At 52.0% G+C, this 68875-nt stretch overlaps 2 protein-coding genes across 2 annotated transcripts; one reads left to right on the top strand and one right to left on the bottom strand.

Moving 5' to 3' along the window:
* Positions 1 to 17640: 17640 nt before the first annotated feature.
* On the top strand, positions 17641 to 29247 carry IGFBP4 (insulin like growth factor binding protein 4). Its single transcript, XM_086357769.1, has 4 exons — positions 17641 to 18232; positions 25052 to 25209; positions 25979 to 26113; positions 28046 to 29247. Exons 1-4 carry the CDS (start codon positions 17884 to 17886, stop codon positions 28178 to 28180), a joined length of 777 nt encoding a protein of 258 aa, XP_086213895.1. The 5' UTR covers positions 17641 to 17883; the 3' UTR covers positions 28181 to 29247.
* Positions 29248 to 41950: 12703 nt separating this feature from the next.
* On the bottom strand, positions 41951 to 65411 carry TNS4 (tensin 4). The gene is made up of 13 exons (XM_086357768.1): positions 65355 to 65411; positions 61017 to 61545; positions 54370 to 54793; positions 52862 to 53286; positions 50296 to 50382; positions 49840 to 49965; positions 48323 to 48415; positions 48153 to 48230; positions 46829 to 46900; positions 45791 to 45959; positions 44940 to 45008; positions 44657 to 44683; positions 41951 to 44158 (listed from the first exon to the last, which is right to left on the bottom strand). Exons 2-13 carry the CDS (start codon positions 61453 to 61455, stop codon positions 44017 to 44019), a joined length of 2151 nt encoding a protein of 716 aa, XP_086213894.1. The 5' UTR covers positions 61456 to 61545; positions 65355 to 65411; the 3' UTR covers positions 41951 to 44016.
* Between the last annotated feature and the right edge of the window lie 3464 nt (positions 65412 to 68875).

The following is a 68875-nucleotide window of genomic DNA, read 5'->3' as shown; positions in this document are numbered from 1 at the left end:
TTAAATCCCCCTTGCATTTTAGCCTGATCCTGACTGTGTGGGTCTTTGTTCCAATGGCCCTGAAGCAGAGCTGGGGAGTCAAAAGGACTGTGGAGTCACACATGCCTGAATCAGATATCTCCCTGAGCCTCAGTTTCCCATGCCATTATCTTTTATCAAAGGTGCGTGCATGTGTGCTAAGTTGCTTCAGTTGCGTCCAACTCTTTGTGACTGTATGGACTGTGGCCCACCAGCCTCCTCTGTCCATGGGATTCTCCAGGCAAGAATATTGGAGTAGGTTGCCATGCCTTCCTCCAGGGGATCTTTCTGACCCAGGGATCAAACCCACATCTCTTATGTCTCCTGCATTGGCGGGAGGGTTCTTTACCATTAGTGTCACCTGGAAAGCCCTTTATCTAAGGTGAAGTGAAGTGAAGTTGCTCAGTCATGTCCGACTCTTTGAGACCCCATGGACAGTAGCCGACGAGGCTCCGCCATCCATGGGATTTTCCAGGCAAGAATGCTGGAGTGGGCTGCCATTTCCTTCTCCAGGGGATCTTCCCTACCCAGGGATCGAACCCGGGTCTTCTGCGTTGCAGACAGACGCTTTTACCATCTGAGCCACCAGAGAAGCCCACTATCTAAGGTACACAGGGCTAAATGAGATATGGAAGCACCTAAGACAGCCTTCCAGTCCTCTAATACAGGGTGATCTTGGGGTGGGGTGGGGTGGTAGGGGGTGGGTTTCTCTTCTGGACAAAAACTGTTTCTCTTTTAGCCCCTTCTCCTTTCCAGAGACTATCACAGAGGATCCTGCAGGACTTGAGTGGGGAGAAGGGGAGGAAGGAAGTCTAGATGAGTGTCCTGGCAGGCATTGTCCACAAACAGGGAGTTCTGGGGGCCCGACAGCCTCTAGTCCTGGGAGGCAGGAAGGGATTGGGAGTCAGTTCCAAGGAGAGAGGGGGCTGCTATCATTCTCACGGTCCTCCCCAACTCCCACCTTCCCCCAACTCTGCAGGGGCCCAAACTACATACTCTGACCTTGTTCCCATCTCTACCCCGACCTATAGGGATGAAGTTGAGTACCTGAGTCAGACTGCTGATTTGTTGGGTGTATGACCTTGGGTGAGTCACTCAGGCTCACTGTACTTCCTTTTCTTCATCTAAAATGGAGATGATGTGGGATGTCCCTGGTGGTCCAGTGGTTAAGACTTTGCCTTCCAATGCAGGGGTTGTGGGTTTGATCCCTGTTTGGGAAGATAAGACCTCACATGCCTTGCAGCCAAAAAAACCAAAACATAAAACAGAAGCAGTATTGTAACAAATTTTTATGTGGATTTTAAAAGAATGGTCCACACACAAAAAAAGGATAATGAGAGTACCTTCACAGAGGGTGAGACAATACATGCAAAGCACTTAGTGCTGCTGCTGCTGCTGCTAAGTCGCTTCAGTCGTGCCTGACTCTGCGACCCCGTGGACTGCAGCCCACCAGGCTCCTCTGTCCACAATCCTTGGCAAATAGTAAGTGCTCAAAACACATTAGCAGATATTACCTCTACTCCTTGTGAAGATCCTCCTCCCTTGTCCCGGCCAGTTTTCCCAAGTCCGCTCTTCTGTTAACTTAAAAAAAAACGCACAACATGAGAATTGCGAGTTAAGTTTTATTTGGGGCAAAATAAGGACTGGAGCCTGGGAGACAACACCTCAGATAGCTCTGAGAAACTGTTCCAAAGAAGCGGAGGGGGAGGGATAGTTAAATATGTGATTTTGGTGAAGGGGAAATAAATGCATTCAACCACATATTTTACCAACAGTTTTCTGCTAGTCTCATGAAGCTTTCTGCTAGTCACGAGGAATAGACATCACCATGAAGGATTTTAGTGCTTTTCTAAATATGAAACTTTTTCATATGCTTTTCACTCCTGAAACTGTCTGAAGACCTGTTCTGCAAGCTTCCCCCCAACTCCCCACCCCCCAGTACAGAGTGCCTCATTTCTGCTGTCCGCCCTGGATTCCTTTCAGGGAGTGCCGAAGGTCAGCAGTTGCAGCAGCACTTGATTTAATCCTGTAGACGTAGATGGCAAGCACCCATGGCAAGTGCCAATTTGTAGTTAATGCTTGCAAAACCAATTCAAAATTTCCTTTTCCAAGGAGTCTCCAGGGACTCTTCTCAGGCCAGCTTATAAAACTGAGGCTCTTTCAAGACCTTTGGAGTATATTTTCATATATGGATGAGATCCTTTCATAAGCATTTCTGCTAGATGTGCATTTCCTGTCTCTCTGCTCAGAAGCAGGAGGAGGGGCTCCACCCTCCAGCTGGACACCCCCCTTGAAAGGGCAGTATTTCTTTTATATAGAATGAAGTTGATGTAGGTGTACTGACATAGAAATATCATGAAGATATAGTGTTAAGTTTAAAAAAGTGAGGTAAAGAATAGTATGTAGGGCATAATCCCATTTGGGTAAATGTTCATGCTTTGAAAACATCTAAAGGAATTGTAAATACATGGAGATAAAGAAAACTTTTCATATTTTCCCTTCTATCCTATTTGAAAAATTTTAAGTTACGAACCTATTATTTTTTAATGTGGAAAGTTAGCTTAAATTAGGAGAATTTAAAAGATTTCCCTCAATAATTGTAGGTCTGGGCAATTCTCTGTTTCATTGCTTTTTGCCATGTGATTTTCCAAATGTTTTCATCCATGTTCTATACCCTTCTTACTCTCATCCCTTTTCTCCACTTCACTGAAGGTGAGGCATACCTGACTCTGCATGTTTGTGTGAGAATGTAAGTCCCACTAGGGAAGTCCCTCTGAGGTGTCTTCTGACATTAATCTGTCTGACTTTAACCTGACAGCTATCCCTCCTGAGTCCTCCACAGGGTTAGGTCTTCAGGGCCCAATTCACAGATGATCTGAGAGACCAGGCAAGTTTGAAAGGGATGGAGTGGAATTAGGAGCAAGTTATTCACCTGAAGAGAACAGAAAACTATACCCTTTTGTTAGGGGAATTGAAGAAAATCATGGTCTTTTCCAAAGAGCTAAATACTGCTTCCTTGTTTCTCTCTCTTCCCTCTTGATCATGAAAGGAAAGAAGTGACACAGGCAGGAGGCAGGCATTTTACAAAGTACAGAGAAGGCTCTCAGTTGGAGCTGGATATTAGTCTTTAAAAAAAAAAAAAAAACAAAAAGAAAAAACAAAACTAGAGGAACCAGAGGTTCCAACAGGAGAAAACCTCCATGGGCTTTTGGAATCAAGGTGTTTGGAGCCCTCTGAATGTATAAGAAGTTTTGACCTGATAGATAAATATTTAGGGCAAGTGTAAGGAAGTATTCTATTTGAGGTTGGGAAAAATCCAGGATATGATTAGCTTTGATAGGTTGTTCTAAGTCGCTTCAGTCGTGTCCAACTCTGCGACTCTATGGACTGTAGCCAGCCAGGCTCCTCTGTCCATGGGATTCTCCAGGCAAGAATACTGGAGTGGGTTGCCTTGCCCTTCTCCAGGGGATCTTCCCGACCCGGGGATAGAACCCACATTTCTTATTTCTCCTGCATTGGCAGGTGGGTTCTTAACCACTAGCACCACCTGGGAAGCCCTTGGATGGGTTAAAAGGAACAATTAATAAGACAGATACTGATATAAGAAAGTACCATGTAAAGAAAAAGTTTCCAATTAGAGCTGTCCAAGAATGGACAGTCTTAGGAGAGAGGGACTTCTCCCACCACTGGAATGTTTAATAAGAGTCTAGATGACCATTTCCCAGGTATTATTGCAGGAGGGATCTCTCCAGGGTGAGAGTTAGACTCAAAGGGCTACGAGATCACTTCTAACTTTAAGGTGTTATGATGATTTTACCTAGAAGTTTACATTTCTATAAATCATGCTATAAATTATTTATCAGGTCTAAACCTAGTCCCATGTAACACTGACATTTTACTAGTTTAACAGAGTGATTTTTCAAAAAGCCTAATCAAGTGGAGAAAGGTAATATAGCTCCTGTCTGGAGTAGCTTCTGCTTGGAATGTCTGTAGCAGTTAATTTTCTTTGTCAGCTTGGTGAGGCTCTGGTGTCTGGTTGTTTGGTTGAACTCTAGTCTAGTTATTGCTGTGAAGGTATTTTGTAGATGTTGTTCAGTCGCTAAGTTGTGTCTGACTCTTTGCAACCCTAGGGATTGCAGCATGCCAGACTTCTCTGTTCTTCACTATCTCCCTGAGCTTGCCCAAACTCATGTCCATTGAGTTGGTGATGCCATTCAACCAACTCATCCTCTGTCATCCTCTTCTCCTCCTGCCCTCAATCTTTCCCAGCATCAGGGCCTTTTCTAGTGAGTTGGCTCTTCGCATCAGATGGCCAAATTATTGGAGTTTCAGCTTCAGCATCAGCCCTTCCAATGAATATTCAGGGTTGATTTCCTGTAGGATTGACTGATTTGATCTCCTTGCTGTAGATGTAATTAGCATAATCTACAATCAGTCTATTTTAAGTAGAAAGATTACCCTCTCTAATGTCAGTGGGCCTCATCTGATTGGTTGAAGGCCTGCAAAGCAGAAAACTGAGATTTCCCAGAAAGAATTCTGTCTCAGGACTGTACCATAGAAATCCTGCCACAGTCTCCAGCCTGCTGCAGATTGCAGACTAGTCAGCCCCCATAATCGGAGCCTGTTCCTCAAAATAAATCATATATATATGTAAATTTCTGAGTGCCCGTTATGTACCAGACACCATAATAAGCACTTTACATAATTTTCCCCCGATCTTTACAACAACCCTTTAAACTGAGAAAACTGAGGCTTGGAGGGGTTAGGTGATTTCTCAAGATTGTGAATTTCTACATATCTTTCAAGACTCAGATCCAGCGTCTCCTCCCTTGAAGTTCTTCCTAACCACTCTGGGTCCTCTCTGTTTTCTTGGCATCTGACTGCATTTCTCTCTCTTACACAGCAGTGACTGTGGGGTGTTTGCCTGCAGGTCTCCCTCTTCAGGGATTTCCCAGGTGGCGCTAGTGGTAAAGAACCTGCCAATGCAAGAGATGTAGGAGACTTGGGTTCAATCCCTGGGTCGGGAAGATCCTCCACCACAAGCCCTTCTGCAGTCAGGGGTTGCCTGTGCCTTGGAACCCTCAGAACCTTGTCTGGGCCCAAGATTCCCAAGGAGGCTCTCTGTAAATGGTACTGACAGTACTATCATTGTCCACTTGGGGGCAACATACTCAGCGGTAAAACCCCTGGTGCAGGAGGGCAGGACTCTGCAGGAAGGATGGCTGGGCAAAATCAAACACTAACATGCAGGGAAATGCCTCTGCTTGCACCCTCCACTGGAAGCTCAGTTCAGTTCAGTTCAAGTCGCTCAGTTGTATCTGACTCTGCAACCCCACGGCAGGCCTCCCTGTCCATCACCAACTCCCGGAGTTTGCTCAGACTCATATCCATCGAGTTGGTGATGCCATCCAACCATCTCATCCTCTGTCGTCCGTTTCTCCTCCTGCCTTCAGTCTTTCCCAGCACTGGAAGCTACGGCCTACTGTTCCAACAGTTGGCCCCATCCTCTGGGAATTCAGTGGAAAGCTCAGCACCCATTGCTGATTCTAGCTGAGGAGGCCTTGAGGACACTGGGGCTGTCCTGGAGCATCCGTGCTTTGGACTCAAGGATCCAGTGAGGGAGCTGCAGGAAAGAAAACCCAGAGGAACAGAAGGGATCAGCTGCAAGAGCCTCAGGAGAGAATTTCCTGAGTAAGGCTGCACCGTCATGAGGTAAAAAGGAGGAGGAGAAGGAATTCTCCACCAAGGCAGATGAATCCTGCTCCTAACTGGAAAATGGATAAAGAGTCAGCAGCCCCAGCAACGGCATGCACAAACTCCCCTCCTCCACCTCTCCTGCTCTTAGATATTCTGTTCCTTCCAGACCACTTCTAGGGATGGGGTGAGGTGGGGTTGCAGATAAGTGTGGTGCCTCACATGTGCTCAGCAGAGAAGTGGGAATCAGGTTCAGTCTATCCTCTGGAAGCAGAGATAGGGCAGTCCCAGGGTGTCTCTGTGGGCACCCTGCTACTTCTTTTCCAGGGCTACCTGGATGCAGAAAGGTGTGTGCTGGGGGATGGTGGTGGGGGTACTGGAGGCAATGGGGAGGAGAGACGACAAGTCCAGCCACTAACGCCAGAGCACACAGAGGCGGAACTGGTGAAAGAATGAGGGGTGGCAGGGCACTGCAAATAACTTAAATTTGGGGCAAACAAATGCGAGAAGACAGATGGAAGGAAGCATCTGGAATCATTTATTTAGAGAAAAGAAAGATACTCACACAGACTTCACTGATAGATACAAAGTGACATGTCCAAGGTCACACAATTCCCAGACTATTGATGTTCTGCTACACACACTGCTTCCTCAAAACCCATTAGTCTTTAACAGTGGATGGTGAGATCTGAGAGGCCGAACTGAGAACGTTGCTTCAGGGAGGAAAAAGAGGAAGAAGAGAAAGAGGAGACAGTAGCTGTGAAGGAGGGGTTCTCTGTCCTGTCCTCTCAGGAAGATCCATGGATGACATTTCCAGATGGGCCCCGGGACTCCAGGAGGCCCCTCTAAGCCTAGGGGACAAACCAAGGACATCCATGGAACTTTCCTTTCCTTTCTGGCCCTGTACTTAAAAGAGGCTGCTTCATGGATCACAGTCTTGTCATGGCAAAGGGGCTTGAGTAACTCAATGAAACTATGAGCCGTGCTGTGCAGGGCCACCCATAGTGGAAAGTCCTGATAAAATGTGCTCCATTGGAGGAGGTAATGGCAAACCACTCCAGTCTTCTTGCCTTGGGCTTCCCTGGTAGCTCAGTTAATAAACTGCCTGCAGTGCAGAAGACCCGGGTTCAATCACTGGGTCAGGAAGATCTCCTGGAGAAGGAAATGGCAACCCACTCCAATATTCTTGCCTGGAAAATCCTGTGGACAGAGCTTGATGGGCTACAGTCCATGGGGTTGCAAGAGTTGGACACAACTTAGCGACTAAACCACCATTCTTTGTTCTCAAGAACAAAGTTTGTATAGTCAAAACTATGGTTTTTCCAGTAGTCATGTGTGGATGTGAGAGTTGGGCTGTAAAGAAGGTTGAGCACTGAAGAACTGATGCCTTCAAATGGTGGTGCTGGAGAAGACTCCTGAGAGTCCCTTGGACAGCAAGGATATCAAACCAGTCAATTCTAAAGGAAATCAATCCTGAATATTCATTGGAAGGACTGATGCTGAAGTTCCAATCCTTTGGCCATCTGATGTGAAGAGCCAACTCACTGGAAAAGCCCCTGATGCTACGAAAGATTGAAGGCAAAAGGAGAAGAGGGTGACAGAGGATGAGATGGTTAGATAGCATCATTGACTCAGTGGGCATGACTGAGCAAACTGGGAGATAGGAAGGACAGGGGAGTCTGGCGTGCTGCAGCCCGTGGGGTCGCAAAGAGCTAGATACAATTTAGCGACTGAAGAACGACAACAACTGGGAAGTAGGGTAGGACACTGGATGTGATGAGCTCCCCAGTCCTGGGGAAGACCCCCAAGGGGAGAGCGACATCAGCAGAGGTGGGACAAAGGATCAGTGAACCAACAGTAAATATTCCTGAGCATCTATTATGTGCTGGTCTAAGACCACGGAGGGGGTGCGTGGGACACAGTGTCTTACACGTGAATAGCATTTGTTGTGGGAAAGAGTGTAAGGAAAGGATGGATATGGGTTGCTAAAGAGGAGGGTGGAAGAGAGAGGAAAAAACAGAGGGAAGAGCGGCGGAGAAAGGCCTAGTTGTTGATGTCCAGTAACTCACATTCTAGTTGTGGCAATGGGACAACTAGAAAAAGGATGGCTAAAAAGCTCAGTGATAAGTGAGCAGGCCCCAGAGGAAGTTTAAAAGGGTGCTGAGGGAGGTTGCAGGAGGGCATGGGATAGAGGAGACTGAGGACTTGGCTGGCGTGTCTGGCCTGGAGGGAACTCTTGCCCAGAGGGCCCTTACTGGTTCCTGAACTCCACACAAGCCCGTATGGGCCTGGCAAACTTGGACAGCCATGAAGGCCCAGTGTCCCCAGGGTTCCTGGGAACCCAGAAGTCCCAGTTCCTAGATATCCAGGTGGTCTTGGAAGCCTTCATGGCCAACGTATCCCTGAGGTTCTGGAAACCACTGGCAGCCAGGGGACCAGGAGGTCTAATTCTATCCTATATATGGAAGGAGAGGCAGGAGGGGCAAAGGCGAACCCCTGAAGGGAAGTGTGTGTATTTGGAGTAAGGGACTTTTGTAGGGAACAGCAGCAGGGCGCAGTCAGGAGCCCTGATAGGAGTAGAAAGTTATGAGAGGGTTAGAACCTCTGGCTGACTTCCAGGGAGGAGAGAATGGCCAGAGATTGAGTTCAATCACCAATGGCCAATGATTTAATCAACCATGTCCATGTAATGAAGCCTCCATAAAAACCCAAAGAGATTGGGTTCGGTGAGCTCGTGTATCAGTGAACACGTGGAGCTGCTGGAAGAGGTAGTGGAAGCTCCATTACCTTTCCCCAAATCTTGCCCTATGTCTCTCTTCCATCTGGCTGTTCCTGAGTTACATCCTTTTATAATAAACGGGTAATCTAGTAGGTAAGGAACTTCCCTGGTGGCTCAGGTGGTAAAGAATCTGCCTGCAATGCAGAGATCTGGGTTGGATCCTTGGGTTGGGAAGATCCCCTGGAGAAAGGAATGGCAAGCCACTCCAGTATCCTTGCCTGGAGAATCCCATGGACAGAGGAACCTGGCGGGCTACACTGCATGGAGTGGCAGAGTCAGACATGACTGAACGACTAATAATTTCACTTTCTTTTTTTCTAATACGGAAAATGTTTGAGTTCTGTGAGCTGTCCTAGCAAACCAATTAAACCTAAGGAAGTGGGCATTGGAATCTCTTATGTACAGCTGGAGCTGATCAGTCAGAAGTTCAGGCAACAACCTGAATTTGCAATTGGCATCTGAAGGTGAGGGGCGGCAGTCTTGTAGGACTGAGTCTTTTACCTGGGGCTCTGATATGTCTCCAGGTAGACAGTCAGAATTGGGTTAAATTGTAGGGCATCCAGCTAGTACTGGAGAATTGCTTGATGGTGTTGGAAAACCCACACATCAGAATAGGTGTCAGAATTGCAAGAGGCATTGAGGTGGAAGCATGAAAGGAAGGAGCAGGCTGGGGTGTGGGCCTGTGCATTTCTACCCCATCCATCTGTTTCCCTGGTCATCTCATCTCTTTGGGCTCCAAGTTCTCCCCTCCCTCCCCCATCCATTCATGTTTTCCTGGTTGGTGCTGAGGGGAGCCTGAGTAGAGGAGGAGTGTTGATGTGATTTGACAGAGCACGAAGTCACTAGTTGTAGCCTGTTCTCTGGGAAATATGTCCTTTCACTTACACAGATAGCCTTGTTTGAGCCTCTGGTTAGTCCTACAGAGTGAAGTAGGGACTGGTGTACCCAATTTACAGATGCGGAAACTGGGGATGGCCATGGTGAAGAGACAAACCCACAATGCAGGGTTAATCAGGGCACAGCTGGGATTTGAATCTTTAGTTTTAACTATAGGAGCTCTCTGCTTTACAGCCTGTGCACCCCAACCTGAGGGCAAAGCTCTTCTCCATTATGGGCTGCCTGGTTTTCCCCTGGTTTCGGGCCCAGCTTCTGCTGTGCTTTAGATCATCATGACTGGGTGGGGGTGAGGAACAGACTGCACAGATCTTGAGGATTCCTGGCTCCAAATATCGAGCCTCTGGGAATGGGGAGGGCCGAGAGTGGGAGGAATACAGGCTCAGGAGAGAAGAGGATGGTGGTTATGTGGATGGGAAATGTGGTGGGGGTGCCAGTTGGAACTCTGTCATCCCCCAAATGGGTTTAAATCACATTTAATTGCATGTGACCTTAAGCCAACCTTTTGACTACCTGGGCCCCCATCTATAAAATGGGTTTATAGGATTACCATGGTGCCCAATAATCATCACGGCTAATGTTAATCTGCGGGGCACTGTGCTGAGCGCTTTACACGGATAGTTTCTGTAGGTTCTCGCACAGCTCTGTCAATCTGGGCTGGCACTATTCCTCTTTTACAACAGAGGGCATTTAAGGATAAGAGGGAGGATGTCATTTGGCTAAAGTCACAGGGCTAGTAAATGGCAAATCCAGAATTCAGTGTAGGCATTTTTGGCTTCAGGCTCTTCATCTCACGCACTGGGCTGATTATGGCTAATAATACTCAAGGGGTGCGTAACAAGGAGCAGACATCACTGTGAGCATGTTACACAGATTTATTCGTTTAATCACTATAGCCACCCTCTCTAATAGTCACTCACGATGAAAGACGAGGACACTTAGGCACAGAGGTGAGCTAACTTATCCTAAATCTACTGCCAGGAATTGAGTTCAGGCAGGCCAACTTGAAAGCCTGTTGCTCTTTTAAAAAATAAAAGTGTTTTTTCTTAAAATTAAAGCGTAACATATATACAGAAAAGTGCAGAAATAAGAAATGTTTAGTTTAATGAATTCACCTAGTTAATACACTATGTGGCTAAATAGTAAACATTACCTGTACCCTATAAGACCCCTTCCAGTGATTATTCCCACCCTTCTCCCCAAAAGTAACCTCTATCCTGATTTCTAAAACCATAGATTCGTTTTGCCTGCTTTTGAATAATAGAATCATACTGTAGTAATCTGTTCAATATGTGATTCATCTATGTTGTTGGGAGTAGTGATAGTTTATTCAACTGTAGGCTTACCTATTTTACTATTGATTCCAATGTTTGGCTGAATAATTCCACTGTGAATACTCTTGCACATGTGTTTTGGAACACCGCCCCCCCCCCCACAGCCATTTCTTTTAAAAATTTAATTAATTATTTATTTACTTTTGGCTGTGCTGGATCTTCCCTGATGTGCACGGGCTTTCTCTAGTTGCAGCGAGTGAGGTCTGTTCCCTTATTGCCATGTGTGGGCTTCCCAGTGTAGTGCCTTCTCTCGTTGCGGAGCACGGGCTCTAGGCACATGGGCTTCAGTGGTGGCAGCGTGCAGGCTCAGCAGTTGTGACTTCCAGGCTCTTGAGCACAGACCTAGTGGTTGCAGTGTCTGGGCTTAGTTGCTGCACAGCATGTGGGATCTCTCTGGACCAGGGATCAAACCCATGTCTCCTGCACTGGCAGGTGGATTCTTATCTACTGTACCATGATGGAAGTCCCCAGACATTTCTATTGGGTATATTCTTGGGGTGGGACTGTTGGCTGCTTCCATATGGTTGTACAAATTTGTTTTCTTGCCAACTTTGTTTAAGAGTCCCCTTACTCCACATTCAGGTATTGCATTTAAAATTGTTACCAAATCTGCTGGATGTGTAGTATCCCATTATGTTTTCCACATGTATTTATTAAATGAGGTATAATCAGAAGCAACACTCTGCACAGCTTTTCATGACAATCCTATGAGGCTGGTGTTGTTATCATCCCTATTTTGCAGATGAAGAAATGGAGGCCATAGTTACTCCCTTTCCTCACTTGCAATCCACTCATTTTCCCTGGGGGGGTCTTCCCTACTGTTCCCCAGTGGTGTTGGGATGTCAGCTTGGGAAGCTCCTAGGGCCAGGATGCTTTACTGGGTGGGGAGAAGAGGAAGACTGGGATGAAGAGGGCAGGGGTGGGGAGGAGAGAAAGAGTGACACATCAAGCCTGATGTGAGGGACCACAGATCCTGACTCAGGGCATGGGGCGATGGGGCCAGACGAGAGGTATGGGACTCAGCAGAAGGCACGACTAGGGTATTTGTGAATTCTCGGTGCTGGCAGGAATGGGTGTGCTGGGGCATCTTTCTGGAACCCTCTCTCCAGGATTTTACTGAATCTGAGGACTCTTATCTGAGGTTTCTAATCCTAGAGCCCTTTTGGGGTCATCTCTCTGGGTTCCGTGGTGCTTTGGTATATCTCTTTGGGATTTTCTAAGGGGTAGGTAGCACTCTGTTCTCTGAGGCCAGGAGGGTAGGAGGCAGGGCTTGGAGGTCTTCCAGGGAGTGTGGGGGAAGGACTTGGGGTCTGCTCCAGTTCTGGGCTTCTAAGCCATCAGGACAAAAGGCACCTGGCAAGCAGACACCTTGCTCTTTGACATAATAGGTGTCAGGACAGGCAGGGAGAAATGATTTCCCCACCTAGCAGCTGTCTCTCTCTACCCAGAGTCTCTTCTGTGTCTCTACTTCTGCAAGTGTCCTCTGCTAGATTCTCCCGGGTAGCACCTGCTTTTGCTCCCCCATCTCTGCCTCCCTTGAGTCCTGAGCCCATGGCTTACCAGAGATGCTCTGGCAGCAGAAGCAACATGGTGCAGGGGAGTAAGTCTGCAGCAGACAGTCATGATATCTGGCTTAAGTCTTGGCTGGATTACTTCCTAGCTGTGTGCCCTTGGGTGAGCCTCCTCACCTTTCAGGGTAGTGACAGTGCTCTCTTAAAGCCCAACATCACTCACTTGGCTCCTCTGCTGGGCAGGCTTCTTGAGCCATGAGAGAGAGACTCTGCTGGTGCCAGTTGGCCTGGAAACAGTGTGCACTCTGTTTGGAGGGTTGGAGGCCACGCCAGCTTTGGGCCTAGGACCACGTAAAAGCACTCCAGAGGTTCTAGATTCCTAGATGACTCCAGTTTGGAAGGGGCTTCACAATTCCATGAGTTCCCCTCCCCTATTTTATAGATGGTAAAGCTGAAGCTGAGGAAGGGGAAGTGCCTTCCTGAAGCTGAGGAAGGGGAAGAACTGGCAGGTGGTAGAGCTGGATGAACTGGAGACATGAAACCAGATTCTGGGCAGCCCAGGGCCACATGGGTTCTCCTTTCCCCTTCTGCCTGGGTGTTCACTTCTGGAGCCGCACGTCCTGTGGGAAGAACCCAGGCTCTGTCCTCTGGACCAGACCTCCCTCTTCACTGTAATGTCTTTTTGGAGATCCTCGCTCTCCTGATCTGGTCTGTCCAAGTGTGGGGCCCTGGTAGTCAAGGAGGCAGCTGCACTCGGGCACCGTTGCTCAGCCCATGCCTGGGATGACCACAGAGGATGTCATATCTGGGACCCAGACATCAGCCAATATGGAGGGAGACTGAGCTCCCTATTCAGTGTGTGCACAGTGGACAGTCTGGGGCAGCCAGGGAGGGGCTAGGAAGCCAGAGTTATGGGTCAGTCTCCTTCTCATGGCAATGCCACCTCTGCTCTGATCCCGTGCACCTAGCTTGGACTCTGTACCATAGCTTTTTGCCCTTGAAATTTGCTTAGAATGCTTCTGACAGTTGTTTTGGAAGGCTGTAAAACAGGGATTAATCATATAGACTCTGGAGCCAGATCTTCCACTTACTTGCTGTGTGACCTTGAGTAAGTCACATGCCTCTCTGTACTTCACTTTCACCATTTTAAAAAGGAATCATGATAGGGACTACTTCATGAGGTTGTCGTGAAAGGGACATAGTAAAGCACTTAGAACATGTCTAGCATATGGTCTATGCTCATTAAATGTTAACGTTCATTTTTATGTATATTCCATCCTATATATAGGATGTGTATGTGTGTGTGTGTATATATATATGTATGTATATATATATATATATATATATATGGATGTATATTCTACCCTACTCCTATGAGCTGCTCCCAAGGGCAAGCCAGCAGAGTGGGTGTTCCCTGAGGGCAGGACTGTTTCTTTCCCCTGGGAACAGAGCTCTCTTTCTTACTGATTCTCTAAGAAGCCTAGCTGGAGCCGTACAATAGAAATTTGAAACTGAGCTAACAAGGGAGTTGTGAAAGTGTTAGTTGCTCAGCCACATCCGACTCTTTTTGACCCCATAGACTGTAGCCCACCAGGCTCCTCCGTCCATGGAATTCTTCAGGCAAGAATACTGGAGTGGGTTGCTATTCCCTTCTCCAGGGGATCTTCCTGACCCAGGGATAGAACTTGGGTCTCCCGTATTGCAGGCAGATTCTTTACCATTTGAGCCACCAGCGAAGCCCAAGAAGCGGGGGGCTCATCCTGGATTTGACCCCGGGACCTCTTGTACCCTAAGTGAGAATCACACCCCTAGACCAATGAGCTACACAGTGAGATTCTTTCTAAGCAACAAGCTGGTGAGGGGGTGGGATGGAAGAGGCTGAAGAGAGTGAGGCTTTCCACCTGTCCACTAGGAGTCTCTTCCTGACCCCCACCCCCCAGCTCCCAGGAGGTGAGGGACAGACAAGGATGCTGAGGGGAAGAGGAGTTTTCTTTTTTCTGGTAGAGCTCTGGGCTGGGAAAGACTGCAGGGAAGGAGAACTGGGTTTCTGTCTCTGGGGGGCTCCCAGTCCTCAGAGGCAGCAGTGAGGTGGAGGAAACCCACACACAGCATCTGCTTTTCATTCCTCAAAGCCCTTTCTTGTCCATGATCTCACTTTTTCTTGCAACCTTGCTTTGGGGTGGCTCAGCGGTAAAGAATCCTCCTGCCCATGCAGGAGATGCAGTTTCCATCCCTGGGTCAGTAAGATTTCCTAGAGAAGGAAATGGTAACCCGTTCCAGTATTTTTGCCTGAGAAATCCCATGGACAGAGGAGCCTGGCAGGCTACAGTCCATGGGATCGCAGAGTCAGACATGACTTAGTGATTAAACAACAACAACAAAACTGTGGGGATTCCCAACTATTATCTCTCTCCTTTTTTTTTTTTAAACAGAGGATGAAAATAACCCTTCAAGACATTAAGTGTATGTCCAAGGTCACAAAACTCTTTTTGTAAAACCTGAAGTATAGTTAATTTACAATGTTATGTTAGTTTCAAGTATAACAAAGCTCTTTGTTGGCTGTGCTGCAACTCAAACCCAGGTCTGGTAACTCCAAATCCCATGTCTTTTACATACAGCCTCTCCCGGATACCAGCAGGCTACAGGGGAAGGGGACACCCAAGCCAGTCCTCTGGGAACTTCTAATCTAGGGGAGGAGAACCAGTTCCTACCACCAGGGAATGTCCAGCCAGGTGGAGAAGTTAGTTTCTAGCAGGGGAGGTGAGGAGCATATGTGTGCTGGGCCACTTTTCAATCTCTTCCCTCCCTACCCTTCTTTCTGTGAAACTGTGAAATGCAGAGAGTATCTTGTTTCAGTTACTGGTGACAAAACCGGGATAGAATCCAGGTCAGCCTGATGCTAATGTGTGTGTGCTCAATTGTGTCTGACTCTGAGACCCCGAGGGCTGTAGCCCACCAGGCTCCTTTGTCCATGGGATTTTTCCAGGCAAGAATAATGGCGTAGGTTGCCATTTTCTCCTCCAGGGGCTCTTACCGACCCAGGGATCAAATCTGTGTCTCCTGCATTGGTAGGTGGATTCTTTACCACTAGCGCCACCTGGAAAGTCCCCCTGATGCTAATACCTGTGTTTATCCCTCTAGCATGGATGGAAGACCGTTGGTTCAAGAGTCACTTCCTCCATGAAGTCTTTCCTTGACCTGGATGTAGAAGTGACCATTTGTGCATCTGGGTCCCCACCATGCCCCATATAGACACTCCCAGGGCACTTGCCCTTATTTTATTCATATGTCTGTCTCCCCTCACTAGGCAGTGAGCTCCCTGAGGGTGGGCAGTGGTCTCAGCCGTGTCTGGATACCCTGTATTAGCACAAAGCCTGCACGCAGTAGGTGTTCAGTAAAGGTGGGTTGCATGTATGATGGGGGAGGTGCTTGGAAGAGCTCTCATATCTGTTTTCCTGCCTCCTAGGAATTATCCCAGATAGCGATGGGGGTAAGGCTGAGGATAGACTTGGGGCGGGGGGAGCTGCTGGGGTAGAGATGTGGACATGTCTCACCTGGAAAACTGTCCAGATTTCCGACACTCACGGCACTCATGCTTCATCCCCTGGCACTTCTCTTGGCTTCAGCTCAGCCTCTTCTGCCCTCCTTCCTTCTGTCCCAGCACCATTATCCCTCCCAGGTTTGCTATCCAGGAGACAGGTCCAGCATTGCAATCAGAACTATTCTTCCTGGTCCCGGTTTATTCTCACAGGAGCTTTAAGAGGTAGGCGAGGTGGAGATGATCTACCTCCACTCTAGTTAGGGACGTTCAAGCTCTAAGGGGTGGTGTCCAAGTTCATACAGTGAGTTGGTGGCAGAACTGGGTCCCATGATGATGAAGGAGTTGGGAGAGCTGGGGGAAGTTTTCTGAATCGGGGATAGGCCAGGCTTCCCCCAGGAATGGAGGAGCCTGGCCCCCTTTGGGCCAAGACAGATGGGGAAGAAGAGACCCCAGTCGTCTGTGAGATGTCCGCGGAGCATCCCGAAATTGTGTCCCCAGCAGTGACTCTCCAGTCCTTCTGCAGTCCTGCCAGTAGGTGCCGTCAGTTTGCAACTTTTGGTTCTGTCCCTGCGGGGGTCAGCTTCTAGCCCCTCTGCCTCCCTCCTCTCACCTGGACAGTCTGCACTCGCAGAAGGTAAAAGATGGCCCAATCCCTGTGAAACTGAAGGACCTCTGTCCTGGAGGAGGAATCAGGAAGAGGGTCTCTGATCTACACTTCAGCTTGGCTACCCTGCAGCTTTCTAGGCCAAGCCAGAAAAATCCACAGCAGGTCACCAATTATGCCTGGACAGGAGCCCTTATCCTGAAATCAGGTCCAGGATAGCAGAAACTTTGGGGGAGGGTGGGGAGGGAGGACCCGAGAGACCATCTAGGAGAGGAGTCCCTGCTCCAAATACTACTCTAGAACCCCTCCTAACCCTGCAGGATTGAGGCAAGGCGCATACACGCACCAACAGGATCTCACAGAGGCCCAGCCAACCCTGACACTAGCCCAAATAGCACTGCTGGGTGAATTAGAAAAGGCACCCCTGTTCTCAAAACCATTGAGTGCCATCTGCTGGAAGACAGTCACAACAACTATACAAGTCTACAATGACTACAAGAGAAATGGTGCCCCCTGGAGTTGTGCAATGCACACTTTGCCTTTGAGAGTGGCAATCTCCTCAGCCAATTTGGGGCAGTAGAAGCAAACATCCAGGAAGGAGCAAGAGTCTGGGTATCTCCCTCTCCAGGTGGGAGTTCTGTTGACTTCATCCTGGGTAAGCCAGACGGGACAGGGCCTCCAATGAGCCGCCGAGGAGGCTGGGGGCCGGAGCAGGTTGGAAGAGGCAAGTGAGGAGAGAGCCCATTAACTTCTTAGGGCCGTCAGAACCTTCTGGGCCCCTTTTCCCCTCCTCCCCGGACCAGTTCTCCAGCGGCTGAGACGAGAAGCCCTTGAGTGGGGTGGAAAGGACTCTCTCCGGCCAGGGAGACTGAATTTCGGACTCGGGAGTTGGGGCCAGGAGGTCGCCGCGCCCTCAGCGTGTGGGACCGCGGGCCATCTCAGGGGTCCGGGGGAGAATCCTCCAAGGTCGGGGGTGGGGGAACCGAGGAGCAGCGCCTTCGCTTTTCCTCACCCTTCGCTGCCCCCCGGGGCCCCAGTTCGGAAGCGCTCTCGGCCCCTGCCGTGGCTTCCAAACTGCGCCGCTTCCTCCTGCGGCAGAAAAGGACTTTCAGATGTTGCAGCGGCGGCGGCGACTTAGGACAGCGCCCCCTCCCCCTAACAGCCGCCTCTTCGTCTCCCTCTCCCCTGCCCCTCCCCCACCACTGGGACGGCGCTGGGGGTGTGGCCAGGGGCCCGTATAAAGTCCGGGGGAGCCGGTCCCGGGCAGCCGCTCAGCCCCCTGCCCCCCAACCGCCCGCCGCCTGGGCCGGGCCGAGGATGCGGCGCAGCGCCTCGGCGGCCAGGCTCTCTCCCCTCCGGCCAGCTTGCTAACTTCCTCGGCTCCGTCCTTGTCCGCCAGCGGGGGCCACCGCGTGTCCCCGCGTCCTCCGAGTCGGGTCCTCCAGGCGCGCCGGGCGCTGCCCCTGTGTGTCTCCCGCTGCCAGCCCGCGCCCCGTCCCCGTTCGGTCATGCTGTCCCTCTGCCTCGTGGCCGCGCTGCTGCTGGCCGCCGGGCCCGGGCCGAGCCTGGGCGACGAAGCCATCCACTGCCCGCCCTGCTCCGAGGAGAAGCTGGCGCGCTGCCGCCCCCCCGTGGGCTGCGAGGAGCTGGTGCGAGAGCCGGGCTGCGGCTGTTGCGCCACTTGCGCCCTGGGCAAAGGGATGCCCTGTGGGGTGTACACCCCCCGCTGCGGCTCCGGCCTGCGCTGCTACCCGCCCCGGGGCGTGGAGAAGCCCCTGCACACGCTGGTGCACGGACAAGGCGTGTGCATGGAGCTGGCAGAGATCGAGGCCATCCAGGAAAGCCTGCAGCCCTCTGGTAAGGTGCCCCTGCCCTTGCATGCCCTCCCTGGGGTCCTGCCCTCCCAGAAGCCCCCTTTCCCATTCGGGTTGGCCCGGAAGGCTCTTGAAAATCCTCTGTGAGTTGAGCAGAAGACAGGTACGTGGCAGGGCCCAACTGGCATGGGACAGGGTCAGCCAAGGAAACTGCTATCAAGTCCCTGGGCAGCCTGTTGCCACCATCACGGAGGAGGATTCTGTGCCATTGCTCCATCTGAAGGGTACCTATTTGGGAAGAGAGTCTCAATGGTAGTCCTGGATGCTGCTGTAAGGGTGGAAAGTTAAGTGACCTGGTCCAGCCAGCAGCCGCAGCCTGCAAGTGAGGGGCCAGATACCTGGGGGATGGGGATGGTGGCCTGGAGACTTTCAGTTCCTGATCCAGTGACCTTCCCTCGCTCTGGACTCAGCTTGAAGCCCCAGGAGTCTGAGAACCCCGGGCTTGGACTTTTGACATTGACGTGGGATGGAGCAGGACATGCAAATTAGAGAGGTTTTGATGGTGAGGGGGCATCAGAGTAGCCCTTCCCCAAAGTCCCAGGCCAGCTCACCTAGCTTTTTTAGAGGTATTGGGAAGACAGGGTTCTCCTCCTGCCCTGGTACACAGGCACCCTGCTTCTTGCTCCTGGCAGGTGCCATCTGAGGTGGCAGAAGAGAAGCAAGTCTTGGTTCTCAGCCCAGAGCTGCAGAAACCTAACGGGATAGGGAGCAGGGATGGACGGTCGGGGTGGCGGGGGTGGGGAGAGAGAGATCGAGAGAGAGAAGTTTAGAAGGCCCTCTCCAGAGAGATTTAGAAGGCCCTCATTCTTACACTTTCTCTTTTCCTATATCTCGGTGAGACTTTCAGTTTCTTCTAATAACCTTTCTCAGTCTCTCTCCTTCTTCCTCTTATTCTTTTGTTCTTTCCTGCTGCATCTCTCAACCTCTAGTTTCACTAACAACATTCTCAAATTCTCCTTTCATCATTATCTCCTGTCCGTTATCAGCTTCTCTCTCCTTATCTTATTCCTTTTCCTGTTTTTGTTGCTCTGCTTCGCTCACTTTCATCTCAGTCTCTTTCTGTTGCCCTTTCTCTCGTCTCTGTCACCATTTCTCTCTCCGTCTCTGTTCCTGTCTTTCTCTGTTACTTTTGGAACCTCTGCCTGCCTTTCTCTCCCTCTGCCTCCGTTTCCTGTTCCCTCTCTGACTCTTTTGCTCTCCCGGTGCCTCTGTCAGTGTCTGTCTCTTTTCCTGGTGCTTGAAGCTTCCATTGTTGCAGTCCGGATGCTGGGAGTGCGGCCCCAAGCTTCCTGCCCTGGGTCCCAGGCCGCTCCACTTCCTCAATCCTCTGCAGCTTGTTAGCCAGAGGAGAGCAGGATGCAGGGAAAACAGGAAGGAGGTGGACCCCAGGGGTCTGGGCCTCGGGCCTCTCTGCCCTTCCTGCTCCTGGGCAGTGAGAGATAGGTCAGCAGAAAACATTCTAGGAGAAATGCCAGCCTGGCACCCAGCACATCTGGGAAGCCGTGGGGGGGAGTCTTGGGGTGTAAGTCGCTGATCCTGGGGTACAGATGCCAGTGCCAGCGGGGAGGAGGGTTCTGGTGCTAGACCATACTGGGAGTGAGGGCTGAGCTCTTGGGCTCCCTGGGTACAACAGGTCCACTTTCCCTTTGCATCTTCATCCTCCACCCGCCAGCGGGTGTCTGGCCACAGATTAGGCTGGTGAGCTTCTCCTCTCTCACCAACTTGAACCTGAGGCTGAAGAGAAGAGCCCTTAGCCCCTTCTTTCCTGGCTAGGTAGGAACAGCCCATCCCGTAGTGCAGAAAACTGTTCCCCTAGAAGATTTGGGGAGGCATGGCGTGAACAGATTGTGAGTGCCCTGTGGACATCATATCCACCGGCCTCGACAGGCAGCTTTAGGTCCTCTTTAGATTATAGGGCCCGGCTCTCTCAACCCCTCTCCTCCTTCCCTCCTTGCCTTGGCCTCCATCCTTGCAGGGCAGGCAGAAATCGGGAGAGGGAAAGGGGAGGTGAGGGGACCCTGGGGCACTAGGTCCCCACTCAGTAAGCTGTGTCCTTGACTTTTTACCTCCCAGTCATCCCAGAAGTACCCTTGCCCCAGCCCAGGCCATACCACACCATGTGAAAAGCGCCCCCTAGGGTTGTGTGGCAACCCTGCAGGGTGTCTGGTGAGATCTGGAGGCCAGAGCTTGGTCCCTCTCCCTGCTGTCCTCCTGAGCCTTCCACTGTCAATACGCCACTGTCCCTGTTATGTCCCAAGGCTTTAACTTTCTTGCCTGGGTTTTGGCAGAGGTATCAGTTGAACTTTTCTTCCTGCCTGTTCCTCTTGGGGCTGAGCTTCAGCAGGTGACTGGGGGAGGGCAGCCTCCTCCCTTGGTCTGCTGTCGTCCAGAGGCTGACTCTTTGCTCAGGGGGGCAGGTCTCCCCACATCCCTCTCCATGCTCCCCTGCCTCCATCCTGTGCCATGACCCCCTGTCCCAGCTTTTTGAGCCAGGCCACTAGCGGTCCCAGCTTTTTGAGCCAGGAGTGGGGACACCTGCCTCAGAAATTCACGATCCTGATTCAGAGTACTGACCCTTGACTTGTGGAATCTGGGGGGCGGGGGATGGTGGGAAGATCAGTGTTTGGACTGGGGTGATCTGAAGCTGTGCCCTGGGTCCCTCTGGGACAGCGTTAGGGAACATGCAGGCTGGGTTAATTTTTAGTCGACACAGCAAATATTGTCCCCTCTACTTCAATACTGGGAATCCAGTCACGTCATGGGAACAGGGCCTTCCCAGAAATTCTGTGCCTTGGGGGAGGGGGGAAGGAGGAGCATGCCTGCTTAACATTTTTTCTTCAGTTTTGGCAAAGTCAGAATTATTGGTGCTTTGGGTATCAGGAGCCTTTCCATTTAAAGACATAGGAGCTGCAGAGATATGTTCTTCTCCTTTCCTCCAGCCATTCTGCTTCATTTCCTCATGTGTAAAAAGAGGGGACAACAGGACCCAACTTGTAGGCTTGGGGCATCTGGCATGGAGTAAGAGCTCAATGTTGGAGCAATGAGAGCTTGGTGATGAACAGAAAACCAAATGGATTTAAGTTGAAGCTTAGCTTCTCCCATGATGCTAGGGCTTTAGGGAGCAATGGGGCAAGTGAGCAAAGCTGAGAGACATGCAGAGGAGTGGAGGGAGGGGGTAGGGTGGAGGGGCCAGCTGTCCTTATCTGACACTTTGAGGCCAGCAGCCATGGCACGAGGGTGAGGGGGGTGCCCCCACTTTAACCAGACCTCAGAGAAAGGCCTGGTACCTGGCCGGGGGATCTTGGCTTCTCCAGTGAGAGTCCAGGCCTTTCTTGCAGGGCAGGTGGGTGACCCTCCAGCTCATGTCTAGGTGGCTGGGCCCACCTACCTCAGAGCCTCACCCTAGGCATCTTGAGCTGGGTGTGGGCTGGAGTGGAGGGGAAATCATGGGGATGAAATCGGGCAGCAAGAAAGAGGAAATCCTCTAGCTTTGACCATGAACTTTGCAGCCACTGTTGCCAAAGCTGTGGAGCCTCTTCTTTCTCTGGGTGCCTGCCCTTCCTCTGTGGCTGGAGCAGAGACCATGTTTACCCTGTGGTGGGACGTCATTGGCCTACTCCAGCAGGGCCAGATGAGGTGACCCAGCCTACCTGGGAAGCCCCACCTCCCAAACAGACCTTTCAGACGTAGGGATTCTGACCTTTGTTGGGGAAGTGAGGGGGAAGGTCTGACTCTGGCTCCTGCTCAGAGGGAAACCCACCAGGATCGTGGTTTTTCCAGAAGCACCACCTAGGTGAGCAGCACGATGTGGCTGACCTCCTGGGTGAGCAGAGAAGTAAGTAGCAAGCATTTAGCAGGTTGTAGAGGTGGGAAGATGAACTTTTTTTTTTTTTTTAGAGACTCAAGGCTACGAACTTTGCCCTCCTAAACCTAGTGCCTGGGGTGGATCCTGGGGTGGGGACTCAGTCTGCCAGTGAAACAAGGCTGGACAATGTAAAGTTACAGATTAAGTGGAAAGTCAACTGCCGGGATAGTCAGTGTGCTCTGCCCAGGGCAGGGTCAGGGTGCCAGGGTGCATGTGAGTGTGCACGTGTGGACCAGTGTGTGTCTGGACACGTGATTGTTTGTGTGTGTTTGTGATCCTTGAATCCCTGCCTCTGTCTGTGCTGATAGGGACATGCTGTGTACCCATGTCCCTGCAAGAGGCAGTATGGAGCCACTGTCCCCGTCTGCTGGGTTCTACTCTAAACGGCTAAGTGTGCTGGGCAGTGGGGAACCAAGGAGGCTGGGAGGCCAGGCAGGCAGCCGGCTCAGCTTTCCCCAGATAACGTCCCCCTCCCTCCCATGTGATGTGGGCCTGCCAACACAAAACAAGAGCTGTGTTCCAAGCTCACCCTATGCCTCACGCAGCCCCAGGGTTCAGTGAGTGGACCCAGTTGTTCTCCTTAATGGTGCTTCTTAAGTTAGGGGATAAACATTCCAAATATCCTTTAATAATCCCCTGAGTGTCTGTGTGAACTTCGACTCATGGGAACACAATGTTGGAAAGCAGTCAGACCTCTACTGCAGATCTTTCCAGGTCCTTGAGGCCTCTGCCACCCTGACTCGCCCCACCTCCAGGTCAGAGAGCTCTCTACCTCCTGAGGCAGCCCCCTGCATTAGAAAAACTCTTCCTAGGGAACCTAAAGAACATCTGGCCACTTATCAAGAGGCACAAGTGTCACTGTGCACAACTGTGCTTTCTTTTATGGTCATGAAAAGAAAGCAAACTCAAAGGAAAGACAGCGAAATGTCTCCAGGTCAAAGGGGGCCGTCGAGGTACTCTTGGGTTGTGGCAAATGACCCCTGGGATTCTTCCAGCCTTTCCAGGTAGAGCGGTGGCCCCTTTGTTCCCAGCTCAGCTTAGCCCCTGTGGTTCCAAGATTTGGTTTCAATTTTTTCCTGTCTTCTATTTCCTTTCTTTCTGATCGTCAGCTCCAGCCTAAACCCCCGCGAAGCTGAGTCCACCCACAAGTCTTGTGGCTTTGTGCAAGATGAGAGTGGTGTGTGTGAGGGGGTCACTGGCCAGCCTGGGCCTCCTTGGCCAGAAAGTTCCTTGGGAGGGTCTTCAGGGAGGAGCCTGGATCTCAGATCTTCTCTCTGGTTCCTGGCTGAGGGCTTGGAGTCTGACTTCTTATGGGCCCCTTTGCACAATCCTGGTCTTCTGAAATTGACCAGTCCCTTCTGCTGCTGCCCACACCGGCTGGGAAGTCTTTGTTGGTCTTTGTCTTCAAGGTTTCTCCTTGGTTGACCTTTGGAAACTTGTTGTCATCTTTTGGGACAGAAGTCCCCAACAGACTGTCCTTCTTGAGATGTTAAATACGTAGAAGGAAGGATTATATCTCTCTGCTCCATTTATTCCTTCCCTCTGGTTCTTTTCTCTAAGCCAGCCCTGCACCCGTGACAAAACCTTTTCCCATCCTTGGTGACTCAACTTTATAAATAACCTTTGGTGTGGAATCTTGACACAGACTTTTTGGGGGTCTAGATTCCTCCATGTCTGGCTTCTCTTTATCTATGTGCTTCACCCCCCCCACACCCCCAGAACTAGGAGAATAAGAAGAGAACTAACCCCCACCCCCCCAACTAACTTTGGCTGAGCAGAAAAATACAATTTGACCCCAAGGCAGCTCTGGGACTGCTGCCATGCATGGAGGAACCTGCTAACTCCTCAGGAAAAAAAAAAAAAAAATCCTGACGCAAACCAGATGTAACCTTCTGTCCGGCTGCCAACATCTGGAATGCTGGCAGGGGCTTTGCACTCGAGCCGGCAGCAAGCTGCCAAGCCTGAGCATTTCAGAGGTGGCTCTGATGTGCAGAGAGATCTTGAGACCTCTTCCTCCAGCTCAGCTCCGCGTTCTGGTTTTGGCTGCCAGGATGGAGTAGCAGAGGTTACAGTTCTGGGACTTCTGGATGGGTTTTTTTCTTGAGTTCAGATAGAGCCTTTAAGAGATCCCAGGGAGAGGGTGGTGGTCCAGCCCACCCCCATCTCCAGATCCCAAGCGCCCTGGCTCTGGGCAGCTGATATGCACTTTGGATGAGGTCTGAAATCTAAGGATGGGAGACCTTGAAGTGGTGGGGTGGGGAGCTGCAGGAATGTGCAAGGGTGTTCTTTTGGTCCTGAGGGCCACACAGTGTCTCTCCCACACACACACACGCACACACTTTTCACATGCAAGCACACACACCCACTCCCACTTCTCCTCTCCAGCCAATGGAGAGAGCTTTTGGGCCACGTTTCTCATCACTCATGGAAACTTTGATTCTGGCCATTTGGAAGAGGGTCAGCAGAACTGACAGCCCTGGGGAACCCCTGGCTGGCTCAGCCAGACGCTGAAAGGAGCAGGAAAGGAGACAGGAAGAAAGAGCAGACGGAGAAGGGGGATGGTAGGGAGAGCTGAATGGAAGGGGGACATGAATGTGGGGCCCTTGGCCTGCCTCAGACCTCCCTGCAAGGCCCAGGGGACCCTCCTGCTGTTTGGGCGGCTGCAGCTGGTGACTCATCTGAGGACTGGACTGGGTGGAGTGAAGGAAAAATCAAGGTCTCCAAGAGGAATATTCTCCTGAGAAGATCCAGGGGAGCGGGGAGGAAACCAAGGTGCTGCTTTCATTTCTTCCTACCCCAGACCCCCTGCTCCTCCCCTGGTTCTTCCAGCACCAGGCTGGAGACTTCCCGAGGAGGAGAATGCAGATGGGAAGTCGCGTTGCTCTGCTGTCTTGCCCTTTATAAGCACTGACCTCTCCCCATCTTGCCTGACTGCAGACAAGGACGAGGGCGACCACCCCAACAACAGCTTCAGCCCCTGCAGCGCCCACGACCGCAAGTGCCTGCAGAAGCACTTGGCCAAAATTCGAGACCGGAGCACCAGTGGGGGCAAGATGAAGGTCATCGGGGCGCCCCGAGAGGAAGCCCGGCCTGTGGTGAGGACCACTGATCAAATGTGCACATGCATAGGCACACACCACCACCATCACCACCGCCACCACCAGATCCCAACAGTGTCCGTTCTGCAAGCATTCTTTGGCTGTCTGCTCTGTGCACCTTGTGTGCATCATCAGGACCCAGAAAAAAGTCCTCCCTCCTGTTGAAATTCCTTTCCGGCTCAGCAATTCTAGACACTGGGGACAGCTGAAGTTACTGTTAAATACTGAGACACTTCCATGCTGGTTGGTGAATAGCAGTTGCCCCAAACCCCCTGATGTTGCTTGGCTCTTCCCCTGGATTCCTCACCCCAGAGCTTCTCAGTAACTCGAGAGTTCAGGCTGGCCATAGTAAGGAGTCTTGGGACCTTGATCCAGGGTCTGGCTAATGTCTTTTCTGATGGGTGGTTCTGATGGATCCGTGCCTGGGTCTTACAAGTTGTTAATTATATGATTTCATCCTTCCGTCTTGTTTAGACATCATCCCCTTCCTGTCCTTCTCCATAGATTTCCTTTCCCCACTAGGTCCCTTCACGTCACACCCCTCCTTTTTAGAAGCTTTCTGGCTCGAGATCCTCTCCTAAATGTCCCCCTGTCCTGCCCGCCAGGGTCCCCTGAACCCGAGCCCCTCCTTTCATCTCTCTGGAGGCCTGCTTGGCCACCAGGCCTGAACCTTCCTTTCAGAGCCTGCAGTCCTGATCCGACCCTCAGCCCTGGTCCCCCTGCCTCTTCTGCTTCTGCTAAACAGTCTCATCTTCCCCTCCCCCAGCCCCAGGGCTCCTGCCAGAGTGAGCTGCACCGGGCGCTGGAGCGGCTGGCCGCCTCACAGAGCCGCACCCACGAAGACCTTTACATCATTCCCATCCCCAACTGCGACCGCAACGGCAACTTCCACCCCAAACAGGTGCGTCTCCGTCTCCGCCGGCTCGGCCCGGCCTCAGCTCTGGGATGTCTGGGATGGCAGTCTCAGGAAGGGGGAGGCTCCCTGGCCCCAAGCTCACCCCTTAGGCCCTCGCCAAACCACCCCCACCCTCAGACTCAGGATCTCAGTTCATTTTACCTATTCCCCCCTCAGATGAGTAGACTGAGGCCCAGGGAGGGGCAGAGGGCAGCCCGGAGTCACAGGGCAAGTTAAAGGCAGGCCAGTCATCCTGCCTCCCCGTCCAGGGCTCTTTCCATGGCCTCTGTGGCCACCATCTGTGAGGCAGGCCTGGCACCCCTGTCAGCCTCTGCCTCCCAACCCCTCCCCCTCTCCACCTTCATTCCTGTGAGTAGTTTTCCTTTGTCCCTGGATGTCTGAGGTGTCATCTGGGAATGGAGGGGCTAGGTCTTGAGGAGTTGCAGAGAAAACTCAACATGCCTTTTCCCCCAAGCTGAGTCAGCGAAGGACCTAGGGGTCAGCCAAGCTGGGGGGAGGCAGACCTGACAGCTGGGAAGCACTTCGGGTGGAGCAGAGGAAGGAAAGGGCAGGAGAGGAGACAGGGGTGTAGAAACCTCTAGGCCTCCTCACACCCTTGGAACGTGGGTTCCTCTGACAAGCCCCCAGGAAACTGGGATGGTCAGTGAGGCGGACCTGCTCCAGCTCCATCTCTGGCCTGTCAGAGTTGGGCTCCCCTGGGGTGGTGGCATATCTGGGCAGGGCAGTGGGCGGCCTCGTGCTGGATGAAGCCTGGATCTCCTCCAGCCCTCGTGGGCTTGGACACACATATTCCCCCACTTCATGCTCTACAGGCGAATCCACAAAGTGGACCGCCACTGGGCCAGAAGAGGCTTAGCTAGGAGGGGAAAGGCTGCCCCCGAGTCTGCACACCCCAGGATGGCATGAGGAGGTTATGAGGTGGGGTGCAATGGTGGAGAACCGGAAAGGTCCCCCGCCCCAAATCAGCGCCAAACCTTTCTCCAGCCTTCGTTCCAATACCAATTTTATCCTTGTCTCGATTTTTCTTTTTCCTTTTGTTTTTTTTGGCCAAGCCACATGGCTTCTGGGATCTTAGTTTGCTGACCTAGGATTGAATCTGGACCCCTGGCAGTGAACGTGCCGAGTCCTAACCACTGGATCGCCAGGGAACTAAAATTGATTATTAGTTATTAACCAGAGTTTACATTAGGGCTCACCCTGTGTGTTATATAGTTCTGTGTGTTTCCTTCCCATTTTTATTTGCTGAAAATTCTGACACTTGATCCTTTATCATCTGGCCAGTTCTGACCCTTGAGACAACCTTCACTTCAACTCTAATCCTGATTCTGAAATACACCTTTACCCCTCCCCTCCCCCCTCCCCTGTCTAAGCCTGACCCAAAATTTAGCCCAGCTGCTTTATTTGTTCTGACCTTGACCTCTATCTCTGTCCCAATTCCATTTTTGACGTGGGCTGTCAGCCTCACTCCACTCAAACTGTAGTCATAATTCCCAATTCGACCGCAACTCTTATCCTAATGCTACCCTAACTTCAATGTGGATAATCACAGTCTTAACCATAATCCTATTCTCGAAGCCTCAACACAGTCAGAACTCAAGCGAAAGCACAATCAGAACCCAAACCAAAAACTTCAAACTGGGCCCTAGCCTTTCACATTCAGCTGTACCTTTCAGCTCTGTGGATCCCGTCTCCCCTTCAGGGTGTCTACAGAACTTCCTCAAGGCTCTGTCTTCCCAAACTCTTTGGGCCTTTCCTTCTTGGCCACCTTCGCTCCACTCCAGAGAGCTCAGAGGACTCATGTCCAAGGGAGCCTCCACCCTCAGAGACCAGTTGGGAACCACTGTCTGATCTGGGGGCTGGGCTGGGATTGGGGGTGGCTGCCTGGGAACCTAACCTCTCATACCCTTGTCTTGGCAGTGCCACCCGGCCCTGGATGGGCAGCGCGGCAAGTGCTGGTGTGTGGACCGGAAGACGGGAGTGAAGCTTCCGGGGGGCCTGGAGCCGAAGGGGGAGCTGGACTGCCACCAGTTGGCTGACAGCTTCCGAGAGTGAGCCTGTCAGCAGGCAGGGGGCTCAGTGCCCCCTGCTGCCCCCTTCCCTGGAGGCTGCAGAGCTGACCTGGAGCCTAGGTCTGAGTCCTGGCTTTGCCTCTGGCCCAGAAGTTTCCCTCGGGGTGTGTCTGTGTGTATGTGTGTGTGCGTGTGTGTTAATGAGCCTGGGTATGCGCTTGGGGTGAGCCAAACCCTAGGGGTGTCCTCTATGGGCTTAGATAGCCCAAGAGAGCCCTGGTATGTTTCCAAATTGATCCTGGATTCATTCATCCATTCAGCCCTTCAGCCCTTCAGCCATCTATAAACACTTCTTGACCACATACTACATGCCAGCTCTAGTTTGCAGCCCTGGGGACTCATCTTGACTCCCTCTGATGTAGATATGTGGGGCCACCTCCTGCAAGGTGAGCCCAAGTCTGTGGGAGAAGAGAAGTCCCAGTTCCATTATCGGGGAGGAAAACAGACATGTACCTTGACCATTGTCCTCAGTCTAGACAGAAGGTCTAGTCCCTACCATAGGGAAGCTGAGGGGTAGCAGGAGACCCACTGAGACCCAATCCCAACACTGAAACCTGCCAGGCTCCCCTTTACTCCTCCCCAGGTCCTTCCAGCGGGAGGACCTGCAAGGGCAAGCCCACCTTGGCTTGATTGCCTGGCAACTGAGACCCTGCTCTGGGGAAGGGAAGAGGTCAGAGGAAGCCCTGCAGAAGGCTGGGGAGGTGGGGCCCATCTCTGAGCAATCAGAGTAGGAGGAAAGAATGTATGTGCCTGATGGAGAAAGGGATCGGCATGCTGGGAGGTGAGGGACTTATCTGGGGTGCTCCTTCCTCCTCCGTTTGTGGTCACAGACAGGAAGTCACAGGATGGCGCCATCCTTCAGTGGCTCACTGTCTGTGGCTCTGCCTTCCTCCCCGTGTCTCCTTCCCTGGATTTTCCTCCCCTATATTTCCCTACCCCTGGGCATTTTTTGGCTCAACTGGATGGACAGAGACTTAGGTACCTACCAGTTGGCCATGATGTCTTGTCTTTTTTTTTTTAACAAAACAGAACAAAACCAAAAAAACCCTAGACAATGGTGTTTGGTTGATTTATTTACAACTAAGAGACAGGGAATTACTAGGGATGGGAGAGCTGTCTTAGATGGTGAAAGGACTGCAAAGGGTCAGCCAGTTCACCCTCCTCTTCCCTGCAGCCTCTTCCTGGGAGGCCGCTGTGTCCCCAAAGTCTGTTCTGTCTGTGTACAGACTCCTGGTGGGTCAGTAATGGCTTCGGAAGGGAGGAAGCGAGCAGGGACAGCCTTGCTGGGCCAAAGCTATTTCTGAGATCAGTTGGTGAGTGAAGCGGGGGCATTTTCTAGGGCATCAGGCAGATCGGGTTTGTGTCTGGATTTGATTTATCAATTTAGTGGGGGGAGGGACTGTCCTGAAGCTGGGGAAAGGGGACAAGCTCTCCAATTCATTCCACAGCTCTGACTGCCTGGATTCTTGACTGGGGGCTGCACTGAGGTTTGATTCTGAGGGTTTGGGAGTGCGGTTGGTTATCTTTAATCTCACTGTCCTGGGCTCACCGGGCTGTGGGCGCTCAGTGCCAGCCCTAGAATGTGTGTCCACGAGGTACCGCTGGATTCCTGGTCGTGTCCCAGAAGAGGTCATCACCCCTCACTTCTGTGGAGTGTGTGTGTGTACATGTGTTTGATCTCTTGAGGTGCTCCCAGGCTTCTCAGTTTCCCTGGCCCCGATGCACTGGCACCTGTGCTGTCTGAATCTTGGGGCTGGGGCTGCGATCCTCATCTCTCTGGCTCTGCCTCGGTGGCGGCATCCCACAGCCGTCTAGTTTTCCCGAGGCACCGCAAGCTGCTGCCTGCCGCAGGAGATAAAGAACAAAGCAACGCTCCTTCAGCCAGGGGGCTGCTCTTCATAGAGCCCCCTACTTCTGGGACCGAGGCCAAGGCATACAGGGGGAGGAGGCCAGAGTGGGCTGACAGTGAAGTTTTATATCCCTAAGCCAAATGGAGGGAGAGTATCTCTTTCCCTAAGGCATCTCTTTAAATTCCCCCTTGTCTGCAATCCGTCTTCCCGGTGCTCTACCCTTGCGTCCTGGGAGTGGGAGGTAAGAGGTCCTTGTCCTTTCATGGGCCTCCCAAGAAAGTGCTGGGTCTGCTTGGGAGGTGGCTGCCCATGTAGCCTGGGATGTACCTTTGTGATATAAGTGTATTTATAATGTGTGTGTGTGTGCATATGGCAAAGTGATACCCGAAGTGTGAGTGAGAGTGTAGGCTTTTACAGGATACGTGTATCCAGGCATCGTGTGTATAGACGTGGTGCACACTTGTGTGGTGTGTCTATGCGGGCTCTATGAGTCTCAGTATGGACGTGTGTGATGCCAAGAGACAGAGTGAAATTCACAGCGTATGCGTGTACTTCCCTCCCCAACTCGTTAGTTGTCATCAATGCAGGGCTTGTGGTGGTGGGGTGGGGGCGGGGGCCGCTGTCTATCTCCAGAGAACAGAGGATGTGTACTTTGGGAGCAGGAATCCCACAGCTCGCAGCAGATTCCCCACCCCCACCCCCGGTTCCTGCCCCCACCATCTGGGAGCCAGGTGCTAGTTGTCAAAAAAGAAGGAAATAAAAGCAACTGCGTGTCAATGTGAACACCCTCTACCACTACCAGGCCAGAGGAAGTGAACTGCCCTGGGCAGTGTCACAGTGGGGAGAACCGGGCTCCAGAGAGGAACTGCTGGTCTGTTTGCACCCAGGCCCTCCCACTGTGACCTGTAAATCCCCTTGAATGCTCAGTCAGTCTAGTTGCCACAGGAGCATCAGCATCCTGGCAGAGGTGGGAAGGGAGGGAGTGCTGAGGACCTCAGTGGGGCCACTATACCTAGAATAACTTCAAAGTCCTTGAGTTCTCTGTCCTGCCTCCCTAAGAAATGTCATTCCCGGCACTGTGGTCTGGAGCAGAGGGGTGGAGGACCTGTGAGCCCATTGATGCCGATTGGTATCAGGCATTTGGTTTCCATTTCCTAGCTCCTTGGGCTTCCCTGGTGGCTCAGACAGTAAAGAATCCGCCCACGATGCCAGAGACCTGGGTTTGATCCCAGGGTGGGGAAGATCTCCTGGAGAAGGGCATGGCAACCCACTCCAGTATTCTTGCCTGGAGAATTCCATGTACCGAGGAGCCTGGCAGGCTCCTGGCAGTCCACGAGGTCTCTAAGAGACATGACTGAGTGACTTTCACTTCACTCCTGGCTCCTTGGTGGAAATCAAGACCCAACGTCTGGCTGTAGGTTGGGGGCTGGGTTTTCCATTGCCAGGAAGGCAAGGTGGGAGTAGAGAACAAAAACAAAATGGAGAAGTGGGTTGACTCCAGTATTGGATTCAGGTGGGGGAATCTCTGGAAAGCTGGCCAAGACCCCTGGCCCCTTCTCTTATCAGGGTTCTGAGGTTCCAGACACGGCCATTCCTTCAACTCCTTCCAGGAAAATGCTGCTTGTCCCAACCCCTTTGCCCTCTGGGCCAGATTCCACCTTCAAGTTACTCCAGGAATGTTATGAGGCATGCAGGACTTGGGGCTCCAGCTCAGGGGCCCCCCTTCCTGGGCGGCGGGGCGGGGGGTGGTTATGGCTGTGTGGCAAATGACCCTGAAACATTCCTGGCCAGAGAAACTCCCTCTGCATTCCAGACCCCTATGGCAGTATGACCTCTGACCTCCGAAGAGAAAGTCAAGATGATGTGGTTGAATGGAGGTGGGAGGCAGGCTGGTAGCTGGGATACTGCGTTGTTCCAAGGAAGGGCGGAGGAAAGGGGGTGCTTTGTGAGTTGGGGGAGAGGGTCAGTGGGAAGAAAGCATGTTCAAGGGGGTGAGGAAACAATGAGTGGAGGAGGGGCAGTGGAGGCACACGGGTACACACACACACGTGCACACACACACACACACACACACACATTCATGCACCGGGAAGCAGCCATCATACCAGCCACCGTAGTGTCTAATTAGATGCTCACTGTGGAGTAACCTGTCCCCCTTTTGTCTGAGGTCTCAGAGGCTGGGGAGGCTTGAGGTCAGGGAGTAGAAGTGGGGGTGTTGTAGATAATTAGAAACATACTCTAATAGAGTGAGCAGGCGCCACCAGGACCACCTCTTCCCTCACCATCCCCCTCCCTTCTCCAGGCCCCCAGCCCCCTTCTCCATGACCTGGACTGTTCCAGCTAGGCGAGGGGAGGGGCCGGTGGAGCCGGGGAGTGGAAACCCAGTGGGATTGGCTTCCTGGACCCTTACACAGTCTCCAAAGTGCAAACAACATATTTTTGCCATGCAGTGGTATTTAATTACACATAAAAACAGAGCCATTAAACTGAAATTAAACCCTTGTTGGAATCACTTAATTCAGGGCATGACAAATTGCTTTCAGTGGAGGCAGCAGTGAAGTCCCCTCAGGGAGAGATGGAGATTAGCAGCTTCCATGGCTGGCTGGGTCCCCTCATTGTCTTGGCCCCCTTGCTGGCTCTAAATTCTGAAATTGGGGTCAGAACCATCTAAAGACCACCCAAGCCAAGGGGGAAGCCTCTCGGTTTGTTCAGGATGACAGGAATGGAGGCTGGGGAATCAGTATCACTGTCCAACCCAGTTTCAGATACTCGGTCCATTTTGTTGATGGGGAAGTTGAGGCCCAGGTGCCAGGGTCATCCAGAGCCAGTATGAGAACTCTGGCACCAAGCCATGACCAGGGAGGCTGCTTTATTCTTTCATGCTGGGCCTGGAGACAAAGGTTGGAGCTGGGTGGTTAAAGGTCCAGAAACCAGAGCAGGCCCTGGGTGGGGAGAACAGATTTCTCCAGAACTGAGCTCCTACCTCGTCCAAGCCTGGAGACAGCAGGGAAGGGAAAATGGGATTCTGGGACTTGGGCTGCTGAGACAGCCTTGGCTCTGTGGAGGGTAGCCTGATACTCAGACTCTGGCTCAGACAGACTTGGTCACTGATCCACCTGGTGAGGTTGGGCAGGTAAGACATTGCTGTGAGCCTCAGTTTTCCCATCTGTCAAATGGGGATGGTGATTCCTATCTATAGAGTTCCTGTGAGGACCAGTGGGCAGAATGCCTGAATAGGGCTTAGAGCCAAGTCCAGTTAGTGGTTCTATTGGCCTTCCTTCTCAGGACCTCTGGTCTCCATTTGTAATAAGATCCAGCTGGGACCTGGTGGTTTCCAGGGCTCCCTTGCTTGGTGTTTGCAGCCCTTTCTCCTCCCTCCAAACCCCTTCTTGCAGTTTTCCTTCTCTCCTCTGTGGTCTAGTCACCTAATTATGGTAGGTTTGGGGTGTATGGTTAGACTACTGGGTAAGAAAAGGCAGGCTCGGGAACTTTCCTGGTGATCCAGTGGTTAAGAATCTGCCTTCCAATGTGGGGGACGCAGCTTTGATCCCTGGTCGGGGAACTAAGATCCCATAGGCTGCGTGCAGCTACTACTGAACCTGAGCCCCACAACTAAGTCAAATTAAAGGAGTATTTTAAAAAAGACAAACGGCAGGCCCAGCCCCCCTAATCCCTGCCTCACCTAGTCTTCCAGTGGCTGTATGTGAGGGTCCCCTGGGAGGTGAGGTGGGGCTGCACTTTGTGGGGGGTGCCGGGGTGCACAGTTATGAGGCTGTGGTCTCCCTCCCCTGTGTGCCCTCGACGATCCAGGAACCAACTTTCCTGATTGGAACCAGATGGGTCTGCTGTGGCCGGAGGCCTGTGCCAGCAGTCCACTCACTCAGCGTCCTTCCCCAGGAGGGAGAGGGGGCATGGGCGAAGGGGACAGGGAGGTGAGGAGGGCCCTTCTCTCTGAGGCTGGGAGACAGTCCTTTCCTTCTCTCTCCTCTCCAAGCCAGTGGCCTGGGAACTTTTCTGTTACCCACAGGGGATGGTGTGGGGTGGTGGCCTGCTGAGGACGAGTCTCTCACTGAGGCTAGGGTCAGTCCTAGAACTTACGAAGCCCCTCCTCCATCCCCACCCCCAAAGCTTGGCTCAGCTGCAGGTGGCCAAATAGGGGCCAACTATGTCTGTTCCCTGACTCCTGGAGTGGCCCCAAGTGGCCCTCACCTTTGGCCTCCTTGGCCTTGATAGACGGTGAGGTTCCTGCTCTGGGGGTTGGGAGGGGGAAGGGCTGGGGCTCAGGGTTCCCGTCATTGCAGGCCTGGCAGCTACCCTACCGGCTGCAGATGGCTCCCCTGCCAGCCTGGCGGCCAGCGCAAATGCTTTACAGCTGTACCTCTATGGACTTGCCTGAGAGCCTGGAGTCAGAGGCAGGGAGCTGGGGACACCGAGCTGTGGTGGGTGGGGGACAGGCCAAGACAGCAGTCCAGCAAACCCATGGTGCTAAGATAGTGAGGGCAAGGAAACTTGAGATCCAGGAAAGGCTTCCCCGACGTGCAGGGCTTGGAGTGGAAGCTTCCCGAGGAAAGATCGAGTTTCGGGTCCTGGAAGGTCCAGGGCTCAGGGTCCCTGTCTTCCTTCTGGGTCCTGGTCTCTGAGCAGAGCCAGAAGCTTCTAAGTTGAAGCAGCAGGGAGGGGAGCCTGTCCTCGTCCCCACCCAGGGGAAATTGGACCAGACTGCTCAGGAAACAAATTCAATTTTCCAGCATCATGGAAGGTTAGTCGGACAATAGAGGTTTTTTCCCCCTAAAAACATAAGAAAAAAAAAAAAGTCCAATTGCTTTTGGCTGAACTGTTTCCCAACTTCATTTCTCAGCCTCAGTTCAAGGCTTCTCATTCAAAGTGACATGTGACTGTTCAGTGACCCTGGCCTGATCGCCGGCCTTGTGAGGGGTCAGGCCAGGCCAGCCTGGAGCTCCTGCTCCCGGGGTCTGTGACCACCCCCACTTATAAAAGCCCTGGGCAGGCCCAGTCCTAAGGGAGGGACTGTGGTAAAAGCAAAAAGCTTCTCCCGAAGAGATTTTGAATTTAGGGCTGAGTGCTAAATCCCAGGCAACAGGCCCAGACGGGTTTATATTAAAATGTAAACGGACCTGAAAAGCTTTGGAAAGTTTTCTTTTTGAGGGGTGGGGTGGGGTGGGGGAAGTTGCCTTTAAAATGCAAACAGACCTTGTAAACCCCTGCTTGGGAAATTTCATGGGGCTGGAATGAGGGGAGCTGGCCTTGCAGGCTAGGGAAGGGCCAGCCTCCAGTCGTGTTCGCTGCTGATGGTGGCCTTGTAGGGGACCCTGGGCACTGGCAGAGGAAGAGAGGTCAGCACAACCTAAAGTAGAGGGAAGGCCTGCTAGGAGCTGGGAGAGAACAGGGCTTCCCAAGAGGTAGATTCGGAAGTTCTAGGATGGGAGGTAGGGGATGGGGAAGACCACACAGGAAGCCTCAGGGAGAGCTGGGCAGTACCTCCTGGCTGGAGAAGGGTGGGCTTGTGGGGTGGAGGGGGGCGGGGGAGAGTGGTACATGTGGAGGTGTGGGTAGGGGGGTGAGGTGTGTGGCTAGGGGTAGAGAGGTGTGAGTATGTGTGTGGGTGGGGGGAGAGGGGTATGGGTTGGGAAGGGGTGTGGGTAGTGAGTGAGGGGTACATATGGGCATGTGGGTGAAGGGAGAGGGGTGTGTGTGGGGATGTGGGTGAGAGGAGAGGGGATGGCTCCAGCCTGATGGCTGAGAATGGCCCTTCCCAAGAAGACCAGAGCTGGGAGCGGCCTTCCAGCTCTTCTCCAGTTCACCCATTACATAGATGGGAAACCAAGGCCTAGGCGGGTCTATGGCTTGCTCGCCTAAGGCCCGAATGAACTGGTAGCTGACAGGTTAGAACTCAGGGCAGTGTTCTTTCCACACCATCTTCCAGTGAGGGCAGGCAAGACTTCAGGCTCCAGAAAGGGGAAGGGCTATCAATACAGAGGAAGGAAGGAGATCCTGGTAGAAGATTCTGGGAGGCAGATTACAGGGAAGTATGCCACCTTTCAGGCTGGAAGAGGGACAGGTGACTTTTGCAACATCCTGAGCAGCGTGGGACAGGGACTAGGGTGGAATGAGGAGAAGGGGGTTTGGCAGAGACCTGGTGTAGGTGGAGGCAAGGGATTGGACTTGATGACCTCTGGTTCAATAAACTCCAGATGTCATCATTCTCATCATCACTATGGGTTTGGGTCAAAACTGCTTGGGCTTAAATCACATTCTGCCATTTATTATATTGGTGGTTTAGTCACTCAGTCGCGTCTGACTCTTGCGACCCTATGGGGTGTGGCCTGCCAGGCTCCTCTGTCCCTGGGGATTCTCCAGGCAAGAATTCTGGAGTGGGTTGCCATTTCCTTCTCCAGTGGATCCTCCCGACTTAGGAATTGAACCTGGGTCTCCTGCATTGCAGGCAGATTCTTTACCAACTGAGCTATAAGGGAAGCCCTCGTGGGAGCGAATTTATTACATTGGACCCTGGGATGGACTTTATCTCCTAATCCACAGTTCTGTATCCATCAAGAGGGTCCAAAATGGTACTCATAAGTGTTACTGTCAAGACTAAATGAGGTGATGGATGGCAAAGCTTCTAACAAATATTGTAGGCCTGATGTATGCCAGGCACTATTTTAGGTACTGGGGATCATGGTGAACAAGTGAGTTTCTTTCTTCTTGGACCTCCTGTTCCAGCAGCCTGGTCCTTAGAACATTTTAGGTGCTCAACGAGAGGCTGATAGGAGTGTTAGCTTCCTCATAAAGGACATTGGTACTTCACAGGCTACAAAGTATATTCATGTCCAGTGTGTCTCTAATTTTGTGAGTGGGGTATTTTGTCGTTCAGTCTCTAAGTCGTGTCTGACTCTTTGCAAGCCCATGGACTGTGGCACGCCAGGCTCCCCTGTCCTTCACTATCTCTTGGAGTTTGCTCAAATTCATATCCATTGAGTCGGTGATGCCATCTCATCATCTCATCCTCAGTCACCCTCTTCTCTTCCTGCCCTCAACCTGTCCCAGCATCCAGGTCTTTTCCAATGAGTCAGCTCTTCGCATCAGGTGGCCAAAGTATTGGAACTTCAACTTCAGCCTCAGTCCTTCCAATGAATATTCAGGATTGATTTCCTTTCGGATTGACAGGTTTAATCTCCTTGCAGTCCAAAGGACTTTTAAGAGTCTTCTCCAGCACTACCGTTCGAAAGTAACAATTTTTTGGTGCTTAGCCTTCTTTGTGGTCCAATACCTTACACCTCTCTGGAAAAACCATAGCTTTGACTATACAGATGAGCCTTTGTGGGCAAGTGATGTCTCTGCTTTTTAATACACTAAGTTTGTCATGGCTTTCCTTCCAAGGTGCAAGCGTCTTTTAATTTCATGGCTGCAGTCACTGTCCACAGTGATTTTGGAGTCCAAGAAGATAAAATCTATCATTTTTTCCACTTTCCCCCCTTCTACTTGCCATGAAGTGATAGGACTGGATGTCATGATCTTAGGTTTTTGAATGTTGAGTTTTAAACCAGCTTTTCCTTTCTCCTCTTTCACCCCCATCAAGAAACTCTCTAGTTCCTTTTCACTTTCTGCCGTTAGAGTGGTATCATCTGCATATCTCAGGTTGTTGATATTTCTCCTGGCAATCTTGAGGGGCATATTACAATTGAGGAAACCAAGGATCGATGCCAAGAGAAGTGACTTGCCCTAAATCATGCAGCTAATTAGTAGCAGAAGGGACCTGCCACCCAGATCTGCCTGACCACCAAGCTTCTATTTCTTGATGCAGAAGAGAGAAGTGGTGTGTGTGCATTTGTGCGCAGATAGGAGTGGGGTGAACTAGGGAAAGGATACGTCCGATCTCGGTATTCATGGATCATCCAATCTGAATGCTGTGGAGGAGGGGACCTCTCTCCTGGGGCATATGCAGGCCTCCCCCCACCTCCTAGTCAACCTGGGGTCCCCTATTTCTGCATGGCTCCTGTAGGCACTCAGCACAGTATCTAGTGATCCAGTGAATGAATGAGTGCGTGTCATTCTCCCTTTCCCACCCCCTCCTCTTTCTCTATTTCTGCTTCCCTCCTCCTGGAGGTCTCCCTGCATCCTCGGCCTGCTCCAAGCCAAGCTCAACTTGCTCCCTGGCAAGACTCAACTGGGGAGAGGTGAAGGCTGAGACGCCTTCCAGGAAACGGAGTTATGAAAATGAGCCCCTGGCTGGCTCCAGGGTCACAGACTCAGGAAGAGGGTCTGCTTTGCTGGGGCTCAGAGCCCCAGTCTGGCCAGGACTAGAGGATTATGCAGACGGGGAACATGGCTGGGGCAGGGACCTGTATGGACGAGTGCTATGGATTAAATTATGTCCCCACAGTTGAAGCCCTGACACCAATGTGACTGTATTTGGAGACAGGACTCTTAGGAGGTAATTGAGGAAATTAACTGAGGCCAAAGGGTGGGCTCCTAATCTGACAGGATTGGTAGTCTTATAAGAAGAGGAAAATGCACTAAGGCTAAATGTGCACACAGCAGGAAGGTGGCTGTCTGCAAGCCAAGAAGAGAGCCCTCACCAGAACCCGACCATGCTGGAACCTTGATCTCACACCTCCAGGCTCCAGAACTGTGCGAGAATAAATGTCTTATGCTCAAACTACCCAGTCTATGGTATTTTCTCATGATAGTCTGAGCAGACTAACACCGCAGGGAAGCCCTCCCCTCCCACCTCAGTCCTCTTTCCCACATAGTCCTTTCAAGCTCAGAGAGAATCCAGGCCCCAGGCCCAGATCAAGTAGGCGCCTGTCCCAGCCTGTCTCAGGCATGACAGCCCCATTCCCTTTCCTGGCCTGAACTCCAAGTCTTCACAGCTTCCTCTTCCCAACACATTCCTGCCCAACCCTCAGATCCTTTTTCCTTTTCCTACAAATCTGGTCAGTTACTCCCTGGCTGAAAAGCCTCTGCTGTCTTCCCGTTACCTACAGGAGGAGTCCAAGCAGGTTGCTGTGTGCAGCTGTGCATCATGCAACTTGCACAGCTGTAAGTGGTCCTGAGTTCAAACTCATCCATTCATTCAAGAAGTATTCATTCCTCGGTATTTTCATCTTAGCACCCAAGGCTCTTAATGATCTGGGTCCTGCCTTTTTCCTTTGCTTCCTCTCTCACCTACTACCTTGGGTACCGTATATTTTAGCCACATTAAACATGGTACTTTCATACCTATGTGCTTTATTAAACATGGTACTTTTTATACCTATGTGCTTCACGCAAAATTCATCCATCTGCTTGTCTGAGAGTGCGCAGTAAGTGGAATGGGCACAGGTTTGGAATCTTGTTTCTCTGCCATTTACTACCTGGGTGTATGTGGGCAAGTTAACCTTCTGAGCCTCAGTTTTCTAATCTGTAAAATGGGATTAAACATATATCACGTGCTTCACATTGCACTTAGCACATAGAACACCCCCCCACCCCAGCAAAAGTTGGGTTCCCTTCTTCTTTGCTGTTAAGCTACTTATCCTTGAAGACCTAACTCAATTGTTACCACCTTGGTAACATTGCCCTCATTCTCCCCAGAGGGAAAGTTTATCTTTCCTATTTGTACCCTTCCTGCCAGCCTTGTGTGCCACTTATAAGCTCCATTATAACAGTATTATATTTATCTGCTTTCCTGGATCACATGAGCAAAGCATGCAGCCAGGAGACATTGCTGCATGAGTTCAAGGTACTGACTTCTAGGCTGGGGGCCTTTAGCAACCCCCACCCCCACCCCAAGCCCTGCTCTGGTTCTAAGCTCTCAGCCTATTGGATGGCATGAGAGTTAAGGACAGGAGTAGAAGGTGGCAGATAGTGGGGTGGGAGTAGGGTGGTTGAGGATGAAGATAAAAGAGCAGAGGTGAGCTACTTGAGCCTCCTGGGGGAGATGAGTATGGGGGAGGTGGCTGGTCAGATGAGATAGGGCTGAGGGTGTTTCAGCCCTCTGGGGAGCTTGCTCGGTAGTCAGAGTGGAGGCACGGGTCAGGGGACTTGGGAATCTGGGTTTTGAGAAACGGTCAGTGGCACAGGGGGTGAGGCTGCCATCCTCCTTTCCCGTCAACTCCAGCAGCAGCTGGGCTTTGCTGTGGGTCCAGCCATGTGAGACAGAGGGGAGTGGGGATTGAATGGGACAAAAGTAAGAGGGAGGGCTTTTCTGTAAAGGGGGAGAGGACAGGTTTGGGTGTGGGTGGGTGGAGAAGGCATTGAAATGGAGCAGGACCCTGGGGCCTTCCCAGAACAGGCCTTCTTCCCTAATCTCTGCTTTAGCTCTTCTCTGAAGTACCTAGATAACAGTATTTGATGTACCCTTCCTAAGTTTACAGATGTGGGAGCCCCCCACCAGACGGAAGATGTTAACTACTTGATGACTATGAGCACACAGTGCCAGACCTCCTGGAGCCTAAAGACTGATAAAGTTGACCTTTGTGACATCACCCTGTTCCCTCACCATCAGCCAATCAGAGACTTTTGCATGAACTGATTACATACCCTGACCTTCTTGGCTCATCCAGCTTTTAAAAATGCTTTGCCGAGACCCTTCAGGGCACTCTGGGCTTTTTAGAGCATGAGGCACCCATCTCCTTGCACGGCCCTGCAGTAAATCCCTTCTTTGCTCCAAACTTTAATGTTTTGATTTGTTTGGCCTCACCGGGCGTCTGGCACAGAAACCTCTGCTGACCGTATGAAGAGGAGAAAGGTGAGGATGGAGAGAGACACTGGGAAGGGGCAGTGAGGGGTAGTGTATGTGTGTAGAGAACAAGGAGAAAGTGATGGGGTGGGATGGAACATTGAGAGATATGACACTGGGGGAGGCTTAAGACCCAGGACTGCAAGGCCTGGAACCTGCTGCAGAGGAAACTCCTGGATATCCTCGCCTGGGTATAAAGACCCCTCCCTTCCGGATTCCTGCCTTGGTGGTTGTTCCTCCTCCTTTCTGCACTTGCTGGGCTGGCGGCTCTGCCCATCAGCAAAAGTCAAGTGCTCTATTAAATCCTCCTGGAGGAAAGATAAGCTACATAAATGCAGTAGAGGTCATTACCTTCCGTAGACTCAGTCTGTGGCCAGGGAAGGGGCTGAGAGGAGGCCTTCTGGAACCGCAGTTGGGCAGTGGAAGGGGCGGCAGGGGCTCCTTAATGGTGGGTGGTTCAAGTGCATTGGGAGGTCTCTTCACTTCCTCCAGGCAGCTTTTGCCACTGGTCACATAGCCTGAGCAGAACCAGCAGCTCGCCCCTTTCCAAGGCTCTGCAGGAAAGGGGTGCCCCTGCAGCCCCTCTTGTACCACTTGCTATGGCCTGCCCATCTTGAATCCCTAGCTGCAGCAGGCCTGGAGAGGGCTGGGAGTGGAGCGTTACCCCAGGACTGGAGACAGAACCAGGATGAATGATGGGCCATTGTTCAGGTCGCCAGGGTTGGGCTGGCAGCTTGGGGCTCATCTGGATTCACGGACTCTTCCAGACTTGAGCTGTCCCTGTTTCACCTGCCTCTCCCCACCCTTTGGGAGCCCGAGTGAGACCCTGGAAGTTGGCAGGGATGTCACACATACTCACCTCAGGCCCTGGCATGCACTAGAGAGCCCGGGCCTCCTATCTTCCTGCCACAGTGGCAGGAAAGAGGTTGGGAAGAAGGAAAACGGGTGTGTTGGACACATGGGGGATACAGAAGAGTTTAAGCAAAGGTTTAAACCTTTGAAGTGGGAGCTGGTGGAGGCTGTGCTGCCATGGCCAGGGGCTGCGAGGGGGGTGTGGCACACATGGCTATCTCTCAGACCAGCTGCCACCGGCCCAGCCAGGTCCCCTTTTTTGTTCAGGTTTCCATCTCTGAGTGGACAGCCCTGAATGTCTCAGGACCAATTTTTGTGCAAAGACAGACACTTTATTTTCCATGAGGGGAGCTACAAGGCATCCACAGATATATGGGGGAGAGGGGCTCTCTGTGACCTTGAGAACTTGGGCACTGTGACCTTGAGAACCTTGTCCAGATTCTGTAGTCTCCAGGGTGGGGCAGTGCCTGACCACAGGCTGGGTGGGCTAGTCTCGGCCAGTCCAGCCAGCCCAGGACCGCTTCAGTCTGGTTTGGTTTCCTGGGTTGAAATAATAACCCTTCAGGCCCAACTTTGGCCAAAGATAATGATTCTCTGGCAGGGCCCCCAGCTGGGCGGGGTCAGGCACTGGTCTTTCATAGAGCAAAAGTGGGCTTCTTCCTTGAGCCTCGTCTTGCATTCTCATAGTGTGGTTTCCTTAGGTCCCCAGGTCTGCCAGACAAACAGTTCCAACTTCTTGGGGGTCTTGGTGGAGGTGGGGCAGGAAAGACCGCCCACTTCCCCAAGCCTCTTGGAGGTAGCTCCCCGTTTGCATTCTTGACTCTCTGCTGCCCTCATGTGGCTATGAGGCTAGTTGCCGCCCCAGCAGTGTACAGGGCAGTGTGTGCATGCGTGTGTGTGTGTGTGTGTGTGTGTGTGTGTGTAGGACTAGCAAGGCTGGGTCTGAGGCAGAACCAGAGAGCTGGCCCTTGTGTCTATTCTAGTGAGCAGGGGTGCTCACTGTCCCCACCTCCGGGTCTGGGTGACACAAGTAGCTCTAGGGCAGCCGTGACACACTTGCTTATGAGAAGCTGAAAGAAGAGATGGAACTGATGCTCATTTTCAATGGAGGGGACTAGACATCAAGATCTTAAGGACAGCTGAATCATCTGTTTTGACCATGAAGGCAAGTTCCCACATGCTTACCTGCCGAACAACCATGGCCACGTTGGCCTGTAGAATCCAGGACAGGCGGACCTAGCTCTGTCCTGGGAATAGCAGCTCAAGAAGCTGTCAAGGAAATGGGGAAAGGAACAGATGAGGGAAAGAGAGTCAGTCCATCCCTCCTTTGGTCCTTGTGCATGCGTGCTTGTGTGCTAACTCGCTTCAGTCGTGTCTGATTCTTTGCGACCCTATGGACTGTAGCCCACCAGGCTCCTCTGTCCATGGGATTCTCCAGGCAAGGATACTGGAGTGGATTGCCATGCCTTCCTTCAGGGGGTCTTCCTGAACCAGGAATCGAACCTGCGTCTCCTGCATCTTCTACATTGTAGGTGGATTCTTTCCTGTTGAACCACTGGGGAGGCCCCTTTGGTCCTCAATCCTTGCCAACCACCTGCTTTCAGGCCAGCCTCTGGCCATGGCCCCTGGGGCCCTACCCAGCACCTACTGTTTGCCGTGAAACGAGGGTCACAGGTCTGTAGCTCAAGCTGCTGTGTTGGTAGTGTCCAGACTGACAGAGTCAGGAGTCTTCAGAGGTTATTTTCATGTGGGGGTCTCAGATGTGGGTCTGCTTCAGAATCATAGGGAGCTTGTTAAGATACCCACAGATGTCCGAGACAGCTGATCCTGTCTGTTGCCTCCTTTTGTTTTTTTAAAGTATCCTTCTAAAACATTTATTTATTTGTCTTTGGCTGCACTGGGTCTTCATTGCTGTGCACGGGCTTTCTCTAGTTGTGGCAAGCAGGGGTTACTCTCTAGTTTCAGTGTGTGGGCTTCTCACTGTGATGGCCTCTTGTTGTAGAGCACAGGCTCTAAAGCGTGGGCTCAGTAGGTGTGGAGCACTGGTTTAGTTTCTCCGTGGCATGTGAAATCTTCTCCGACCAGGGGTCGAACCCCTGTCCCCTGCATTGGCAGGCAGATTCTTCACCACTGGACCACCAGGGAAGTCCTGCTCCTTTAAGGCTGAAGAGACTGAACCCCGGGAGGGAAGCAGGTCTGGCTGAAGGTTGCTGCTGAAGGTCATAGTGAGTTCAAGGGTTTCAACCTGGTACCGTTCTCCTCCAGTCCAGTGGATTGGTCCATCAGTGTGGTAAAAGGCTTCTTGCTCAGGGCAGAGGGGGGATCCTGAGCAAGCCCCTTGGGATATCTGGGAAGGCACACAGGAAGCTCCCTCCCCTACATCCTTTCTGGGTCCTGCAGCAGAGCACCCACCAGACTGATGACCTGTGAGGCCGGCTGGAGCGTGTCATACTCCGCAAAGAGGTGGCACACATTCTCCTGGGACTCAGTCTGGCTCTTGGCCACAAACCCAAAGATCCTGATGGGAGAGGAGAGCCGGGGTGAGGAGAGCCCAGGGAGGCACGAGACTGGGAGCTGGGGAACTCAGCCCTTCCCCAGCCCAGCACCTCCTTCCTGCCCTTCGCCAACCCAGCACCTTGTCATGATGGGAGCTCTCCTAGCGGGAGGACGTGCCTCCTCCGTCAGACTGGGAGATCCCTGAGTTTAAGATCTGGGTTTCTCTCCTTTGGAATGAGGGCCCCTGAGGACAGGACCTGTGTATTCCCCAGCAGACTGGAGGGTCCCTCCAGACTAAAGCCTGTGCCTCCCCGAGAAGACGGGGCTCCCAGGCTCCTGTCCACCCCATTCAGACTGGTGGCTCCCAGAGGGCCAGGGCCTGTGCTCTCAGCAAACCCATGGGCTCTTAAGGTCAGCATGGGGCCTCCCTCCTTCCCTGACTCCCTCCCTGTGTTGGGTCCGGGCCCTGCCCCAGGGAGACCTCTCATGGTGACTGACTGAGTGGACAGGAAGGCCTTACCTAGAGGGCTTGCAGTATTTCTGCCACCTGTGGGAGAGGAACAAAGATAGTCCTGGGTACCGATTCTCCGCTCCATTTCACAGAACTCTGGCTGAGCCCCGCGGGGTGGGAGGAGCCGATAATGGCCAGCTGTGTTTCCTCTGTCCCCACCATGCTCCCTCCCTTCATTCTGTTGCTCCTCACCCCTTGAGGTTCAGAGGCTCTGTCTGGGACCCTAGTCCCAGAGTCAGCGGGCAGCTAGACCCTGGCTGGCCTTTTCAGTCTGGCCCAGACTTGAACTTACTTCCGTTGCTCGGGATCCATGCCACAGAATCGGAGGGTGGCAAGGGGGTAATGGCGCCGGAAAAATACCCTGGGAGGAGGCAGGGAGGGAAGGGGAGCTGATGAGAGCCCGTCCCAGTGTCCTGGCCCACCTCCATCGTCTCCAGCTTCCTGTCCTCCAAGAGCCTCCTAGTTCCATGACCCCTGACAACCTGCTGTGACCTTTTCACTGCTGGCCCTGGACACGTGTTTGTATTTCTCTCCTTTCATGAAGGTCATCTGCCTTGTGTCCTATGTATTGGGGTTTTCTACCAACCCACCCAATCGCCCACTTAATGATTGGAGGGTAGAAATTGCTGGAGGAGGACATGGCAACCCACTCCAGTATTCTTGTCTGGAGAACCCCACAGGAAGAAGAGCCTGATGGGCTACAGTCCATGGGGTCACAAAAAGTTGGACATAACTGAAGCGACTAAGCACGCAATTACTGCTGGTCATCTCTTATTCCTCCAGCCCAGGGCCAGGATCTTGCTGGACTGAATCCCTGAGCCTGGGATGGAGCGATCTCACTGGTCCCCCAGAGTCTGGCCTACAGGAGATGCTCCATCAATGGATACAGATTTAATCAGTGCCCTATGACTGTTGTTAATTCCAAATCCATCAGTCACGATGAAGTGGGGCTTCAGAAAGTAGTCATTGCACTGAGGCCCAGAGAAGGCAGAGAACTTGTCTGGAGTCACTCAGCACATCACTGACCTCATTGGGTGCAGGAGCCTGAACTCCAGCTCTACCACTGCTCCACAGCCACCTCAGCCATCCCCTCCAGCTCACCCTGCCCAGCTCCGCAGCCCCAGGACAAGGGAAGTCCCTTACTTCCTCTGGACGTCAGTCAGGGTGATGCCCTGCTCGGTGACTTTGAAGTGGACCACGGTGGGCGTGGGGAGAACATCCCTCTCCAAGGTGGCCGAGATGGCCTTCTCCACAGCCAGGGCTCCGCTCAGGGTCTCCACGCTCACAGAGCTCAGGTACAGGGCATGGCAACCTGGGGTGGGGGGCGGGTGCAGATACTGCTTTGGGGCCCTGCCAGAATCCACTGGGTGAGTGGAGGTCACCCTGCTCTCCCTCTGCCTAGAACTGGGGAATAGGAATGCCATCCTGTTTGGGGAATCTAGCAGGCTTCCTCTTTGAGCCATCAGGCGGGTGGGTAGGGATTGTGTGGGTGACTGAAATTTGGGGCTAACCCCAGAGGACTTTGGGGTCATCTCTTGTTTGCGTTGCTCTGGCCTCTGGCCCTCCAGCAGGAGGCAAGGACGGGATGCTGCCCTGTGTGTATAGGGGTGTCCAGGCAAACCTTCCTTCTGTCCCATGGCTGGTGCTGCCCCCACCCCTACCCCTGACCCCCAACCGCAGGGCCCTGGCTCCTTGCTGAGAGAAGAGGGAGGAGACGGGAATGGGGAGGGGCCTTTGTGCTTGGGGCACGGAATAGGAGCTGTCAGTCACCCAGGTGCTGACCCGTGCCTGGCCCTTGGATGTGATGAAAAGTGACCCTTCCCATATAGACCGCCCCCAGGACTCAGACCTGACTCTCCACGGAGGATGCCCTCTCCAGGGCCAGGCCCTTCAGACCCAGAGAGAACCTAGTTTATCCATGTGTGCTCCCTGTATGTGGGATGGGCTCTAAGCCTCACCACGCCCGCCCCTCCTCTCCTGCCCCTCTTCCTCCTGGCCTGCTGCCCTCAGCCTCTCATCTCCTGGTTTACAGGCAGAGGGAAGAATGTGGCACCTTGTTAAAGATGGAGAAATAAAGCAGCAATGGGAAACACGTGTGGACCTGCATGTGCCTGCACAGGGCTGGGAGGTGCCCTGGGGCGGGGCACAGCCAAGCCTTCCCCACCCTGCCCCCCAACTCACCGGCAGATTTCTTCAGACAGGAGGCCTGGCCATCTGCAGAGGGGTCGGAGGCCCCGTCTCCACCTCCCAATTCTGAGCCAAAGCAAAGGAACAGGCCCCCAGGGGTGGGGTGCAGTCAGTGGACCCCCGTCCTAGGAACAGGCCTCATTCAGCCCTTCAAACGGGTCCCATCTCCGCCCCCACCTTCAGGAAGTGACTTGGCTGAGAAACCAGGTGTGATTCCTGTAATTAGGCAATCGGAGCTGCCCTGGGCTCCCCCAAAGCCTAGCTGGCAAGCTTTTTGATCCCTCCTTCCCCCTCCCGCCTCCGGCCCCTGGACTGCAGCAGTGACCTGGCCTCAGAGGCCCCTGGCCTCAGAGGCCCCTGACCTCCTGCTTCTTTCGGACCCTGCCCCAAAGCCAGGCTTTTTTTTTTTTTTTTGCAGAAAGCAGGGAGGCTCTCGCCATCACCACACCCGCGGCTCCCTTGGCCTTGACTCCTCTCCCTGAACCCCCCCAGCTCTCCTGCACACCCTGAGATGTGGGGGCACCTGGTGTTGTGCTGGGCTGTAAGCTCTGGAGAGGGCTCCCTGACTTGGGCTGGAGGTTTGACTCTGTGCCCTTGAGGAAGTTACTTAATGCCTCGAATCTTCCTTTTCTTTCTTTCTCCCCAAATTTCACCCATTGATCATTTGTTCTCATAATCCTCTTCCTTGGGGTTCATGAAACAGCTGTCTGTACCTTTGTGCTCTGTTAGCTCCCTGAACACTTTGGAACAAGACAGTAAGGGAGACTTGGGTTCAGATTCGACCCTTCCTTTTCTTATCTGTGAAATGGGGACAGCAACAGCAGTGACTATTTCACAGGGTTGGAGTGAGATGTGAATGGAGGAGGGGACGCCCAGTATATGTTGGAAAGTGAAGTCACTCAGTCGTGTCCGACTTTTTGCGACCCCATGGACTATAGCCTACCAGTAAATGTTGGACCTGGAAGTAAAAACCAAACCTGGCCGAATGGGCAGATTTATGCTTCTTTTCTCCTCTCCAAAACAGAGCTGCTATTTCTCAAACATCAACTCAGTACCAGGCGTTGTGCCAAAAGCCTTGCCTGAGCTTTTTCATTTCACCCCCTACTCAGCCTAGAAGTAGGTGTGATGCTAACTGTGCCCATTTCATAGATGAGGAAACAGAGGCTCAGTGAGGTTGACCTTCTCAGATGCTCATAGCTAGGAGGTGGAGATGTGGACAGACTCCAGAGCACGCACTTTTCACTGGGACACTAACATGATCCCTAAGTAAGGTGAGAGGTGACCCCTGAGAATGAACAGGTGCGGAGCCCCAGCCCACCTTTCTGCGGGATGACGAGTTTGCAGGGCAGGGCCAGGGCCATGATGGAGTGCTGGCACACGAAGGCAGAGAGGCTCCCTGTGAGGAAACAGAAGCCGTGCATCAGGAGCCTTCCCCAGGCCACCTACCCTGCCTGGAAGGGGCCTGAGGGCTGGAGAGGCTCAGCTCACCGAAGTAGGGTTCCTCGTCTGCTCCCTTGAGATGCACCCCTTTGGCGGAAGACTCGATGAGGAAGTGGCGAATGAGGTCACTGCTGTCCTCGCCTAGTCAGAGAAAGCATGTGGATGGAAGTGCAACCTGTTTCCTGACCCGCCTCTTCCAGTCCATCCAGAGGTTAACTTGTCCATCCCCCTGCCTCTGGGTGGGACTGCAGGTAGGTATCCTATCCTCGAGGTGTCCCATGAAGGAGGTGCCGACTACGTTTTTGCTCAAAGCCTTGTGTCCAGTAGGACACAACTGAGTGACTTAGTATGCACACGTGCAATTCTTTTTTCAGGAGACCTTGCTTTTGGTTTCAATAACTCTTGGGCTGGGTTTCCCGCTCCCCCTTCTTACTCCCTCCCAGGTGCTATCATTCTCCATCATATGGTCCCTGCTGGCGCCAGGCTGGCCTTGGGAGGGGGCACCACGCCCCTGGCCTCTTCTCCACCAGCCCACAGCTTCCTGCTTTCTTGGGACTCCTTGGCAGGTCTTCCTTGATAACTAACGCTGCCCAGAGGTCACTTTCTTATTTGAACAGAGAGGTGTGGTGTAGAGAATGTGGACTTGGGGTTTTTATCCTCTTTCTCTATTACTTGCTGGTTCAGGGGTCATTAACTCCCTCTGGGAGTTGTCAGTTCCCTTATCCATTCCTTGTGTAAGAGCTACAATCCTGGGCCTTCGATGAAGGGCTGTGGCCCAGGAACCCTGTAATGCAATGGTCTGTTCCTGTCTCTGTCCTCAGTGAGGTTTCACTGGTGCCTTGCACAGTGTCTGGGGTAGGGTGCTCCATCCACGTGTGCTGAGTGCAAGACCACAGGGGCTAAGCTAGCATACACGCCATTGTTGTGTAGTCCCTCAGTTGTTTCCAACTCTTTGCGACACCATGGGCTGTAGCCCACTAGGCTCCTCTGTCCGTGGAATTTTTCAGGCAAGAATACTGGGAGTGGGTTGCCATTTCCTTTTCCAGGGGATCTTCCCAGGGATTGAACACAGGTCTCCACGTCTCCTGCATTGCAGGTGGATTCTTTACCACTGAGCCACTGGGGAAGCTCATAAAGCCCAGTATTTACTTAATAAAAATAAATTGAATTCATGGAGGAAAAAAAGTCAAACTTTATAAACTTGATATAAAATGTTACTAGTTACTTCTTATTTGAGAAAACCAGACCAAACCAAAAGGGTCTCATTTTCACACGTTATTACTACATTACATTCCTTTGTGAGAAAGCCGGTCTGGACAGAGGTGGATACCAGAAGAGCGCAGGCTGGAGGGGGTCTGGGACCTTCCTCTTCTTCCCACCGGAGGGTAGAGCAAGGAGTCTGGGGACTTGGGGAGCCTCAGTGCCAGGACACCAAGGTCCATCCTCCCAGGAGTCATTATGGGAATGGCCCAAGGTTACCCCCAAGTGAGCGGCAGAGCTGGGACTGGAACCCACCACACCCAGGTGCCTCTAAGAGGCCTTGATGGAATACACAGACAGTCTACCTGGTCGGCTCTGGGCAGGTGTGGGGGCCTCCTGCACCTTCAGGGCAAGGCCGAAGGAGCCCCGGTATGAAGAACTGTCCCGCACGATGAAAGCCCCCGGCTCCTCCTTCCTCAGCAGCTCGATGGCTGGAACAATCCTTGAGTCAGAGAGAGTCACCACCCCACCGGGATACCCTCCCTGCCTCAGCCCAATTGGGTCCTCATAGAGCAGATGGTACAGAATTGCCTTTGGTCCCCAGGAAGTCCTTTCTGTTGTCTAACCTCCACCATTCCTGCTACAGTCTTTATTTGCTTGGGTCATGGGGTTTGCAGCAACACCCCCTTCCCTGGACTTGCAATTTGCCATTCTGTTCCCTCCTCTACATGAACCCAGGGCCCCATCTGCCCGATGTGGGGTGCCGGGACCCAGACCTGATTCCTGGGTCACTCAGTCCCTGAATCAGGGCTTCATTTTACCTTGCTCTCGGGAGATGCTTGGCTTAAACCAGTATTTAGATGTGTCCATCACAAACTTCATGGTGGGCTGCATGTCCCTGGCAGGACCTGGAGACAGACAGGGAAGGAGAACCCTGTAGGCCGGATAGAGGGGAACTGAGAGACCCTCCCCTTTCTCTGCCCAGCGGTCCCATTCAACCCATCCTCCCCTATCCCTACTCCGTTGTATCTCCAGCTCCCTAAAGGGGCAAAGTCCATCAGAAGAATCCCAGGGCTTTGTGCCATCTAGGAATCTATCCTTGTATCCTTGGTAACAGATCACAAACAAATAGATTAAAAATTCAATGAGAAACAGTTTCTCAAATTGAATATTACGCAGTAGAGACAGAAACGGGATAAATAAAAGACTCTGAGATGCATCATTTGCTTGACTTTACATTTTTCTTCCCCTTTAATAATCCTATGAGTTTCTTGGTGGTGGTGGGGATATTCAGTTTGCAAAAGAAAATGAAGAAAAGGAGAAAGGAAAGGAAGACAGCAGATCTGGGCAGAAGAGCATCCAGGAGTCCGGAGATGGAGTCGGATTCTGATCTGAGATGGCTCTTTCCCTCCTGAAACCCAGAGGTAACTGAGTGAACCAGAAATCCTGTGAGGGTCTGTAATGCTCCAACAACTCGGAAATGAAGCTGAATCTTGTCTTGAGAATAGTTGGTGGAATTTGCTAAGATCCCAGGGATAATGTGTGATTATCTGGGAATCACCAACCCTGGATGGGGATATCACCAGGCCAAATAAATGTGCTCTTTGAGATGTGAAAATTCCACCCACCCCATTTCCCTGGGTCCCTAATGGTTGGATGACATCACCGACTCAATGGACATGAGTTAGAGCAAACTCTGGGAGACGGTGAAGGACAAGGAAGCCTGGCTGCAATTCATGGGGTCACAAAGAGGTGGACTCGACATAGTGACTGAACAACAACAAAGGCAGAGAGCAGTGGTTCTCGGTTTCAGCATCTTGAAAAGGTGTGTTACTGCCAGTTGAGAATAACTCATCGTAAAAAATGTACTGATATCTGCAAACGATTTGTCCTAGGAAAATGTTCAAAGGCATGCTTGTCACCTCATTTTCTCTTGTTCTCATTGACATGGCTTCGTGGGTGGGAACGAGCAGCGGGCTAGAGTGAGCATTTCACACCCCCCAGGAATACCTTGATGTCTGTGGCCATGTGAGGGCTGAGAGCCCGGGAAGGAGATGACTGAGCCACAGGCAAGCAGGCCTCCTGTCCTTGGGGCTCAGTGGGGGGCTCTGCTCCTGGGAGAGAGAGACCCCAGGGTGCTAAGGATTAGCCTGTGTTTACTGCTCTGGGCTCTGGTTGGCTTTGTTCTTTTTGGATGCCTGTAGTTCATGACTACAGGGAGGAGGGTGGTTGCTGTTTTGTGGTTTTTAGCTGTCTGAGTTGGAATGCATTGTCTCCGTTACCCTGTCCTGCCCCGTCTGTGTTCGTCATCCGCCAACGTCAGAGTTAGGACTGACTCTCCCTCTCCTGGGTTAGTCACCCAGCCTGCTGCTTCCATATCCTGAGGGTCTCCTGGCTCTGTCTGCTCTCCTCCACCCTCTGCCTCGCCCTGGACCACTTTGTGATGAAAACCCAAACAGAACCAAATAAAAACTGCTCTCCCTGCCAGGCCAGGCCCTGCAATTCATCTGCCGCGCAGCTGCCAGAGTGATGGATTGAGCATGCGCCTCTGAGTCCATCACTCTCCGGTTTGAGAGTCTCAGAGGGTATATCAGTCCTGGGTGTTCTTTGGAAGGACTGATGCTAAAGCTGAAACTCCAATACTTTGGCCACCTCATGCGAAGAGTTGACTCATTGTAAAAGACTGATGCTGGGAGGGATTGGGGGCAGGAGGAGAAGGGGACGACAGAGGATGAGATGGCTGGATGGCATTACTGACTCGATGGACAAGAGTTTGAGTGAACCCCAGGAGTTGGTGATGGACAGGGAGGCCTGGTGTGCTGCAATTCATGGGGTTGCAAAGGGTCGGACACGACTGAGTGACTGAACTGAACTGAGGGTCTCCTGGTCCCTAAAGGGTAAAGTTTACTCTTCAGCTTGGTGTTCATGGTCTTTCCCAATCTGGCCCCAGATTACTCCCAATGACCTCACCCTGCACAGCCCAACATCCAAGTCATTTCCTAAACATGCCATGTGCTTCTACATCTTCATACCTCTGACCTGGCTGTTCCCTCTGCTGGGGCAGCCCTTCCTCTGCTGCTCTGGCCATGAACTTTTGATCCACTTTTTGGCCTCCCCACTTCTCCAGGTAAAAAGGCTCACTCCTTCCTCTGTAGCCTCACAAGACTCAGAACATCTCTTTACTTCTGTGTTTATCCTACTCTGCAGTAACCCTTTGGGTTTTCCCCCTCTCTAGACTGTGTTCCTACTAAGTGGCACAGTGCTTGGCACACAGTAGGTACTTAATCAGTGTATTGACCCACTCTTGAAGAAATGCATTGGTGCTTTGCCTGTTCTCCATTAGCCAAACCTTACAAAGCGAGAGGTATTGACTGGTTTACAACTTACCCTCCGGGGATGCGGTAGGAGGGGCTTCTGGCAGGGTCTGGCTGTGGCTCCTGGTGGCTGGACAGGGCGTGCTGGAAGAAGTAGCCCCAGGGCGGACAAAGTCCTGGGGTCCTGGGGTCCTCTGGGATGGGGGAGATCCTGGCTCTGGGAAACCGTTGATCAGCACAATGGGTATGTCCGTCATGGAGTTAGTGATGGATGGTGGGCAACTGCTGGCATGTTCCTTGGCCAGTGGTGGGGAGCGGGTTGCTCTGGGCTGGCCCATGCTTGGGGTGGCATTGCTGGGGACCTGGAGGTCACTGGCTCTCGTACACAGGGACACTGGACCAAGGTTGTGGAGGCTGGAGGAAGAGCTGCTGGGGCTTTCCAAGGATCTAGAAGATGACTGATGGCTGGAGATGCTGGAGTGGAGGAGGGACTGGCTGCTGTGAGGGGAGAGAGCAGCAGGAAGGCAGAGTGTTAGGAGGTGGGAGTGGACTGTCTGGGGCCAGAGCTGGGCTCTGGAATTTAGTGATGTAGGTGCCCGTGGCTTTGGTCAGAGAACTGTATACTTCGCCCATCCACCCCCAACCCCGTCCCCAGAGCCCATCTGAGCCCTAAGGGATGCTGATGGATATAGGAGTGTACCTGCAATGTAGGGTCTGTGGTCAATTAAAGTAGCCAATGGGCTGCCCCCTGCAAGGGACTCTGTTCCCTCTGCCTTCCAAGCCATCCAACTGAGTTGTCATACCAGCCATCCTCCCTACCCCCCATCCCCAAGCATTCCCAAGAATCCGGCACACAGGCTGGACCTGGGCTGGACTATGTCCATGACTGATGCAGAGGGAATTCTCCAGCTGGAGGAAGAGAAAGAGGCCAGTTCTGCAGCCAGCCAGGCTTCTCCCTGAGCTCAGAGGCCCATGCCAACGCATGGCTGTGGAATCCCAGTCTCCTTGCCAGGGACTGCCTGGGCACAGTGGCTTTGGAGCTGGTATGGGGGACAGAGGTCCTGTGGTTTGGTTTTCCAGGGCAAGATGGGTAAGTGTGTGACTCTACTCAGAAGCCTGCAGAGAACTGCGCTGGGGCGATTGTGAATAATGCCCCGCCAGATTTGCTTCCTTCCTGCTAGGTTTTGCCAGGAACAAAGATGAAGGAAGCTTTTCCCAGACCCTCGATTCTGTTTATATTCTGTGTTTTAGTTTTTTTTTTTTTTAAATCTTCCTACAGATGGGCTGTAGGAGGGCTGGACAGGATACAGGTGAGCCTCATTAATGCAGTAGTTCTTTTCCCAGGAGGTAAATAGAAGTCAAGATTTTCCTATATTGAATGATATTCTAAATGCTTGAGGAAAGCTTGAGAGCCAAATGGCATAAAAGAGAACATTCATTTTTATTTTTGGTACAGTCCCAGATTTTGCTCAGAAAGAGCGGGATGTCTGATTTAGGGTGTGTGTGTGTGTGTGTGTGTGTGTGTGTGTGTGTGTGTGTGTGATGAAGGCAACATCAGAAGCTGTAGTGGGAGTTACCTACCTTCCAAATACATAGCTGACATCAGACGCTGGGCTGCCTGACAGCATGGAGACTCTGCTGCTCAGCTGTGGGCCCTGGCCCCCCAGCCCCTTCTCCAAGCTTGGGGAAGCCACCAGTGGGGAGCCCAAGCCGTGGGGGCCTGAGGCCTTGCTCCCCATGCCAGGAATGGAGATGCTGGGAGATGTTGGGGGGTGAGAGGAGGGAACTGCCGAGGGGGGAGCGGGGTGCTGGTGCCCCCTGCCCTGGCTCCCAGAGAAGATGAGGCTCTCGCTGCTGCTTCGAGTCTCTCGGGGGAGGTCTCTGGAAAGGAGTAGGCCACCAGTGCGTGGGGAGCCGAAGGGTGGGGTGACAGATGGGCTGCAGCAGCTCCGCGGGCCATCGTGGCACCTTGACCTGGTGGAGGTCACCTCGATGTACTTTATATCTTTGGGGAGAGAAGCAGAGCATTGGTGAAACCAGGGAGCTTAGACTCGCAGAACAAGGATGCTGGAAGAGTCCTCAAGACCATCTGGTCTCTTCTTTCTTAGAGAGTGCTGTGCTGTGCTTAGTCATTCAGTCATGTCTGACTCTTTGCGACCCCATGAACTGTAGCCTACCAGAGGAGCCTAGTGGGCTACAGTCCATGGGAACTTCTCCAGGCAAGAATACTGGAGTGGGTTGCTGTGTCCAGGTGTCCCGCATTGCAGGCAGATTCTTTACAGTCTGAGGTACCAGGTAAGCCCATATATATGTGGGCTTCCTAGATGGTGCTTGTGGTGAAGAACCTTCCCGCCAATGCAGGAGACATTAAGAGACGTGGGTTCAATCCCTGGGTTGGGAAGATCCCCTGGAGGAGGGCACAGCAACCCACTCCAGTATTCTTGCCTGGGGGATCCAATGGACAGAGAAGGCTGGCAGGCTACAGTCCTTGGGGTCACAAAGAGTGGGACATGACTGAAGTGACTTAGCACGCATATATTAAAAAAATTTGGCTGTGCCCCAAGGCATGTAGGATCTTAGTGCCCCAACCAGGGATCAAGCCCATGTAACCTGCAGTGGAAGTGTGGAGTCTTAACCACTGGACCACCACCCTTTCTTATACAGATGAGGAAACTGAGGCCCAGGGAGATGTTTGTTGGAATCAGGATCAGCCTCCAGCTTCACCTTCAGGGACCAGTTTCAATGTCACCCTCTCTGTGACAACTGCCCTTGGGTGGAGAGACAGTGACACGAACATGGGCTTTGGAGTCAGACAGACCTGGGTTTCAAATCTGGCTCTGCCCCTTGCTCTCTGAGAGCTTGGCGAAGTGACTTGACCACCTAGAGCCTCAGTTTCCAGGCCTGTAGAATTGGGTGGCTATACCCAGCCTCTTGGTGTTACAGTAAGGATGAACTGAGATGAAGGTAGGTGGCACAGCACAGCGTCTGGCACATAGTAAGCCTTTTAAAGCTGAGAGATCCTCTCCTTCGTGTGTGTTCCACTCCCCAGCCGGAATGACTGCACTGGTCACATCTTGAGATGCCTCTATTACTTGGCTGGTGAAAGCGGTTTCTATGTCTGTGCCTGCAACGGAGGCAGGGATTCTCAAACTTGGTTGCATGCTAGAATTACCAGATGAGCTTCGAAAAGTCCTAAAACTCAGGCTCCATCTGGTGCCAATTAGATCAGAACCTCCAGGGGTGCGCCCAGGCCTCAGGGTGTTCGCTTAGCTCCCTAGGTGTTTTCACCGTGTACTGGACTGCACCACTGTGGTCCCCGGCCCTGCAGCATCCCTTCACCAGGGAGCTGGGAGATTGTGCAGAATCTCCGGCTCCACTCTAGGCCTACCGAATCAGAATCTGCATTTTAGCAAAATCCCAGGGGAGCTGGGTGCACCTTGGAGTTTGACAAGTCAGCGTTAGGGTTCACTTGCGTGCCAGAACTCCCTGGGGGCAAGGCTTGCCTGCCTTACTGAGCTGTAGACTCTTAGCACCCGAGGCTGCTGACTCACTCTGATGCTCTTTCATTCCCTAGTGGGGGCACCTAGGACTCTTGTTCCTCCCTGGAGTGGGGTGCCCTCTGGTTCTGCCCATGGGGGGATGGGTACCTCTCCTCCTGACTTTGGGGAGGGGAGCTGTTCTTGGTGCTGTTCTGGGAAAGGAAATGAACGAAGGGGGTCATTGAGCTGCTCCCTTCTAGAGGGTCGTGAGTCCTGCCTCTGGCTTCCCAGGATGAAGACTAGGGCAGAGTCATGGGAAACTGTACACTTAACTCCCATCTGCCAGCCTCCCACCCCCCTGGGCTCTGGTGCATGCACTATCCCCCCTCACCACCCCCGAAGTCCCTGCCTGCCCTAGCCTGCTCTGGGGTAGGACCTTCTGGCTCAGGACCTTCTAGCCCTGCTCATGGTTACTGCCTCTGTCTGAGCCTGCTTGGGCTGGGTAGGGGTGGAGGATTGCATCAGATGGAGAGGGGAGGCTGGCAGGTCGACCTGGGCATGCTGTCCCAGGGGGTGGAGGAACAGGCCTGGCTTTGTCGACAAACAAACCTAGGTGTGAGTCTAGGCTTTGCCACTTTCCCGCCAAGAATCATCAGGTAATTTTCCTAACTGCTCTGAGCCTCAGTTTCCTCATCTGTAAAGTGAGGATCTATGGTCCATGGTGGGCTTCAAAGAGCGTCTCCTGCCCACCTGCTTTTGGGGGACAGTATTGGCCAGTTGGCTAATACTCTGGCTAAGGTAAGGGTCCCACTGATGAGGGCAAGAGAATATTTGGTACAATGTATTGTGGGCTCTGAAAGGGAAGTTTTGGACTGGGGTAGATTCTTCTGCAAGGTTGGCAAGCATGACTTTTTTTTTTTTTTTTTTAATCGGTCTTTATAGTATTTATGGGCTTCCCTGGTGGCTCAGATGGTAAAGAATCTGCCTGCAATGAAGAAAACCCGGGTTCGATCCCTGGGTTAGGAAGATCCCCTGGAGAAGGGAACGGGTACCCACTCCAATATTCTTGCCTGGAGAATTCCATGGACAGAGGAGCCTGGTGGGTTACAGTCCATGGGGTCACAAAGAGTTGGAGACAGCTGAGTGACTAACACTTTCACTTTCACAGTGTTTATGCTCATAATCCTTTCAAACCTCAAGACTGCCCTTATGCCCAGTGCCAGCAGGCCCGCTTTTACAGTGCATGAAACTGAGGCTTGGAGAAATGTAAGGGTAGAGCTAAGATTTACGGCCCCTTTTAAAACAAAGGCTGGTATTTACTGAGCATTGTGGGCTAGCACTGCCACAGGCATATTCCCTGTGTTAGCTCATTTAACTCGCATGACATCTTGACTGAGGTAGGAAACATTCTTAATTCCACGTCAGATGAGAAGTCAAGGCTCACAAAGGTTGAGGAGGGACTCCCCTGGTGATCCAGTAGCTAAGACTCCACGCTCACAATGCAGGGCCCTAGATCCCACAGGCCACAGTTAAAGATCCCATATGCCGCAGTGGAGATGGAAGGTCCAGCATGCTGCAACTAAGAGCAGCCAAACAAATACATGAATAATGTTACAGAAAGGGTTGAGGAAACTGATCCCTGCTCCTGCACTCTGTCTGCAGGGAGCTCTTCCACGGAGACAGGCTCCTCAGGACCCTTTGCCAAGGCCTTACCGGTAAGTAGGAGCTCAGCGGCTTTGGGGAGGGTCTCCCGGCCTGGTGAAGAGAGACCAAAGGCCTAGCTGAGGGACTGAGAAAGAGCAAGCAGACTCGGGCAGGAAGGGAGGGAGGAGTCCTGGAGCTGTGAGTCACTCCCGCTGCTGTAGCCTGGCCTCGAGGTGGATGTGGCTGGGGTGGCGGGGCCCCCACCCCATCACCTGCGTGCACTTGCTGTTTACAGGCCCGTGGGGCAAGTCTGAGCAGTGCTGGGTGGATGCAGGCGCCGGCACCAGGCCGGGTGGGTGGAGGGGGGCCTGTGTGGGTGGGGGGCGGACAGACGTTTATTAGACACCCTTCACTCAGGATTGGCAAACTGCCTTGCCTGGCAGAAATTCTGGAAAATAAAATGGAGGTCTGTTCCAAGGATGGGGAGGGGTGGCAGAGGAGGGGATACGGTGTTTGCTTCTAGAAGCTGTGTTCCCTGGGGGTGGTGGATACATGCCTGCTCCCCGCTACCATGTCGCCCCTGGCCCGCCTCTGGTTAATCTGAAGGAAGGTCAGCAAGACGCAGAGGCAGAGAAACTGGAGGGGGTGGTGGTGGTGTAAACTCAGTGAAGCCCTGGAGGGCAGAAAACTTGCTCCGAGGAAGAAAGAAAAGTTAGAATATGGACTTTGGAGCCCAGAGGCCTGGGCTTTGAGCTGACCTACCACTCACTAGCTGTGTGACTGTGGCCATCATTTCCTCCCCCTGAGCCTCAGTGTTCTCATCTGTAAATAAGGTTTCCACTATTTTCTTCCCAGGGTAGACGCTGGGATCATGCTTACAAAAATCCCTCTATACATTTTTAAGGGAGGGATCGATATAGAATAGCCAATGGTTAACTTTTGATTCTGCCAAGTTGGGACAAAGAGAAGCTGTGAATGTCTGCTAGCATCACAATTACAGAACATCTTCCACTCAACACGCCAAAAGTAGGACGAGTGAGAGTGCAAACAGAGGGGCCCTGCACACTGGGCACATTTGGCTGGGTGAAAACTCACTGAGGGGCTGTGGGCCGGGGAGAGCTTTGTCACCAGGAGCAGTGGTCTGAGGGGAGGGTTTGGGGAGAGAGGTGCAGTCACCACAGTGACAGGCAGGCTCTCACTATTCTTGTTATGGCAGAGAACTTCCAACAGGGAGCTGACCCTCTGGATACCCTAGGAGGTAGTGAGCTCCCAGGCATCACTGGTGTTCAGGCAGAGGAAAGAGGAGAGGATTTTTAGAAATTCCATCAAGGGGAGCTAGGTGGCTTCATCAGGACCCTGGGACCACTGCTGCCCTCTGGCGCCCCCTGCTGCCAAGAGTCTGGTAATCACATCCTCACAAGAGCAGGTTGTGCCTAGGGCATCTGAAAGGCCTGACTACTGCCCATCCGTCCCTTGGAGGAAGAGCCTTGTTGTCAACACCCCAACCCCATACATGTGCACGCTACCCAGAAACTGCTCTCACCCTAGTTGGCCTTGACTGCATAGAAGCCCTGCCTTGGGGCATGAGCATTAAAGTCCCGGGCTTGCTCCTGCCAGTGATAATTAGGCCCAAGCTATCTTTTCTGCAGAGACATGCCCACGACTGGCCTTAAGAAGCAAAAGACTGTTGAGGGATGGAGGTGGTTCATTTAACAGGCCTGGTAGGCAATGCTCCGGGAGCAGGAGCAGAAGGCCGGCTAGAGCCCAGGAACCCAGGTGCCAGAGGACCTGGGTGCTGGGCTCACCTCCACCCCAGGGTCTGACACTGTCCTGGAGCTGGTCCTAAATGCAACTCCAACGTTGACTATAAACAGCCACCACCGATCATGACCTATAGTGTCCCAGGATTTGTGATAAACACCCATCAGATGTTATTCCTTTTAATCCTTGCAATACCCTTTGAGGTGAAAACTCATCTCTGTTTTACAGAAGAAGAATCTGAGACACAAAGAAGTGTAAGCAGCTTGTGCAAGGTTTGCACGACTCCAGTGATTAGGCTACACTGGCTTCTCACTCAAGTCCATCAACCAAGTCTTTTCATTTGTAAAATGAGGATAAAATATTCGTCTCATGGAGGTGGATTGGAGGGATCAAATTATTATCATCAAAGGTTCAATTATTAACTGCTCAACACACAAGTGCCTGGATAGGATGATAAATGCTCAATAAGCAGAAATTCTCCTGGATCCCATCTCTAATCTTCTCTGTATCCTCTAGCACACACTGATTGTTTAAACCCCTGGAGGCCTCAGTCTTCCAGCCTGTCTAATGGGGCTGCTGCTCCATGATCCTCATCCTCAATGTATACTTGAAACTCTTTGGGAAACTAAAGCCAGATGCAGAGATTTCTGGACAATTGTGGAGGTGGTGGTATCTTGGAGTTGGCTTGAACTAGCTCAAAAAAGCTGATTGTTAAATTTTCAATATTTTTTTCAGCTTGTTGCTAAATGATGTAAACATTGTAAGTTAATATAGTTTGATGCTTTAGGCATTACTAAAGAGTAAACTATATAAATTTACAATGTAGTGACATATTAAAAACCAAAGTAATAAATACTCAAAAATTCATCATGTTCTAATTATTTGACTATGTCTATACTTGAAGTTATTTACATCTATCGTTACTGGTGAGGTGAAAATACTATTCCTATAAAAATTTCAGGGGACCAAGTTAGAACCTAAAGAGAGACACCACAGAAGACTAAGATTCAGGGACCACACATTTATCGAGCTCTTATTTATATGCATGGCATCGTATAGTATTCTTACCTGTATTAGCTTATTTTAATTCTTTGAGAAATTACATAAAACAGGTATCCATCACTTTCCAAACTCAAGAACCAAATAGAATTGGACAGTGAGGACTACTTATATTTATCCCTTGTATAAAGCGGAGGAAACAGAGAGGTTAAGAAACTTGTTTAGAGACGCACAGCAGTCCCCAACAGGACATTGTTCTGTGTTCCTCCGATTTGATAGAAAACTCCTTCCTCATAAGGACTGGTCCCCAAGTCCTCTTCCCAGCACTGTGCCCCAGTTCCTTACCCAAGGCTTCAGGCTCTTCTTTCTTCTTTCCCAAGGTAGTGCTCTGGGTGGGCTGGGCCTCGGGGCCACCAGGCCCAGGAGGGAGCAGCTGGAAGGTGGGATCCAACTCCAGAATCATCTGGTTGAGGCTCTCCAGTGAGAAGTCAATGTAGGAGTCAAGGTCTTCCTGAGCCCCTGAGACCTGCTCCCCTGGGGCCTTCAGGAGGCAGCTGGCATTGGCTCCAGCCTGTGGGGCTGGCTGGAGCCTGCCAGGGGGCCCCTTGCAGGGCATGGGGGCCATCAGCGCCTGCGCTCCCCAGCCTTCCGTGGTGTAGTAGGGACATGGCGGCGGCAGGCTGGGGCTGGGGGCTGGGTGCAGGGCCCTCCTGGGTTCCTCACAGGGAGCCAAGCCGACTGCGGGGCCTCCTGCCAGCAGGGGGCTGGACATCACCTGTGACATGTTGAGGGCAGTGACTTGGCAGTTTACCTCTGGCTTCCAGCCAGACTCACATCCCACAGTTGTCACTTGCCAACTGGGAGCTCCTGGGACCTGAAAGAAGCCAGGGGTGGGAACTGAGTAATTTCTGTGGATGAAACCTCTGCCTCCCCTCCCCATAAAGAAAGGCATATATATTCACTCATTTAAAAGCATGGCTGCTGGAGCCAGACTGCCTGGGGTTTGTATCCTGGCTCCCCCAGTTACTAGCTGTGCAACGTTGGGGAAGTTAATTAACTTCTCTGTGCCTTGGTTTCCTCATCTATAGAATGAGTTAATATTTATGATATACTTAGAACTTGCCTAGTACATAATAAGCAGTATGCAAGTGATGGATAAATAAAATAATCTCAATAGATGTTTGATGGCTACCTATTATGTTCCAGCCTTACTTTTAAAATAAATAATAGCTAAAATTCCGGATTCCCAGGAGGCGCTAGTGGTAAAGAACCCACTTGCCAATGCTGGAGATGTAAGAGACTCAGGTTAGATCCCTGTGTCGGTAAGATCACCCAGAGGAGGGCGTGGCAACCCACTCCAGTATTCTTGCCTGGGAAATCCCATGGACAGAGGAGTCTGGCAGGCTACAGTTCATAGGGTCGCAAAGAGTCAGACACAGCTGAAGTGACTTAGCATAGCACGGCACAGCTAATATTCATTGAGTAATTATATGTACCTAGGCTCTGGTGTATAAAACCTTTTAAAATCCTCATAACAACCCTATGAAGTAGATGCTATTATTATCCCATTTTACAATGGGAGAACTGAGACACAAAGAGGTAAGCAACTTGCCCAAGGTCGTCAGGCCAATGGGTGTCAGGGTAGGATTGGACCCCAGCTGTGTGGTGTCAGGGCCCCTGCATTTAGCTGCTACTCAGCCTGGGCCAGTTGGTGAAACAGACAGGCAAGCAGGTGAGCAATCACAACAGTGTCATCGGGGAGGAGGGGAGTCAGAAGGGACTCAGTGGGCACAGGGAAGGGGAGGGGGGAGGCCAGGGAGTGGGGGAGGCCAGGGAGGACTTCCTGGAGGAAGGGACATGTAAACGGAGACAAGGACGAAAAACAGGAGCTGGCTGGGCACACCAGGTAGGGGTGAGGAGGCAGGTGTATTCAGAGGCTGGATGGACCGAGGAGATCACAAGACGTTACTGAGCATCTGGGAAACAGAGAGAACCTAGGGTGAATGGAGGGGAGGTTGGGGTTGGGGAGGCAGGCTGGGCAGACCCTGCAGAGCCTTGCAGGCTGGGTTTGGTAGTGCTGACTCAACCCTGAGGGCAATGGAGAGCCACAGAATAGTTTAGAGTTTAGGAGTGACATCATCAGATGATATTCACTCCCTGGGGGCTCATCTGGGAAAGAGACGTCCCGGGCTTCCTGACTGTGGGAAGTTCTTCCCGTTGTTTAGCCTTAATGCTACATGATAGCAGTTTCTTCCAGGAGGTAAGAGGTTCCAAAACAGAGGCTGCCAAGAAAACTGTAAGGAGCTGGGACATGCTGATTGTGCTACAACTGCCTGCCCTGAGCCTCACCTTCCCCCTGCCCCTAGCACTCCCCAACTCCACTTTTCTCCTTTTCCAAGATATGTCTATTACATTCTGCTTTAGAGTTAGACCTCAGTCTCGGAAAAGTCATTGAGACCAGTCTGGGGCAAATGAAATGAATGCAGACTTCGGAGTCTGGAGATTTGAATTCAAACCCCAGTTCAAAGAGTTCCTTAAGGACTCGCTCTGACCCTCAGTTTCCTCATCTGTGAGATGGAAATAAGAATTCCTGCTATATATCCTCCCAGAAGGTGGTGTGGAACCAGTGAGATCCTGCTTGTAAAAGCTATCGGACAATTCTAAATACTACTTAGAAATCAGGGCTTATATAGAATATAACGCCTTCATAATAATAAATAATAAGAGCTCCCATTTACTGAGAATTTACCATGTGTCAGGCACTGACTTTCCCCATGATAACTCTTCTAATCCTCTCATAACCCTAGGAAGTACTGCACCCCTATTACCAGTCCATTTTACAGATGAAGATACTGAGATTCAGAGAGGTTAAGAAATCTGTGTCGGCCACACATCCAGAAAAGTGATAGAGCTGGGTTTTAAACCCAGGCCTGGACTTTCGACCTTTAACTGTTTATATCACATGGAGTTCAAATGCAGAGAAACACCTGAGGTCCAGAGAGGGACTGTGAGTTGCCTAAGGCTCCTGCTAGACCTGCTGCCAGACTTCTCTTTGGCCAGATCCTGGAGGGGGCAGGCACATGTTAGGCTCGGGAAGCGTGTCTATAAATGGCAGTGAAAGGGAACGAGGAATGGGCCTTCAAACTCCTTTCTAGGGGCAGCTAAGGACATCAAGCTTTGGCTCCAAGCGCCCTGGGTTTGTCGGGGCAGGATCTCTGCACACCCTGAAGGTTTTCTGGCTGTGCCTCAAAGAGGACCTAGGGTTATGGTCTCTGGGGAATGCACTGGGTACCTGGTTCCTCCCCCAGGACTAGGATCCAGGATATCTGCCTACTGATTTGGAATCTGCTTTTATACCACCCTGGGCAAGTGTCCTTTCCTCTCTGGGCTTCAGTTGTCCCACCTGTATAATGGGAATGCAATCGTAACAGACACTTAAAATGTACTCATCTTGTTTTCTCAATGGTTCTCTGAAGAAAGTACTCTTACGGTGGGGCTGGAGAGGTTAAGGGACTTGCCTGAAGTCATACAACTCACAGCACCCAGAGTGGAACTGGGATCTGAACTCAGGTGATCTTGGCTCCCGGTCCCATAGTCCTTGCCACTGTTTCATAGATTTCATAGATCCATTTCACCTTTCTCTGCCCCTTCTGGGATTCTAGAACCCAGTGGGACAGGCCTGAGATTGAGCAAAGTTTAGGCAGCCCCTTGGGATTTTCTTTAAGTCTTCTCACTTTTGACACTCCCCAAAGCACCACCAGACCTCCCAGGGCAGGATCTGGCCTCACCCCTTTATTCCTGGACACTCTTTCTTCTGTCCCCACCAGCACACGTCTCTAGCTCTTTCCTTCCTGATCAAAAGGGGAGGGGAAGACCCCTGGGCTCAGCACTCTGTGTGTGTATGTTGGGGGGCCGTAGTGCTCCAGCCAACTCAGTCTTATTTATAGGTCCTGCCCACCCATGGGACTCAAATCTCCTTCTTTGTTCCCAAGGGCTCTGGAGGCAGGGAGATCCTGATTCCTGGGCAAATCCCCTTGTCAGTTTCATTGCCAGCTTCTTCTCCTGACTCACTCTTTCCCTCCTACAAGCCCAGGGCAGTGGAGGGAGAGGATGGCAGAGGGGAGGACAAGTGTCCCGCAGAGTGCCTCACCTCACTAGCCCAATCCCCTCCCCACCCCCCTGCTGGAAGAGTGGCTTCTGATCGTCCCCTGGTCCCCACTTAGACCTGGAAAAGCAGACCTGGGACAGGAGACAGGGACCCGCAGGGGCAGTGAAGGTCTTTCCCTAACCGTGCCCTGCCCACCCTCTCCCTCCCATTCTAGGATTCCTGCTGGCCTCTGAATGATCCAGCATGGGTTGGGGGGTGGGGCGGGGCTAATGGCCAGGCCCTGAGGGCTCTGGGCTGGTGGACAGGAGGATCGGTTCTGGGTCTATTCCCTTCCCAAGTCTCAGGACCCTGGGCAAACCCCTTCCCCTCCCCAGACCCTGGTTCTCTCATCTGTACACTGAGGGCTACAGATTTAGTTCCCTCAAAGTGTAGAACTTGAGTCTGTGGTCCTGGGACCATCTTGTCTGTCTCCACCTTCACTCTGAGCCCCAGGAGAGGAGAAAAACTGGGGACAAGGGCTGGCTGAAGGGGCTGAGCCTCCTCCTCTTTTCTCCTTGAAGAATAAAGGCGCCTACCTGTTGTCCAGGGTGAGCAAGACGCTTCTGCCTTCACTCTTGGCTCCTGGGACAGACGAAGTGAGGCGGTTGGTCAGAGCCCAGGTGAGGAGTAAAGGGAGGCGCCCTTCACCTCCAGCCCCGCCTTAAGAGCAGCCAGCCAAGCCCGCCTGCCCTCCTCCCCACCAGCCCTACACGTGGCCTGACAGCCCACAGGCCCCACCCGCCTGTCTGGACCAGCTCAGGTGGGGCTGGCACAGGCAGGGAAGGGAAGCCTGGCCTTGGTGGGCACTGGAGCCCGGTGTGTGAGTGTGTGTGAGAGGCTCTTAAGCATCCTATTTCCTCCCTGGGCGCTGAGTGCTCAGGGGAACCTCTGCTTGGACAGGGGCTTCTTAGAACCAAGTGTGCTGTAGGTGTTCCCTTCACCTGAGTGCCAGCCAGGGAAGGGACACAGGGTTGGTTGGCAGAGCTAGCAGAGAGTGGGGAGCAGGATGCCAAGGGGCAGGAGACCCTTCCCACAGGCCTCTTCTGTGCTCTCTGAGCTGGGTCATACTGCTACAGGTACTGGGTAGGGGCCTGCTGGGACTCACGCTGGACACAGATCTTGTCTTTTTTTCTTAGTCTGGGAATAGGCTTCTAACTCAAGGAGAAGATGCTCTGCGTGTCTGGAGGGCTTTGAGAAGGGGCTCAGCGCCACAATGGTCTTCATTCATTCACTCACAGACTATCCCTGTGCACATTCTGGTGGAAGTTCCATGTGGGAGTGATGGCAGAAAGTCCAAAAGTCCAGACATCCCCTCTCCCTGGCTCCACCTCCCTTCCTGTTCTGTGTCAGGGATCCCAGAATGTGGTGGGCATCCAGACTTTGTTGGGGAGGGGCACTGTGGTAAAGCCGAGTCCCCTCTGGGCAGGTTGGTTGGAAGCTAGGGAGCTGGCATACTCTCCAGCCCAGGGACTCAGGGTGATCCCAGCAGGGGCTTATCTTAGGGGTGGGTTGGGGGGAGGGCTGCCCAGAGCTCCCGTGATGCTCAGTAGAAGGGCTTCTGGCCTTAAAGTCTTTGATGTTCTGTGGCTTCATGGAGGCATCATGGCCTGTGTCGAGGGAGGCCAGGAAGCACAGCTGAGCATGGCAGTGAAAGGTGATGACTGAAAGACTCTGAAAGGTGTCTCTGGATGTTCGCGCAGCCAGCAGCCCATGGCTTGGTGAGCAGTTGTGTCTTTGAATGAAGAAAATGATGCCCCTCCATTGGGGTGTGTGCAGTGCAAGCCAACATGCACTGCCCACAGCAGCCTTATTCACGGGCAGTCAGCTGCTGAGATTCTCGGGGGAAGGTACAGGTTGTGGGGTGGGGGATGGAGCATCAGGCCGGGATTGGAGTGGTCCTGACATTGGCCCTGGCTGTGTTCCTGGGGGCTGGAACCAAGGGCAGTTTTAGCAGTGGTTCTTCAGGCCTGGGAGCCCTAGGCTTGTGCCCCTGTGCCTGAGCGTTACAATCTTTCTTGGCAGATTTGACCTTCTTGGTTCACATTTGGCTGTTCCCTTTACCTTAAGCCAGTCTCAGGAACACTGATTCCAGCCTCAGCATCCTCACAGACCTTGTGCACCATACCTTCCTGCCTCTGCCTAATCCCCCACCTCACTCTGCTACCACCATGCTCCTCTGAAATCATCAGCCTTTCTGCATCGATGGATATGACCATGTGATTTTTTCCCCCTCTCTAACTTGTTGATGTGATGGAGTATATTAACTGATTTTTGAATACTGAACAAACCTTGTATACCTGGGATACATCCTACTTGGTTGTGCTGTATAATTCTTTATACATTGTAGGACTCAATGTGCTAGTATTTTATTGAGGATGTTTGCATCGATGCTTGTGAAAGATATTGATTTGTGGTTTTCTTGTAAAGTCTCGGTCTGGTTTTGGTATTCGGGTGATGTTGGCCTCCCAATTAGCTCATATTCTCTTTGCTTCTAGCTTCTGAAGGAGACTGTAGAGAACTGGTATAATTTCTTCCTTAAATGTTTGGTTGAATTCACCAGTAAACCCACCTGGGCCTGATGCTTTCAGTTTTGGAAGATTATTAGTAGACACAGGCCTATTCACAACATTTCTTTCCAACCTCAACATACAGCATTTTCCTGGCTGCTGGGGGGAACTTGGTCTATATCTGCACTTCCGAGACAAGGGATTCCAAGTATTTTGATGGATCCTGAACTCTGCTCACTAAAGAAGATGGAAAACCAATCAAACAAAAAATGTAGTTTCCTACAGGGTGTTTTTTTTTTTTTCTTGTCAAGAATCCATTCAAAATACACATTCATTCAAAATCCATTTATTGACTGCTTTGATGTTAGGCACTGGGATACCAAGATGAATGGGACAAGGTTCCTGTCCCCACGGAGCATACAGTCTATGCATGCTCTGTAGAAGCATGGAAGTTCTGTTCAGTTGCTCAGTCATGTCTGATTCTTTGCGACCCCATGGACTGCTGCTGCACACCAGGCCTCCCTGTCCATCACCAACTCCCGGAGCTTGCTCAAACTCATGTCCACAAATAGTGATTCCATCCAACCATCTCATCCTCTGTCTTCCCCTTCTCCTCCTGCCCTCAATTTTTCCCAGCATCAGGGTCTTTTCCAATGAGTTAGTTCTTCGCATCAGGTGGCCAAAGTACTGGAGTTTCAGCTTCAGCATCAGTCCTTTCAGTGAACATTCAGCACTGATTTCCTTTAGGATGGACTGGTTGGATCTCCTTGCAGTCCAAGGAAAGGGAGACTCATAGGCAAATAAGGCCCCAAACTCCAGGCTGCTGCTTGCCTAGAGCCCTACGAAGGAGGGAAATGCACCATCCTCTATGGTAACCATTAGTCACGTGTGGAGGAAGAACGTGCCCGGTCTATACTGAGACATGTCATCAGTGTGAAGAGCTTCCCAGGTGGTACTAGTGGTAAAGAATTCACCTGCCAATGCAGGAGATGCAAGAGATGTGGTTTTCCTGGGTTGGGAAGATCCCCTGGAGTAGGTAATGGCAACCCACTCCAGTATTCTTGCCTAGAAAAAATTCCATGGACAGAGGAGCCCTGGTGGGCTACAATCCATGGGGTCTCAAAGAGTCAGACATGATTGAACACACATACGTAGATGGGAAATACAATTTAGATTTCAAAGACTTAGTTTGAAGAACGTAAATATCTCATTGGTGCTTTTTCTCTTGATAACATGATAATATTTTGTAGATGTTGGGGTAAATAAAATAAACCAGCAAAGTTAATTTGACCTGTTTCTTTTCACTTTTTGAGATGTACTTTATTAGCTTCCAGGGCTTCCTTGGCTCAGCTGGTAAAGAATCCGCTTGCAATGTGGGAGACCTGAGTTCGATCCCTAGGTTGAAAAGATCCCCTGGAAAAGGGAAAGGCTACCCACTCCAGTATTCTGGCCTAGAGAATTCTATGGATTGTATAGTCCACGGGGTCGCAAAGAGTCGGACATGACTGAGCGACTTTCATTTCACTTCACTTATTAGTTTCCAAAGACTG

Source organism: Bos grunniens, chromosome 19 (genome assembly GCF_055505025.1).
Source record: "Bos grunniens cultivar Pamir isolate PY7600 chromosome 19, Bosgru_T2T1.0, whole genome shotgun sequence".
In the NCBI taxonomy this organism is placed as follows: Eukaryota; Metazoa; Chordata; class Mammalia; order Artiodactyla; family Bovidae; genus Bos; species Bos grunniens.
Note: the sequence above shows the minus strand (reverse complement) of the source record. Positions and strands in the feature narration are given on the sequence as shown.

Coding starts and splice junctions, on each gene's coding strand:
- IGFBP4 (XM_086357769.1), top strand. CDS start 17,884: ATGCTGTCCCTCTGCCTCGTGGCCGCGCTGCTGCTGGCCGCCGGGCCC. Junction 18,233..25,051: donor GGAAAGCCTGCAGCCCTCTG/GTAAGGTGCCCC, acceptor GCCTGACTGCAG/ACAAGGACGAGGGCGACCAC. Junction 26,114..28,045: donor GCAACTTCCACCCCAAACAG/GTGCGTCTCCGT, acceptor TTGTCTTGGCAG/TGCCACCCGGCCCTGGATGG.
- TNS4 (XM_086357768.1), bottom strand. CDS start 61,455: ATGTCACAGGTGATGTCCAGCCCCCTGCTGGCAGGAGGCCCCGCAGTC. Junction 45,009..45,790: donor CTGACTGACGTCCAGAGGAA/GTAAGGGACTTC, acceptor GCCTCCTCCCAG/GGTATTTTTCCGGCGCCATT. Junction 44,159..44,656: donor AAATACTGCAAGCCCTCTAG/GTAAGGCCTTCC, acceptor CTCTCCCATCAG/GATCTTTGGGTTTGTGGCCA.